Genomic DNA, 72,089 nt, shown 5'->3' on the forward strand with positions numbered 1-72,089 from the left:
ATAGCTCCTCCCCTTTCTTTTTTGATCTATTCATTGGAATTATCACCACTTTGAGAGCATACAACTCCATTCTTCTTTTCAAAACATATAATTCAGCAAATAATTTAACATATAAGGGTAGGAATACGAACTTAAGACTAAAACTGAAAACAAAATGACAAACCCCATCTCTCTTTGTAATCTTGAATTGGCTCAATAGCTAGAAAAAAAAAAGAATTAAAATTGATCAAAAACTACCTCAATAGCTTATTTACATCACATATAAGAGACTATATAACGTTAGTTTAAATAGTTGGTTCTTGATTTTAAGAAGTTATTTTTGTAACCTAGTTGTATATATTAATAATTGGATACCTGTTACATGTGGTTGATAGATAGCTTCCCAAACAGCAGCTAGTTCTAAGCCAATAGCTATAAGCTGAAACGTGAAATAAAGTTGTTTACAGAGATGAGAAGTAGATACAGGAAAAAATCAGAGGCATAAAGTAGAAATTGACAATACTAGATGAAATCGCACATTTAGGGAAAAATCATAATCCTTTTCTTGATTGAGAAGATGAAGTCGAGATATGAATGAGAAATTGCGTGCCCCCTTATTTGTTGAATGACTAAAGAAATAGGGCAGGGTAGAAGCGTCCTTTTCATACCTTAGTGCAATCAAACCTTGGGCTTGTAAACCTGAGGAGTCTTAGTAAATGTATTAGGGTGGGGAAGAGGTGGAACGGTGAGCCTGAGGAGTTGATATCTAATCTTATGTACCAATGGTGATATATGTCATTCTTCTATGACGAGTATGAGAGATATTATTTGATAGGTGTGTAGTCGCCGATGTTCTAGCCTGAGGAGTCACAACACCATTACTATTTCAAATGTGTTATGTTTGATTAGGGTTTGCACATAGAAGGAAGTGAAAGTCGATCGGAGAGGAAGGGGTTTGCAGAGAGAAAGAAGGGAGAGAATGAAGTCGATTTTGGAGGGTAGAGAGCAGAGAGGAAGAGGAAGCGGGTGTTCAAAATTTTGGGGGATTTAGTTTCCCCCCTTACCTATCAAGGAGTCCCAGAAACGCGCGTTTATTAAAATTATAAAGCGACATTTGTAGAGGACGCCCTTTTTATTATAAGTGCCCTCCGTGTTTTTAATATTTTTACATGAGACACTAATTTAAGGGCACTCAGTAATGCGCGACCTAAATCCTTAAAATTTTTGAAGAGATGACACTTTTTTAATGTCGCTCTCTAATGCGTAACATAAATCAAAGAGCGTCGTGTTTTGCGCGTCGTAAAAAGCCTTTTTTCTTGTAGTGAAATGAAGCACCTAGAACCGAACACATGAAAGAATTTCACGTTTGGTTTTCGGTTGTTCAGAATCTCGTAAGGAGTAATGGAGAACCGTTTATTCAAGTAAGATCGATTCTGAGTATAGCATGCAGCCGCAATTGCATCAGCCCAGAAGTATAATGGCAGAGATGTGAAGCATAACATGGTGCGAGCAGCTTCACACAAGGATTGATTTCTCCTTTCAACAATGCCATTTTGTTGTGGAGTATAGGGGGCTGAGAAATTGTGAGTTGTCCCCTTTTCAGCAAGAAAACTTTTGAAATCTTTGTTTTTGAATTCGAGGCCATTATCGCTCCTAATATTACGAACAATCTTTCTGAGTTGTGTTTCTATCTGTTTAATGAAGAGCTTGAGCTTTGTTACAGCTTCTGACTTTTGCTTGAGAAAGAAAGTCCATGTGAACCTTGAGAAATCGTCTACTATAACCAGAATGTATTTGTTTCCTCCAATACTTTCGATGGACGACGGGCCACATAAATCAATATATAGTAATTCCAATGGTTCTATTACCTTAGTGTTGATAATAGAAGGATGGCTCTGTTGACTCTGCTTTCCCATTTCACATGCTGCACAAAGATGTTCTTTATCGAATTTCAGAACTGGCAGCCCTCGAACATGATCACCCAAAACTAATTTGTTGATGTCCTTGAAGTTCAGGTGAGAGAGCCTCCTGTGCCATAGCTAGCTTTCATCGGAGTGAGCCTTTGTGAGCTAACAGATTGCTGGTTTTCCCTTTATCAGATTGAGATTCAGTGGATACATTTCTCATTTTCGCTTGGATCTTAAAAGAACGTTGCTTGACTTCTTCTCGACAATTTCTGAGCCTTTGTCGTCGAAAGATACTTTCAACCCGGTACCAACCACCAGCTGTGATACACTTATGAGGTTGTGTTGGAGCCCTTCAACGTATGCTACCTTCCTTATGGAGAATTCGCCATTAGTGATCATTCCGTAGCCTTTAATAGTTCCAAACGAGTTGTTGCCATACTTTACAATGCCACCATCTTTTAGAGAGCGAAACTCCCTTAGTTCCTCCTTCCTTCCTATCATGTGACGCGAACAGCCACTGTCAATGTACCATTCTTCGTCAAACTGCTCGTCATGTATAACCTGCAAAAATTAAGCAGATTTAGGAACCCAAAGTTTATTGGGTCCTTGTGAGCCTTTTACAGGACATGGTACTGTAAGAGAAATATCAACCATATATGTACATTTAACTAAAGTTGTTTCATCTTTTCTTTTAATGGTGAAAACTTTAACTTTTGTTGACTTAGAAGGACTAGGGTTTTTGACAGACGGACTAGGATTTTGAGATTTGGAATTAGGAGAGACGCTAGGTTTTTGGTTTTTGAGATCAGACTTGTAGGCTTGAGGACCGAAACTTTTCTTTCGGTTGGAGGTGGATGAGGGACCGAAACTCTCCTTTCGGTTGTTTAGGGATGAGGGACCGAAACTTCCCTTTCGATTGTTTAGCGACGAGGGACCGAAACTTCCCTTTCGGTTGTTTAGGGATGAGGGACTGAAACTCTCCTTTCGGTTGTAATTGGAAGATGAACTGAAACCGCCCTTTCGGTTGTTTATTGATGAGGGACCGAAACTCTCCTTTCGGTTGTAGTTGGAATATGAACCGAAACTGCCCTTTCGGTTGTATTCACTTGAGGGACCGAAACTACCCTTTCGGTTCCAATCTTTTGAAGGACCGAAACCACTCTTTAGGTTCCTGTCATAACTGTGCTTCTGGTTCCCTGAGTTTTCCTCCAATTTCGACTTTCTTTCAATCCTTACAAAATCAGGATTTTGAGAGTTCCAGAATCATTTTCTTTCGGAGAGATTCTTCTTGTATCTTACGTTTCATTGATGCTTTCGTTCGGCGACCTGTTTGGGATTTCTATGAATGTTGGCCTTTCTTTTAGAAGCATGAGCACATCATTCACTCTTTGTTGAAGAGGTATCACTCGTGGTCTGTGTCGGTTTATCCACATAAGGTTTGGTTCCACTTGTGCTCGGCACATCGTACTTTGTAGGGTCATTTAGTGGTTCAGGTATATATCTACCTTTCACTCTCCATGAGGTTTTCTGAGAGAGGCCCTTCGTCTCATTTGCGTTGTCGATTGGGGCTGACCAAAAGTACTCATCACATCCACCAGCATTGTCTTCTTCTACCATCGCTGTTAACTCTATAGTTTGTTGTGGAGTGACCCCCGGCACAGTGTAAACTTGATTTGGGATAGTTTGAACCTTTTGGTACACAACAGCTTTAGCTTTGAGAGTTTTGGTCTTGTCGGTAGTGGAGCGAGCAAACTCAATAGAGTTTTCAGAAATAAGGTTCTTATTGGACCTTGGTTCATTTTTTGCTTATTCGAAACAGTCTACCAAATCTTCTACAGAAATTTCACTCATATCATCGTCCTCATTAAGTTCAGATGTATTTTCAACATTAATTTTGTTTTCTGAACTTAAGTTGGCATTCAATGAGTTGAATTTTTGTATAGTTTCGGCTCTCAGTTTCAATCTATCATTTTCATCAAGTAGATTTTTGAGCATGTCCTTGTGGTCCTTGGACTTTATGTAAGATTCAATTTTGTCCAGACCTATCTTATATGATGGGGACACTTCATCAGAGGACACGACACTTTCACAGTTGTATGCTTCTGCATCGAATTCATCCTCCTTTAATTCAAGGAAAGGTGAAATCATACGATGAATTTTCTTCCCTATTTCACAATCAAGATGCAACTGAGTAATGTTAAAATAAAGCCTCTTAGCAATTAAACAAAAAACGTTTCTTTGTTTGAGAAGTTTAAGATTGTCTCTTTGCAAATAAATCGAATCATCTTTTGATCTAATTAATTTCTTTTCCTTTTGCTCGATCCACATTCTTCGTTCCTCACTCTTTAATGAAATCCTGCTGATTTGATCAGTTAGGTTAGAATTTGTGACACGGATTTGGGTAAGAATGCTACTTATGCTAGAGAATTTTGACTTCAAATTATTTAATTCCTTTTCATAATTATTAGCAGGTAATTTTAGAGAAGCAAGATTATCTTGTACCTTTTTTATCAACTCATCGCATTCATTGATCTAAGCACTAACAGGCTTGGCAGCGAAGCATCTGTCCTCTCGCTCTCTTTCTGCTTCAACTCCCCAATCAGTTGTGTATCCTCTCATTTGGGACACACCCTCGGTCACTGCAAAGCATCTTCCCATTGACTGCTCTGCTTTTGCCATCATAGCCTTTCCTTGAGTAGGCTTCCTGACTTCATCATCCTCCGAATCTGTGGACCAGACTTCCACACCTCCAAACTCATCATTGTTGGTTGAACCCTACACAATTAAAGCATTCATAGTAGAGTTATTAACATCAAACTTTCTTTTCTTTATCTCCTCCAATCTTCTCAGGAGGCTCGCTTCCTCATCAACTTCGCCTGTCTTCTCTTCTTTCTTTCTCAGCATGCAATCTTTGGTGAAATGATTTTTGCCTCCATAGTAATGGCAATCAAAACCTGAGTCTCCTCCAGTCTTAGTCTCCTTCTTCGACTCTTCGGACTTTGATCCCAGCTTCGGTTCCTCCTTGACCCGTTCGGCGCTATAACTTCCCTGCCAATTTCGGTTTTTGTTGGTTGGGAATTTCTTCTTGATGAATTTTCTTGGGTTTGACACCATCATAGCATATTCCTCGCCAGTTAGATCAAAATCAGCAAGATCTAATTCTTCTTCTTTTTCGATTGAACTCTTTCCTTTAGAGACAAGAGCTAGAGAACCAAGACCCGAAACAACCTTCGTTTCCTTCGATAAGGCATTCTCATGGATTTTAAGATACCCACAAGCTTTGCCAAAGAGTATGACTTGAACTGTTCATGAGCTTTAACAGTTGACATAACAGCCATCCATTCAGGTCTGAGACCATTTATAAAAGTGACCTTTTGTTCAATCACCTTTCTTTCAATACCATGCTTTATCATCTTGCTCAAAAGATGATTGAAACGATCGAAATTTTGGATCAGATTTTCTTCAGGCTTTTGCTTAACATCACCAAACTCTGATAACAGGAGAGTTTGGATAGAGTGTTCCAGATCTTCATCTGTGGAATATAATTCCTTCAATCTATCCCAGATCTCCTTAGCTGTAGTACAGGAACTAACCAAATGAAATGTATCTGATTGCGGCGCAAACCTTATCATCCTTAGAGCTTTGATGTTGCACTGAAACTTCTCCTTTTCATCCTGAGGAATGTCTTTGACGTCATTAACGAGCTGATTGTATTCCTTTTGCGTTTTAACAATCTTTGACGTGCTGGAATGAGCGAATGGGCCTGAAGTGATTGCTTCCCAGATTAGATACCCATATTCCTCCGATCCAATCACATAGTCTTCAAAGTGATGCGTCCAGACTTCATAGTCTTGCGTATACAAGATTGGTATTCTTGTTGTAGACCCTATGCTGTTAGAGATATTGATCGGATTGGTTTGAGAATCATCCATAGACATGATCAATACTTTTGATCGAAAACCTGTAAAAGATCAGACTTGTAATTTTTCAGTTAGGGTTGGATTAACAATTAATGAGATACGTCAATAAAGAGTGATGGCTCAATAAATATCAATCAATGCGGAATAAGAACCCTACGAATTTCTTTGACAGAAGATGTGTGTATAGATTACACAGTCTCCTGCTCTGATACCAATTGATGAGTTAAAAACTCTTAGATCGTTTAGATCTTTCACAAGTGCGATAAAAGAATTCTAACAGTTTAAGAACAAATTAAGAACAAACACAAATCAGAATCAAATAAGAGCTTATGATTCAAAACTGAGTCACACCTCAGCAGAGCTTGATGAAGAACTTCCGTTGTAGAGGCGAGCTAGGGTTTACAGAATAGTAAATAAGAAAACAATCAAAGCGCTGACTTCTAAGCCTGCATGCATGCAGCTTATATACTAAACCCTAATGTAAAATAATGTACGGTTGGACAGGCCCAATACCGGCAACTAAACTAGGCAATGGACCAAGCCCATGACGCAATCCTCTAGACTCAACAACTTCCATTCATAGGTGCTAACCTAAACTTGTATTCCTTCATGTAAGTGACGCTACTAAACATTTTGTCCATATATGACTCTAAATCCCTATTCATATAACTAATAGCTATAGAATGGATACAACCCATTCTATTAAGTTACCAAATCTTGCACGAGCAAGTTCTTTCTTCAACATCCACCTTATAAGCATATGTAGTTCCTTTAACTTCAAACTGATTTAGTCCACTAGGTAAGAATAGGTAATGTGTTTGATATTTCTTAATCTCATTCACTAATTCTCTAATTGTAGGACAACTTTGGTTGCCCCATCCTTGACCCTTGGATTTCTTCTTGAACACCCTCTCCATCATATACATCATCAACTCCTCTAGCATGGTGATAATTGGCTTCTTTTTAGCATCAACAATCACAACATTAAAACCTTCTGACATTCCATTCTCCACAGCATCACAACATCTTCCTGGTTCAAAGGAGGCCCTTTACCATGTTTTGGGGTCTTTGTCCATCAGATACTGATGAGCACTTGGGTCTAGCACTTAATGTTCTTTCATGGCAACCATAACATTTACCTCTATTGTTGCTTTACATGTCTTCCAAAATATACTTTTATATTGGGCATCACTATACCTTTTCCTAAGGTTTTGGCTAATATGCTTGGCACACTACCTGTGGTCTACATATGGAAGGAGTTCTTTTACAACCTTAAATAAACCTTGTTAACAAATGGAAAGTATAGTGAATAAGGATGAAAATAGATAAGAAAATTAATTACAAACAATTAAATTACCTTGTGTTGATCCGATATTACACTGTTTCCATAGCCTAATTTAGGTCTCAAGTCATCAATGATTAAATCCAAAAATCACCTACAACTTTCCTTATTCTCCACACATACTACTGACCATGCAATAGGATAAATCCCATTGTTTGCATCCCTTCCAACAACACACAATAACTCCCCTTTATAGGTCCCTTTAAGGAAACAACCATCTAAACTTATTATCTTCTTGCATCCCTCCTTCCACCCCTTCTTCAATGCATCAAAGCAAACATAGAACTTACTAAAGTAATTCTTCCCATCTGGCATATGATTTACATCAAGCTTCACAGTGCTACCTAGATTTGATTTCCTAATCTCTTCTGCATATGACCATAACTTTGCATAATGTTTAGCTAGGCTACCATCTATTAGTTGGAGTTCATATTTTTTAGCTCCCCTGCATTGACCAACACATACATGGATACCAAACTTCTATGACACAGTTGTTCTAAGCTTTCTGACACTCATCTTTTATCTATGTAAGAACTCTAACTTGTAGTTCCTTGCACATTTGTGGTCTAGCTTTAAATACTTAATTTGCAAGCTTTATTCATCACTCATCCAAGATGCCTACAACCTAATGTGCACTCACCCTTGCAACACTTAACCAACAATATTTTCCTGTCATTTTTCTCAAAGCAAAGTTGGTACCCATTTGCAACAACATAGTTTCATAACATTGATTTTAATTGAGATGGATCTTTGATCCTCATACCAGGTATTGGGAACTGATTTTTCCATGGAACTAACTCATTAAAAATAGAATGTTGTTGAGTTACATTGGCATCCTTTTCACACCACGCCCATCATCATCATCATAATCTATGTTTTTATCATTTCCATATTCCTCTTCCCCACATAATTTATTTAGAAAGTCATCACCGATTGTCTTATTCATATCGTCTATGTCCTCATTACAGTCCACATCCGCATCTGTTTTATTCTTAATTTTTATTATGATTTTTAGTGACCTTTAACTTGTGTAAAAATGTCCAACTTCACAGACTGGTCTGAAGTGGTTTCTAAAATGATAGGCTGTTTTGTAAAAATTGCCATAAATTGTAGAAAAATCGTATAGAGATGTGCAAGTAGTCATTTTAAAGGTATTAACCTGAACTATTTGCATGTTAAACACTTTTTGGAAAATAAAAAGTTTAAGAAGGTCAAAAAAGTCCGTGAATAGGACTCAACTTTCCTGTTGAAAGTTGATGATAGAGTTGAAGTTATATTATGGTGATTTAACTTGTATTCCCCCCTCCCCCCCCCCTAAAACTTGTAGAAAACATGAAAATGTAGGGGTATGAACTCACCTTGAGTGATTTCAATAGATGGATGATGAAGAAAAGAAGTGTTCAACTCAAGAACACTTGGGAGGTGCTTGAAGATTCGAAGATCTAACAACAAATATGACGATATTTGTGTAAGGAATCCATGATTTGAGTGAAAGGGTGTAAGATAATCAAATATAGGATGATGTTACTTACCAAACTTGGAGGGAAATGCTCAAGAATAGCATTCAATTTCGAGTTTTAGAGGGAGAAAGTGAGAGAGAAATGGGTTTGATTCTTCTTGAGAAAGAGTGAATAATGTGGGAAGTGAAGTGAAGATTTCCAGCCCTTTGATCTGATTATGGGCTGGTGGAATAGTGTGAAAGGACAACTAATTGACTAATTATGGAGGAATAGTGACTAAGTATGGCCCTGGAGTGGGTGTGGTGGGGTTCTTGTGTCATAACTCAAAGATAAAGTCAACACTCCACCTCAAAATCTCACCCACTAGATTTTATTCTTAAATAAAGATTTCCCTAAAAATGTGTTTAAATTATGAATATATAGTGTTTTATATTTCAAAATATGAGTTTGGGTGAAAATCTCACGTTAAAATAATGAAAAATGGGCTTAAAACGGAGTTGAGGTCAAAAACCGGGAAGAAAATGGAAAAATCCGAAGTCTCGCCGAAGACTTGGTCCTGAGAGGGTTAGAACCGAAGGCTGGTTTGGTTGGTGTATTGGAACCAAGAGGGGGAACTTCAGTCTAAGCAATCTCGCAGGCGAACTCATCAGAAGGGACCGAAGGCGAAGTAGGCTAGCAGTTCTGTCTGAAGGGACCTTCGGGTTCGGTTTAGAAGGAGCTTCGGGTTCGATTCAGCAGGAGCTTCGGGTTTGGTTCTAGCTAACTTCAGTCATGTAGCACTTCGTTGCTTGGCAGTTCGGTTCCAAGAGGTTTTGGTCCTAATAGAGGGGTTCGGTCACCAAGTTAAGTGTCGGGATGCCCCAAATGATTATAAAAAGTTAAAAGAGATTTTGAGAGAGATTAAGATTGATAAAGAGAGATTGAAGGAGACTTTGTTTGTGACCTTTTTGAGTGTTTAGCTTCGCAATTCAAGGTTCGTAAACCCCGTTAAGCCATGTTTAAGAGTCTTACATACCTTCGAAGGGTATGAAATTGTGTTTTATCGTTTTGTTACCTCACTTATCCCGTTTAGGGTTTAAGAATTTCAATCATACGAACTTTTCAAGTGATAACTTCTTATTAAGATAGCGAGTTGTACGGTAGCTAACATATTGTAAACCCTAATATACCAGGGTTAACGGAGTTAGGCGGTTTGACTTGTTGACTTTATTTGACTTTAACTTGACTGGAAATTGATGGTTGTCACAGAATAGCTATGAATTTCGTAAAACAATTTTGAGCATGCTTTTGAACTCAAGACTTATGATTTTCATCTGAGTTTATGCTATACATCATTTTATTACTAATAAGTCATCCTAGGAATAATTGGAAAGCCAACCCGTTTGTTGTGAAACTTAACGTTAAAATAACTCAATATTTCTAAAAATACCACATCATACCACATTCGTCTCTTTCAACCAGTACTGGGTATATTTCAACCATCATCATACCACATACCATATATACATAACAATCAAGCATATCTAGGTGCTTGGAGCCCCTTCGGTCTCTTTCAACCAGTACTGGGTATATGTCAACCCCTTCGGTCTCTTTCAACCGGTAGTGGGCATATCTCAACCCCTTCGGTCTCTTTCAACCAATATTGGGTATCTTTCAAACCCTTCAGTCTCTTTCAACCGGTACTGGGTAGGTCTCAACCCCTTCGGTCTCTTTCAACCGGTACTACCGAGCATATCTGGGTGCTGGCCTACCCCTTCGGTCTCTTTCAACCGATTATAGGGTCTATTTCACCCCTACCACTACCACATATTATCCTATCACATAAATCACATACTACCTAGCATATCTAGGTGTTGGCCTACCCCTACGGTCTCTTTCAACCGATTACGGGATCTATTTCACCCCTCCCTATCACTACCACATAATATCATAGCATACAAGCATATAAGTCGCAACAGATAGTGGCATACTAGACAATTATCACAAAGACAATCATCTCACTATAAACAACAATAAGTGGGATGACATTGGTGCCTTCAACACATTGATACCGGGAAGCTGACTCACATTGCACTGCTAAATTCCCGCGGATAAAACTCTAGCTGCTAGACGACAGATTCCCGAACTGTCAACATCAAAACAGCACCCAATTAATAATTGGGTTCCAATACATAACCATAAGTCCATGCCTGGGGTAAAAGACTACTTTACCCCAACCTAGCTTGATTCAAGCCCAAGGCCCAAACTCACACTCCGAAGGCCCAAAAGCAAAACAATGAACCAAGGCCCAACATATGGCCCAATCTTCCAAATTGGGCCCAAACCCCTCACATGTGCCTTACCCTAAAGCCCATCCAAATTTCCTAGTATATATACTTGTTATTAGATGACCCAATAAGAATCCAAATATCTAAGCCTAACAGAAAGGCACAACTCAAAACCTAACACAATTAGGGTTTTCACATAAAATGACGATTAGGATTAATTAAAAACACTTAACCCATTAAGGACTTAATCCATTAATTCCATCATTCTACTAGGTCAATCACACAATGTGGTCGGGCTTACTTCATAATTCCAATCCAATGGTCCAAAATGCGGGTCCCGACAATTCCAAACTAACATATCCAAAATTAGGGTTTTCTATACCCTAATTAGGGTATCCAACCCAATCGCGTGCCAATTAGTCCATTGGTTAAGTTTCTAGGTTTATTAATGTTAAATAAGTCAGGCACCACCCACTACCACCTCGGGTAGTGGTGCTCAACAACGAATTATGGCGGCAACCACCACCTCGCAGTGGTGATGGTGGGTTTCAAGTCGAAATACGACAACCAATGTACATGCAACATAATATCCACAAAGAAACACACACACAATATATCACACACACGCACAACCACCCTTGTGGCAGTAAGCGGTGGTCGGAGATGATAGCCACCACCTCATGGTGGTGGTGGTGGGTTCTTCGGTTTTTCGACCAAACCATAACATACCCTCGACATACACAATTGGCAACAGCAGCATACACGCCTACATATGCTAATACGAGCGAAACCACCTACCTGGTGGCATACAGCGGTCGGAGAACATCAGTCAAGGCGAAACAGCCGAATGGCGGCCAAGGCGGACGACGAGTCCCAACAGCAACAACGAAGAGGGTGAACTGGGGGTTGCGCCATCGACGGAGAGGGACGTAACGGCCACTAAACACGAGTCTAATCGGTCTCCCCACGACCACAGTATCGGGCTCGAACTCTCGCCTTCACCGACGATGAGAGTAGTGGCGTTGATGCGTCAGCAGGAAGAAAGAGAAGAAGGAGGAATGATCGGAACATTAACAACGACAGCCATACGACCAATTGTGGCTCCGTCTTCAACAGAAGCGGCGCAGCGGCGGCTGGAGATAAGAACCTGACAGCACCCGAAGGTCACCCGCCATCCCTCATTGATCTCGGTATCTCCTATTGTAAAGAAGGAGGTGTCACCGATGATCTTTGTTGGTCGGAAAACGAGAGAAAAGGGGTGGTGGCGGCTGGTGTACTTCAAGTGGCGGATGACCATAGTTTAGGCTTAGGGTTTGGAATGAAGGGAAGTGACGGGTATAACCCGTCCATATACACACCTTAGCCATATTAACACATTCAGACCCTCCTTCTCTTTTTCTTTCAAATTAAATTTAAATTTAACAAAATAGCCCCTCCTCTACAAAAGATTTTCAACTTAAGTCATATATTACCATTCAGCCCCCCCCCCCCCCCTCCCAGCTTCCAAATCTTTTCAATATAAGCCTAAAAACTACAAAACGAGCCCAATTAATTATTCTTTAGCCACATGCTCAATTATTCTTTACGCAACAAACCCCAAAAGCACTCTTAAGACCTCAAAAAATAATTATAATGCCAATTACACACTTTTTCACTAAACTCTTTTATTATTATTATTATTATTATTATTATTATTATTATTATTATATATATATATATATATATATATAAGAATAAAATAATACTTAAAATACATTCTCGAATTTTAGGGTTTGTCTTCGAAACGAAGTGTTACAATAAACTTGAATTCCTTCTTTGTAGAACTTCAGAAAGCTAGCACCAAAAATCTCATGCCTCTGATGGCTCACACCCAAATAGTAGAAGTTGGAGGCTTATTGAAGAGAGAGGTGAAGGGTATAATTTGCGGCTCTAAGAATCTCTTGGAAGAGGTGACAATCGAAACCCTTAGCCTTGGGGTATTTATAGGGCTTAATGAGGTGCATAAAATGCAGATTTCCTTATAAATAACCCTAACCCTATTCTTTCCCCCCAAGCAACCCAAGCATTCCTTAGAGCCCAATAAAGGCTCGCTTAACCCCTTAGAACCGTCACCTCTCATAGGGAGGTCCTAGAATCAGTCAATGTTCAACTATTGGACATTGAAAATTTTAGTCCTTCCACTTTTAATTATTCCAATTAATTCCAATTAATTTCTGATTAATCTATAATTAAACAACATAATTTCAAATTAATATATTTTTCTCAAAACATATTAATAAATTATTCATTTCCATTACTAATTAATTTATTAATCATATAATAAATTAATAAATCGGTTTCTTTCTCCAGATAGCATTCCAGTCTCTTATTACTAAGTTTGAGTGCAACCCAAAAAGACTTTGCTAACAATTTAAGTTTATAATAATTTAGTTAACGGCTTAGACACCTAATCCAACAATATATACGTCCACATTTTTCATATGTCGCAGGTTATAGTAGGTATATACATGGCGAACACAAGAAAGGTGCATTGAAATGTTCTCAAATGGATGTTTTTCTATTTGTATGGTACATCCTCTGTATGTTTATGTTTTGGAATAGTAAAAATAGAGTGCTTAGGTATATAGATTCTGAGTATGCAAAGGATTTAGTCAAAATAGAATTTATTACGGTGTATGTTTTCAGTTTAGATGATTGTGCTATTAGTTGGAAAGCACAATTACAATATATAGTTGTAAGATATATGTATAACCTCATATTAACTCTTCAAAAGATCCCTTTTGGAGAGAAGGAAGCCTACAACATATATAAAGATATAATGGACAATGTCACACCAATATGGGATACACTAACACTTCTCCAGAGAGATGGATGCTCGATGAGGTCAGACAAGGTTATATTAAGTCACGGGGTGTAGATACATACCATGTAAGATAAATATGGAACCCCATATTAGGTATACAAAATAGCCCTTGTGGAGAAAGAGGATACTCCAAAATATACATACAGAGACATAACGAACCGTGTTGCGCCAATGTGGGATACACTGACAATTGTGTTATCCACCACTAAATCCTAATACGTGACAGTCATAAAAGCAGCTAAAGATGCTATTTGGTTGGAATGGCTAATTGGAAAGCTTAATAACACGTTAAAGGTCAATACATTGTTTTATGACAATCGAAAAGCAATTTTTCAGACCAAGGATCAAATGTTTCATGACTAATAGAAACATATGTATCCAAGTTTACTAAAAAGTCTTTCGATGCCTAAGTTTAATTATTTTTGAAATTGGGTGTTCAAAAATTCAAGTGAGCCAAGGGGCTCTTGACAAGGGATAGATTTGTTATTTGAAGGTCATTTCTATTACTATTTTTCTTTTGAATTTTTTGAATGGATTCAAGAATTATTGAGTAATGGTTGGTGCTTTTCGACTTTAGGAGTTAATGTGGAGATTATTGAAATGTGTGCCTCCAAACATTATGCTCATAGGTGGAAATTGTCTTTCTTTTTCTTAATAAGATTTTATCTCCCTTACATAAATGATTAAAAGTTTCCTTATTGATAAACTTTATGGTCTAAGTTTTATCCTTGATGCATATCTCAATGTCAGGCCTCTCTATAAATAGATGATTAGATTTCTTGAATATCTCCTTTTTTATTTCAAAAGCATTATAACCTCAATCGATATAGTGAAGTGATTTTCGGCATCCTCTACCCGCAGTTTTCCCGGTTGAGTTTCCACCTAGAAATCTTTTCTTCTCTCTTTTCTTATTTCTTGCTTTACATTGTTTTTGGTTGCTCAAATAGTTGTTATTCCATTTGAATCGTTATCATAATACTCGACTTGTAACACAGTGTAGTGTAGTATTCTCTTCGCTAAAAAGGGTTGATATTTCAACACTTATTTTGAGTAAAACCTATCTAGGAACTATTTCAGACATTGAGATATCATTTACTGAAATTTGGGATGATCTTGATTTTGATATTACCCTTTAATTTTTTCTAAACTGCTGCTCCCAGTTGAAGAACTGTACTCTTGAAGGAGTGGAAATTGAGGATCAATGGTACTACGCATGAAAAATGCAGCCTTTGAAGGTACTGGAAGTGTGATAGAGAAACTATTAAGCATAAGAACAACAGCAGCCATGGTTGGCCTGTCATAAGCAGTATCTTGAACGCATAATAACCCAATCTGGATACTTCTAGTGATATCACGCAAACCAGATCCGGTCATCAATATAGGATCTATAATGTTTGTCAAGGTCCCATTTCGCCAACATTTCCATGCCTGGAAGAGATTAATAGTTCAATTTTTTTAACATAATTAATGACATTACATTAACAAAACTGAATTATTAAGTAAAGGCTTTGACGTGCTTAATATGATTTTCTTTGTATTTTAGAGTTTATCCAATTTTGGCCTTTATATAGAAAAAGATGAAAAAAAAAATCCAATGAATTTAAAAATTGTTTTACGGTAAATCAATTACGATTTTTTTTTTCTAGAATGCCAACTACAATGGAAAATTGAATCAACACTTACATAGCTACGAAGGTCTTCAATGTCCTCTCCATTTTGAAAACATTGGTTCTTTTGACCTGTTACTAGTTCCAACAATAAAACTCCAAAGCTAAATACATCTGACTTTACTGAAAATTCGCCGTGCGTTGCATATTCTGGTGCCATATAACCACTGTGTGACCCGATAGAAAGAGAAAAGGTAAGTAGTTACACTTTATAATGAAATAAGACAAGTATAGTGAAATATGTCCATATTTTTTTTCCATATGAAATATACTTACCAGGTTCCTACAATTTGATTTGTGTCGCCTTGAGATTCGTCAGGGTCAAACAATCTGGCCATTCCAAAATCTGCTATTTTAGGATTCATTTCCGCATCTAACAAAATATTACTGGCTTTCAAATCACGATGAATTATCCTTAGATAGGAGTCCTCATGAAGGTATAATAGTCCCTTGGCCACCCCCTTGATGATCTTGTATCGCTTTTCCCAATCTAGAATTGTATTCTTAGCTGGATCTACAAACACCAACAAGAAGTAGGCCTCGGTAAGAATTTTCACTAAAGAATCATTTTCTACCCCAAATATCTAAATGGTCAAACATCGTTAATTTCTTTTATTCAAACAAATTAAAAATCAACTTTTGTGACTAAAACTACTACAAAATTCATTTGATATAGTAATATTAAATCATAAATGAGAGGCCATCGGTGAAGGTTTTCTTAAGAACTTGGCAAATTAATTTAAACCAATTAAAGCTTATAACTTTGTAGTTCATGAGTACAATATGAACTTACAAAATAGAAACCGATCAAGACTTGCATTTGGCAAGAACTCATAGACGAGAAGTCGCTCATTGCCTTCTAAGCTGAAACCAAGCAGCTTGACTAAATTTGGATGTTGAAGCTTGGCGACAAGCAAAACCTTGTTCTCAAATTCTATGTCACCTTGCCTAAAATCCCTTGCTAGCCTCTTTACTGCAATTTCTAGTCCATCTCCAAGCTTACCCTAAACATTATATATTAACATATGTCGACGTTGAAGTAATATCAACATTATCAATGTTTGGAATGCAACTACAAAGATCAATTTTTATTACCTTGTAAACTGCTCCAAAACTGCCTTTTCCAAGCTTATTGTCTTCCGAGAAGTCATTTGTTGCTGCTTTTATTGTACTAAAGTTGTATTCCAATGATTCAAAAGTGCCAATATCCATAGTTTCAGCTGGTATAAAGCAATTAGAGGTAGAGAGTTCGAAGTTTTTTTTAACTATAATTGTTGTACCTAATACAATAACTACATTTCAAGCACTATGTATTGAGTTTTTATTTACTTTTTATTTTTTATTTTTTTTAAATAGGTCTGTTTGAGAAAAACCATTTGAAAAAGAGCAATTTGAAATTTACTTATATAAATAAGTTAGATTCTGTTGGCCCCAATACAAACTAACGGATTCATCTAAAAATTTATATTTTTAACCCTTTTAAATTGCATATATAGTCATTCCACCCAGTATATTTAATTTCTGTCTATACTTTTTACTTTTAAATATTTTGTTTTCTACTTTTAACATATCAACTATATAATTTGAAAATATATAATTAAAAATTATATATATTTTTAAGAAATAATACCATTACAATAATCTCATCATTACCTTTGATAACATAGTAGGATATCTATCTTGTCAATTATTACATGTGCATTAACAAAACCTTTATCATGAATACATTCTCCAACTCAATATTACCATCCAAATATAAATTGAAAAAAAAATGCACGATCTTTTATATATATATATATATATATATATATATATATATATATATATATATATATATATATATATATATATATATATATATATATATTAATTCATAAAATATAATAGATAAATTAATTATGTCGCATAAAATATTTTAAATCAAATATATGCTTACATTTTAGGCAAGAATTAATACATATATTATAATTAAGTGACGAAGGAACGTTGGTTACTTAAGATGCACATGTGAATGAAAGATGTAATAAATGATAATGCAGATTCGAGGAAAAAATGATGGAGGATTGTGAAAGAAATATGAAATAAAAGTATAAAACTAAGTATGTACATTTAGACTTTAGTAAGCCAAATTTATAGTGAAAATTATCTTAAAATAATTGGATATAACAATTTAAAGTCACATTTCTAATTATTAAGATGAATAGTGATAGCTTTTTTTTTTTAAATTTCATATATTCCTTTATTTATCTTCTGATAATTCAAGCTTTTTTTATAAATAGTATTCAAAATAAGTACTAATTAGTTATAATTGTATAAGTTATTAAAATTAATACATACATTCTAATTACATTTTTTTCAATAAATAAAATTATGTATTTTATATGTTATACGGATAAAAAAAATTGAAGTAAAAGATACAAATAAAAAAGAACATTATATCTTGAGGGTCTAAATATGTAAGTTCTAAGGGTTATAATTGGAAATTTATTTTAACCCATTTTTTTAAAAAAAAAATGTACACTAACCTATTTATAAAATAACACCCTAACATAAGCCACAAGTGTTTGGATTAGTTTTTTAGCTTATTGCTTATAGCTTATTTGTGGTGGGAATTAGCAATAAGCAATAAACATGGTGAGGGATGCTTATTAAAATTAGCTTATTTAGCTTAATAAGCTGGATTTTATCCAAACACTCAAATTAGCTTATTGTGGGAATAAGCAATAAACACCTCTTTTTTTTCTTATCCAAACACCCTTAAGTTCATGTTCTAAATGGCTTTTAAGCGGCAAATTACTCTGAACTTACTTTGAATACTTTCACTTGGAGGTGTTTGCTTCTTCTTTTTCCCCAATCTGAAGATATATATGGAAGCAATTATTAAGACCACACTGACTGTGACAATAGAAATTGTTATTATCACAGTTCGTGTTTGGTTTTTATTTTTGCCTGCAAAAAGAGAATTAATGTGTCATGAAAGAGTAGTGGTGTTTGAATGTTGCGAACAATCTTTTGAGGAAATTTGAATAAATAAATAATAAATAAACATATAACCTAAGGATGCACAATATGTTTGGTTATTATTCATGATTATATCTAATGTCATTCAACTTTATTTTACTATAATTAGTTACTTGACTTTTGAAAATTGTGCTCATTTGTTTTTGTATGTTTTTTGTAGTTCGTTTTTACTACTTCCTTTTTCATTTCATTTTTATAACTTTTTTTTACATATTTTCATGATTGGTGTTTAACTTTTTATAAATTAATTTTTATGGAATTTTTGCATGTTTTTTTTTCACATTCTATTTTTATAACTTTGTTTTTTTTACTTTGTTTTTCTTGTTTTTTTAAGTCCGTTTTACGACTTCATTTTTTTTTTTCGTTTTGATATGTTATTCACAATCTATTTTTATAATTTCACATATTCACGTCATTTATACATGTTTTTTCACAACTTTTTTTACAATTTAATTTTTTTTACTTATTTTTGACATGGATTTTTTACAATCTCTTTTACAACTTCAAATTTAAAAGTACAAATTATGAAATTGTAAAAATAGATTGTAAAAAAAAAACATGTAAAAAAACAAAAACAAAAAAGCTATAAATAAGAATTGTGAAAAAAATAATATAAAAACGAAATAAAAAATGGAGTTGTAAAAATAGATTGTGTAAAAACATGTAAAAATGAAGTTAAAAAAAATGAAATCATAAAAACAAACTGCGAAAGAAAAACCATACAAAATCAAATAAGCAAACTTTCAAAAGTTTAGTGACTAATTATACATAAAAAAAAAAGGTTAAATGGCCTTATATAGCCAAAAAAAAAAAAAAAAAAAGATCTTCAATGACCACTTTGAGAAAAATTAACAAGTTCAATGATCTTTTATGACTTAAAACAGAGTTAAGTGACAAAATGAACACAAAACGAAAAGTTATGCGACTAAATATGACATTAACCCTAATTAATATTTCCCTTGAATGTGATCTCTCTCCTTGATACCAATGCATAGACATTACATGGTACAAACGGGCTATAAAAGGGCAAAATACAATGACTTATAGATGTAATATACATACACTAATACACTAATCGAACATGGTCACCTTGTCAAGAACAAAGTGCAATGGATTTGTTCATTGATGTTGGACTGGGTTGGTGAATAGGTAGATAACATTCACATCATCACACTAACGATTTTAGATTTGGTTGGAGAAAAGTGATGAAGCACTCAAAGCAATTTTCGTAGCCAACATGTCCTATCTACAACATTAGCCACCCCTGATACTCTATTTGCAATGGATCGACATATAATACCTTGTTGCTAGGATGACCATGAGAGACAGTTGCTACAAAGAAATACACAATAACCATAAGTGGATCCACGAGTGGTGGGATATCCTCCCCAAGCAACATCATAAGAAAATTTGGACAGGTAAAACTGAGATATTGAAGATCGCTCACAAGACTACGATAAAGGATTAGATCATCAACTTGGGTGTTCAAGCCATCAAGCTTGGAATGAGTATTGACGGGGCGCATCATGGTTTGTAGTTAAGAACACGTTCTCGCTAGAGGATCTTTGTTGCATATTTTCCTTACTATGAAAAATGTCAGACTTAGTCCGTTTAATCAATATACCAAAAAATTAATTCAACACCCTAAGATCTCTTGTATAGAACTCCCTACTAAGGGAGGAGATAATATTCTATAGAAAGCGTCTAGGAGGCTTCGATAAGCAATATTTCATCAATATACAACAAGATATAAGTCATGACTTACTCTTAATATATAAAAAGAGAGAAATCTAAACACCTTTGACCAAAGATGAGTAACAAACCAGGAAAAACTATGAAACCAGGCATAGGATACTTGTGTCGGGCCATGAAGATATCAGTGCATGCACACATGCATATGTCACACATGGCTTGGATATTAAGGATCTTAGAAAGTGAGAGGCACTCGTCCTGAAGATAACCATGGAAAAAACACATTCTTCACATCCAACTTATGAACAAGCTAATTATAAGATACCTCAAGGCTAAGAATGGTATGTATCGTTGCTTGTTTGACCATCAGACTATACATATCATCGCAATCGATCCCATAAGGTTTATTGTTAACGTTGCCACAAGCTTTATAATGGGCCAATGAGCCAGAGCCATTGGTAGTATGTTTCTTCTTGAAAAAATAAATGGATTATATATATAATGTATACCCTAGGGCATGGTACACATACGGTAGTGCTATTGCTAATAAGAAGCATTAAATTCATCATTCATTGCATTAAGCCAGTGAGGTTCTTGTAAAGCCTATAAATAAGAACGAGACATGAGATAGTAAATTCGGGAGTGATGGTAAAGGCATTTGAAGAGTTTGGTTACAATGTATTTTGCATGGTTGGTCAATAGATAACTAGTTGTTAATGAGAGGGTGGTGGGGATATATTTGAAAACATGAAAGTGGACAGAATGGGTAATGAGGAGGACATTGTTGTTGAGGTGGTAATGAACAATGGTTTGGGTGACAATGATGTTGACATGGTGATAAACATTGTAGATGCAGAAGATTGTGATGTCATGGCAGCATAAACAAATATGGGTGGTGTGGTATATGGTGTGGATGCGGACTAAAAAAAGGACTGGGGTAAAGGCGAAGGACTACAAAGGTAATCAATGAATTTATAGGAAGGATTTGGTTAGGTGTAATAGACGCAAAAGGGGACAGTCTTTTTAAAGAAAACATGTCAGGATATTATGATTTTTAGGCAAGATTAACACACCAAAAAACTAATTGGAAGGATAAACAAAGCAGATACATACAACTAGGGATGAAAGTGGGTCCAAACCCGGACCGGATGGACCCGGACCTAGAAAACCCGGAACCGGTTAACGGGATTTTATAGAACCGGAAACCGGACTGGTATATAGGAACCGGTTCGGTTCGGTTCCGGGTATGGTTCTGGGTAAAGTGGGTCTAGAACCGGAAAACCCGGAAAATCAAAGTGGGTAGGTTGGAACCGGATAAATTGGTTTTAGACCCGAAAAAACCGGAATTTTTTGGTAATTACTTACAACTTAGTCGGTTGAACTTTGAAAATTTTCATATTGATATCTCGACTTTGGGGGACTGTAATTCATTGAATACGAAACCAAAATTAACAAAATTATAGTCTAAAATCATGTACAAACTCTAAAATACACTCTGGAAAAACTCACATGTCAATCCGACTTTAAACGAATGAGATATGCTTGTGTTAATATTTCACATAATACAAAGTACAAAAAACAGATAGCTGAAAAGTTGAAAATTTTCAGTTTTGATATCCCGACTTCGGAGGACTGTAAATCATTGAATGTTAAGCCAAAAATGACAAAATTATAGTCTAAACTCATGTACAAACTATAAACTAGAAGTTGGAAAAAACCACATGTCAATCCGACTTCAAACGAATTAGATATGCATGTTTTAAAACATTCACCGAATACAAAAAAACTGAAAAACTAAAAACTTCCAGTTTTGATATCTCAACTTTGGAGGACTGTAAGTCAATGAATATAAAACTAAAAAGGATAAATTTATAGTCTAAAATCATGTACAAACTCTAAACTAAATGTTGGAAAAAATCGTATGTCAATTGGAGTTGAAACGAATAAGATACGCATCTTTTAAACGTTTCACAAAAACCTGTTCCGCCCCTAAAAGTGATTCCGGTTCCGAAAACCGGTTCCGGTTTTTAGACCCGGTTTACCCGGACTTGATGGACCCAAACCCGGATTACCCGGAACCCAGATAAAGCCAATTTTTAAACCCAAACTGGATCCGATTCTACATATTCCGGTTCCGATCCGATTGCGATTCCGGTCCGGTTATAAATCTCACCTCTACATACATGTAGGTGGTGGTGAGATGTGGGTAGCATATATAGGCATCCGAAGACGGATGGGCGTAGGTAGTTTTTTTTTTTTTTTTTTTTAAATTATGGTAGGGGTGTAGATGTTTATCCAGCATGTTTGCCCTTTCTTATTTTCTACCCGATCAATCAAAATTTCATAAAACTAAAAACCGAAATTACGAATTGACCATAATACCAAAATTCCAAAAATAGTTCGTTCCCATCTTTATTGACAAAGTCTTTAGAGTTTAGACCCAATAATCCTCTTGGTCCACATCATTCAATTGTGTTGATCAAGATTCAAGGCCACACATTTTTCCCTTGCATTAATATGCAAATGGGGTTATCTATACTTATCTTCAAATTTATTACCCATCAATTATCAACATTAACTTAATACGTATTTTTTTTTAATCTTTAACTTACCATTTTTTCTTTGCCAACTATAAACCTTCAATTATTCAAAGTGGAAGGTCCTAAAAAGCCCTTGCGTGTCCCAGTTTCATTTGCTAATTGCTTGAAAAATAGAATTCTATAAAATTCAAAAGTGCTATAAGTTAGACAAAGACATAAGTACGTATTTTCAAATTCCACTAGTTCCTTGACTTTTGTCAAAGTCTGGCAGTCTGCTGACTTTAGTCTACAGTTGTATCGGAAAAGTTCGAGGTCTTTTTGTTGTTAAATTTTTAACAATACGCCCAAATTCTGAATGTTACGGTAATAAAAATACATATGTTACCTGGTGGTGGTTGAACAGGCGGCGGAGACACCGGCAAGGTTGGCGGTGATGGTATTAACATAGTACTCCCGTTAAAAAACCTATAGATTTCGTATCTAAAATTACACATAGGCAGAAGAGTACTCCCTCCAATTCTCCCACTATACTGACCTGCAAACTGATTGACAGAATCATATAAGCAACTTTCGCACTCCACTTCTGATAAGTCTGGAGTACACTGCATAAGCGCGTAAATGGTTGTGAAATCATGCACAGTCGTGTTCCCGGTGGCAAACTTCCGCAGCGATCCGCCGGCCGCTGCGTCAGTTCTCAGCTCGCTTAACAATGGCATCAGAGACCCAATAAAGCGATCCCTATCTGGCGCGTTTTGGGTTTTCCTCAAATATATAATATCTTCTGGACTGTATGTGTATCCCAGTATATTCTTGTTGGAATATTTCAACAAGCAGTTGTCGTAGTATCCTGTTGCTTCCCGTTGGTTAGGGCAGTTTTCTCGCAATTTAACAATGGAGTCGTTCAGGCAACCCAAGCACAAATCCGACTCGACGTCGCCCCGACAAAGGGCCATGGAGTTGACTCTGTCGGTTCCATCGCCGGTGGAGAGGTTGTAGAAACCAAAGGCGGAGCTGGTGTTCGGGAGGGCGGAGAGGGTGGTGCCAAGATTTCTTTCGTACGTACTGTTTCTGGTATAGTTAACTGCGTTTTCACAGTAATAAGAAGTGAAATTGGGTTGAGCCAAGGTGATGGTATTGATTAAATACGTGAAAATAAAGAACCATAAGAGGAGTTTTCCGGGGAGTTTGAACATGTTCTGTTGTGGAGTAGGAAGTGGCAGGGAATTCGAACGGTTTTGTTTGAAGGGTCATAAAAGAGGAGTGAAAGACAGGAAGACCCTTTGGTCCTCTATTTGAGATTTTGAGATCACTAGATTGCCTCATGGAGTCTTGTTTCCGGTAAAAAACTAAAAATCGTCTAATCTTCCAACCCAACCCGAACCCGGGTTGCGAGTTTCAAAAAGTTAAATGAATGGACCTAATTTAATTAAATAGGTTGGATTGACTAAAATATATCAATGGTTTTCAACCCATAAACTCATATAACTTTAATAAATGTTTAATTAAATATTTATTTTAATATTATCGTATATTAATTGAAATATTAATTTATAAATTAAAATGTTATATTATTATTTGTGTTTTTAAAAAATGTAATCTTAGTTCTCTTCTTTTTTCTTATCTCAAAAATACTAGCCATTCTTCAAAATCTTTTTGAAATTAATTATTTTTTATGTTATTTGATTAATTTATTCAAATTTGTAAATTGTGATTGTGCTTTTTTTGTACTTTGAAATTTTATTTATGTTTGAAACTAATTTATATATTATAATCATTAGTTAATGTATTTAATTTTTTGATTTTAAATAAGTAATCCAAGTTTAACTCATTTATTTAATAAGTTAGATCGAGAACTATATAAATTGTTCAACCCGGTGGCAACCCATTTATCTATAAGGTTGGGTTGGATTGGAAATACCAACCCATTTAAATAAACAGGTTAGATTTAGTTGATATTTTCAACCCAATTAATAAATAGGTTGAACCCAAACCCGACGTAGGTCGACCCATTTACAGCTCTATTTCCACTTATACTTTAAGCTAAGACTCTCTTAAATTACATTTTTGGTCCTTAAGTTATGCTCAATATATAGTTGTGGTCTTTAATGGAATCGTATTGAATTTTTAGTCTTTATTTTTATGATCTCTAAGGATTATGGTTCTTGTACCAAATTAAATAACCATTTAACCCTTTATCTTATTCCAATACATATACAATGCATACAAACAATGACACATATTTCAATATATATGTAGTGCATACAAACAATGGCTTGCAATTTTGTGTCGTTTAACATGACTCAAAGCGTAGTGTTGTTTTGTCATCAACAATTGGTTCGCAGCTTGCACCGTTCCGCCATTAACAGTTGACTTGCAACATTGCATCATTTTGTCAACAACTCTAGGTATCTAGAGTCGCAACCTAGGGTTGTTATATCATCAACCCCTCCAACTTGACACATCAACCCAACATAAAATCAAGCAAATAACTCAATGCCATACCAAAGTTTATGCTAATTGTGATGAATTACTTCACAAATACATAGTTATACGTAGTCGATAATAAGATAGCCAGTCGAACAAATGTTCCTACTCAAGAGCAAAGAGCAATTAACCAGAAAAGGACCATGCAATAAGGTCAGATCAAGAATTCTCATGCTATCTAATTTTAATTGTGTACAACCCTATGATATTCACATAATCCTCAACCAAACAAACTTGACAGATGTACTCACACAAGACTATCCTAGTCTATCACAAAATCGTTTACTAGTAGAACACAAACATCATATAATCCTATAACACATTGGACATATAATGCCATACATTGTATATTGAGAAATCTCCCTCAGTCTAGCAGCAGAATCTCAACAACATCTGTAATGAAACAACTAGCACGGACCACCTATCGACAATCAAAGGTCAAACTTTGGTCCTTAATTCATATTCTCAAAGTTTGAACATACGTCAAATCGCTTAAAAAGTCAAGGGTCAAGGGTCAACTAGACAAAGTCAATGGTCAATGGTTAACATTCAACACACCACGACCCAGCACTTGGTCGCGTTGTAGACACCAAGAAAAAACTTTTGCGACAATCCTTGAAACTTTGTGTCATGACCATTCCTTGGCCACATCCCACTTTGCATGTTAGAACTAACTTCTTGTTAAACATTTAATCTCTTAATACCAAGGTCTATATTCTTAGATATAAATCCAAGATGGGTCTTAATGGATAAAGTTTCCAGCTTTATTTAGATCCATTGCTCAATCACTTAAACTCTAATACAAAAGAGCCCTAAATGATTTGATTCCTTTCCATGGCTCCAAGGGAGGCCAAACATATACTCCACTGACCCTAAAAACTTCTAAAAATCATCCTAATCAAGCATATTGTTCTACAGTTCTCAAATTCCTCAAACATCAAGAAAAGGGACCAAAACACATCCATAACCTACATCTATGGATGAAATGCATAAAGGAAGAGACTTTTTTGCTTACAATGGTCCAAAAACAATGTAGAAGGTTGGATCTTCTCTAAAATGAACTCCACAATGCACCAAATGCTTGTATCTTCACCAAAACTCTCTCAAGGCTCAATAATACACTAAGAACACAAAAAGGGGCTAGGGTTTTCTTTTATGGAGGTAGAGGTTGGAGAAAAGATGTAACATTCAAGTTTTGGGTAAGTTCCTTTTTTAGTCCGTAATGTTAATTTGTTATCAATATGGTCTTTTACTATTATGCGGGGCGTACTCTATGACTACGCTTAGCGTACTAGCCTTCTGATTGTCGCGGATTCCACCCACGTACGCGGGGTGTACGTGGAGTACACATGGCCTACGCCGATCTGGGACAAACCCTAATTCTTAGGGTTTGTGCCCTATTTAAATGTCTTAAACTCATCTCTTGGACATTTTCGACCAACTTCCTCCTCCCCTTGCCCTGAAAACGAAACCCTAAGTAGCTTAGTGAGTTTTTGAGCTTGATAAAGAGATTTTTGGTGTCTTAAAGTGAAGAAGAAGAAGAGAAACACTTGGAGAAGTAGATTAAGCTTGTAGATCCAGGATCACCTTCTCATTTGGAAGCTTTTGAGGTAAAAAGCTCACACTTTTATGTCCATTTATGTTATATATTCTATATGCTGTTTCTTGGGCATTTTTTAACCTTTTCTGTTAAAGGTGGGATTTTGACCTACTCAAGAAGTAATGGATGCTAGATCTTAGCTCCATTTAGTCCCCATAATCATAAAAATACAAACTTATGGAGTATTTTGACACATGCATGTATTAAGACCTTTGTTAAGCTATTTTTGAGCTCTTGATCCCCATTAAGCCATGCATGCATGAAAAGTTACCAACTTTATGTGATAAGTCACCTTTAGGGACCAGATCTGAGAGTTTGGATAAAGGAATTAGCAGGTTAAGTGCTTAATGGAGTAAGTTGGCATACTGGGGAGTATACAGGGCGTACCTAGCTGGTACGCTGCGCGTACTAGCCCCAGATCGAGTACGCTAAGCATACGAGCTGAGTACGCCCCACGTACTCAACAGATGGGCCTTTGGGCTTAATGTCCTCAATATTGCACCATAGTGTGGATTTAGAAGTTTGTGCCTAGTTGGGCCAATAAACCTTATTTTAGGCTTTGGGCTAGCATGTTGGGCTTCCTTGGATTTTAGGACCATGATGGATTTTAGGCCCAATTTGGAAGATTGGGCCATATATTGGGCTTTAGGATTTGGGCCTTTAAATGGTTGAGTTGGGCCTTGGTTTTGGGCCAAATTAGATAAAGGGTAAATTGGTCTTTTACCATGATGATGGTCTAAATATCTTAGACTTTTGGTTATGGATTGGAATCCAATTAATAATCGGATGTTATTGATTATGATAGCGCGGGGATTTTCCGAGCTAGCAGTCAGAGATTCATTCGAGTGATTCAGCAGCTTGAGGTGAGTTTTCTCACTATGTGAGGAGGTCGAAGTCCCCAATGTCGACCCATCGTTTATTATGTTAGGATGCTAGATGTCTGCGTGACTCTTGCATGTGTTATGTGTTGGTATACTTACCGGGCAAGGCCCGATGCCAGGCGAGGCCCGATGACTGTATTGTATGCTATTATCTTTGTGATTATCGCATTTGTTTGTATGATTATGTGTTTATATGTATACCGGACAAGGCTTGATGACTGACAGATCTGTATACCGAGCAGGGCTCGATGCCGGGCGGGGTCCGATGTCGAGCGCGACCCATTATGTGTTTATTATGTATGGTATGTGGTATTTTGCGGAACTCACTAAGCTTTGTACTTATGGTTTTCATTTTATGTTTCAGATACTTCTGGTTTGAAAGGCTCTGCTCGGGATGATTGTAGAACACACACCACCTTATTCCGCATTTTGTGATTTACTCTGACGTTTTGTGATGTATTGATATGCTTTGTTCCACCTTGGTTTCATGATGATGTTTTGGATTACAGTTTTGTTAATTTAAAAATGAAAATTTTTTGTTTTATTTTTGGGATGTTACAAAATAACTAACACTAGAAGTTAGTGTCCTTATGTAGGGCTCAAGGCCCGAGAACTAGGGTTTAGGTTGATTGTGCCTACACATTGCGACCCTCACCTGGTCACATCGCTACTTATCAACGTGGCTTGCTCCGTGTCCTCCGTAATACGTGTTGCGAGTAAGGATTTTTCCAAATTATCAACTGAGTAGGTATGGAAAACATGTGTTACAGGTACACACAACAATTATGGCAACAATAAGCATATCAAGTGATCTCATACTCCAATATATATATATATATATATATATATATATATATATATATATATATATATATATATATATGGGACAGTTCAAATAAAAACACTAAATAAAGTGAGAACGTGAGAACAATTCTCAGCCAATCATTTTCTTTAATTAAGTTATATTTCGTAATTAATAAAAAATATTAATAAAATCTGGATTAATAATACGTAAGGGTAAAATGGTAATTGTATTTGGAGATTATTATGGAAATAAGAGAAATTTGTGGGATTCTTATTTGAAATTTGAAATTTGAAATTTCAAAATTTGTTAAATTTCAAAAAATATAAAACACTGAACTTTTAAATTTCGAGTTAATATGCATTATGGAATATATTATGCATTACTAAATACCAAATTAACAATGTATATTCAAAATCGAATATATATATATATATATATATATATATATATATATATATATATATATAAATTTATACAAATTAATAACATAACGAAATTCTTGATTGAACAATGATATAAACAGAAATTTGTATATACAAAAATCATAACAAAATAATAACATACATACAAAAATGAACTTATTCAAAAAATAGCGTATACATACAAATTCAAGACAAGAAAATTATATAAGATCTATGTATTCTACTAATATTCTTTTGTTGGTGGACTTTTCTTTTTTAGCTTTAATATTTTCTTTCTTCGAGTTCTTTTAACCTGTAAATACAAAAAACATAAACAATAAGTTGTATGCACAATTCATAATGAAATAACAACAAAAATATTAATATGTATGTAGAAATTCAAAACAGAATGCATAAACACTAAGTTATATCTAGAAATTCATAACAAAATAACAACATAAACTGTTAAAGACATAAAATTTTATTACAGTGTAGATTCGTTATTGAATAATGACATAAATCTTTATTCTAATGAAGATTCAACCAACTTTTCATTTGGATACTAAATTCATTAAAGAATAGTACATAAGCATCTATTTCAATGCAGATTCATTGTTGAATAATGACACAAAGATGTATATATACCATTCATAACAAAATAATAACACATTATTTTCATTGTCAAGATAATAAAGATTTATGTGATGTAGTAAAAGTAAGGCTAATCTTAACGTTATGGATAATCTAACAATCATAACTATTATAGAGCTCGTGTAATTATCAATCCATTAATCGAAGTTCATTAGAAATGTCATTGCATAAATTAAATCGTCTGGAATGGATCAATCATCAAAACCATGTTACTATAAACAACAACAATAAAGAAATTAAGAAAGAATATGATGAGATTTACATGATGAAATAACCGATTACTGGAAATCGCATTTATTTAATTTTTTCAATCATTGAGATAATTGGGATTTGTGTACCCACCGGTTAATCTAAACTTTGATAATGTAATTACAATATTGTTTGTAAAAAAATTCAAATATTGATAAAGAATTAAAGAGTTCAAACTTCAAACACATATGTATGAAAGTATACAAAAATGTTATTGAAAACCAACATGACATGAATTTTTTTGCATGGCCGATGGCTATATGTATTTAAATTAGATATTTATTTGTTTGCACTGCCGATGGATTACCTCTACGTATCAAGACAAAATAAGGATAGCGAACACGTTGGGGTTTAGACCCACTCCCATCGTCGACCCATCTGAGGCAAAATACGACGACTCATTTAGGTAGAACACGGTGGTGATTTTCAGTGGATTTGGCAAGTAGATGATAAAAATTGTAACTTATAACGAGGTCTTTTTATTTGTTGTTTTTTTTTTATTTGTTCCAATATATATATATATATATATATATATATATATAGGGTAAGGATCAAATGAGAACACCAAAAAGATTGAGAACGCGAGAACACTTTTGCACCAATCATTTTATAAGGGTATATTAGTAATTGTATATTTAATTAAATTAAATCCAATTAAATTCAAATATTAATTTCCTAAAATTTAGCGATATTGATTACATTTACCTAAAAAAAGAGATTAACAATTTTTTTCATTTTTTTTATTAATGGATGATAAAAAATAATTTGCATTTATTTTTCAGTCAAATAAAAAAATTGTTTTTTTTTTAATTTATAATTCATTAGAATATTTTCAATCATGTATGAATAAAGCACATTTATAATTATAAAAATATACGATTGTAATCATAAATGAGTAAAACATAATTTAGATATAAAAAAATTTCATTTATAAATGAATAAAAAAATCTACTAATCGTAAGTACTAACAATTAAAAACAATCAATACATTAATAATTCATTATATACTAACAATTAAAAACAATCAATACATTAATAATTCATTATCAAACACTATTATATTGATAAATAAATTTTCCAAAGACTGAGTTTATACAATTTTATATTTATATTCATAAATGAATATGTCAAGACTAATTTCTTACGTTTATACATGAATATATTCAATGATGATTAAACCACTTCAATGGAAAAAAATTAAAAAATTCATAATTGTGTCAACCATTTTCTTGAATCTGTTGCAACCTCATTCTTCTATTTGAACCAAATGGCTCGCGAGCTTGTGTAACGAGTAATAGTGATACCTAAAAAAATTCCAACATTTATTTTCCTTTGATCAATATCTACAAAATGAAAATACCATGTAACTACTATCAAATAATTAGAAAAATATTAAAATGAATGATTAGTAGCAAATCATATGGTGTTATAATCATAAATGAAATATTAAAATGAATGATTAGTAGCAAATCATATGGTTTTATAATCATAAATGATTATAACTATTACTCTCATCGTTTATGCTGCCGATAGTTATAATTATAAATGATTATTATTGGTCCCAATCATGGTACCACTGCTACACCCTCCCCCTTCTTGATCTAGTTTACCTATAAACATAATATCTAGCAACATATTTGATTTAGAAGCAGAATTCCAACAATAATATGTTTAGCCAAATCGGCGTACCAGAAACACGAATTGGAGCACCATAAACGTGAATCGGAGCAACATATTGGATCGTCACTGGGTCGTACCAAAGAGCGTTTAGAACATGATTGGTATCATGAGATTCAAAGAGGTGACCAATAGTGAGAACCCTAGAGGATTCGTCGGACTTGCTTGTATGCCAACACATCGATTTCTTCTTGTTTTGCTTGTAGCGTTTTTAGTTCTTCCTTACTCGGATCGTTTTTAGGCAACAGGGCAAGAGGAACTACCTTTTGAACCATATCCATTACCTGATTATCAACATTATATGATTACTTTGATAGATCATTAGATCTACAGACTTAATTTGATTTCCGGAACAATTCAAATCAATGGACAAAGTTTTATGAGTGTGTTCTTATCCAAACACTATTCAGAGCAATTGAGAGGAATGAATGTGTTCATAACAAACAAGGAAAATTGAATACTTGAGAAATCAGACGATTAATCAACAAATGTGATCTGATGATCAAATTCACTGAATAAGTAGACGAATGAATAAAAAATTTAGGGAAATCGGACAAAAATATTATCATATGCATACCTTATGAGGATGACGATATGCTTTATCTCTAAAGATGAAAATAACACAAGCGGTTTTGTTGATGAAGCCCTAGGTATACACGAAAGGAAGAAAGAGACGATAGAATAAAAGAAAATAGATGAGAGAGAGAAATTTTAGGAATCAGCTAAAGTAGAAATTACTGTTATATCCTTATGACAATTTTGAAGTTATACTTTAATGCAAGTAGTTTAAAATTTTTACAAAAACGACCCATTTGATAATAGCCTTAGATTTAGATATTTAAATGGTCCAGATCTGTTCTTGCGTTCTCAACCTTTTAGGTGTTCTCATTTGATCCTACTCATATATATATATATATATATATATATATATGTGTGTGTGTGTTTGTGTGTGTGTGTGTGTCTATATATATATATATATATATATATATATATATATATAGAGAGAGAGAGAGAGAGATCATTTGAGAACTCATAATTTCTCGAGAACCCAATAACTAAAAGTGCGACGCTAGATCAATTATTTGGATGGCTAAGATAAAAAATGGCATATTTATAATTGTCAACCATTTCAATGGCATCTTAGACTTTTTAAAAGATATTAGAAGGATATATTAGTAATTAAAATTATTATTTTCTAAAAATTAATAAATTGGTTAATTAAATAATTAACAGATACTCTTTCTATACCTCGTCAAATCTCCTCTCTCTCTCTCTCTCTCTTACACACATATATAACAAGACACATTCCCGTTTTCATGCTCAGTTACTATATCTACGCATAATCCAATTTTGACATGTTGCGTCTGAAAGGTTTTGAGCTTTACAACATTCCTATGGTGCACATGCAATCGTAACTGCTTTGGATCTAGGTTTTTCTCAAGTTATACATGCATAATAATTTTCCAAAGCAAAACCCTAATCTATCATACATATTTTCGGATTCAATAACTAAACCAAAGTTAAAAGAATACATTTTCCTTGTTGATTGGTTGATCTTGACCTTCAAGAGCTTAGTGCCTCAATTGTTGCACCTCTAATGGTGTCACAAACATCACTAGTAATTGGATGAACAAGAGAGAGTGGATGGAGGCTAAAGGTTTCGGCTAGGGTTCTTCTATCAAGCATTAGGGTCTGAAAACTAGTAGCCAAGAGGTCTATTTATACTTGTGGCTGCTAGGGTTTTAGGTGGAAACCCTATTTTGACTGCTTAAGCCTTAAGCAACCCATGGACACCTTCTAGAATACTCTTTTAGAAGAATTCTATATGGGCTTCCCATAGAATTCGTCCAACCTTATTCCAAGGTGATCCATCAGCCCGATTCCAACTATAGTGATTTGCAATATCAGTCCCCATTCTTTTAATCAGTCTCTTTTAATCACTAAACTAATTCCAAATTAATTTCTGGTCAATACTAATTAAATAATATGATTTCTCAATTAATATATTTTTCTTATAATATATTAATGAATCATTTATCAATCTATTTCTCATTATTCATCCTGTCAAGTTGCTCAAGTGAAAGCAACCCAAAAGGACCATGCTACTATTGGGTCAAGTACATACCAATTATAGTTATGGGCTTAGATACCTAATACAACAACGTCGGCATGGTTGGTGTTTGGTTTGAGCTGACCAGGGTTTTGAAAACATTTTTGAATAATTTTGGAAGTTTTATCGAGTTGAGTTATGTATTGGTAAGATCTGTTTAGTTTCAATCAAGGTGTGGGATCTTGTATCGGTCATTCATGATGATGTTTCTGTTAGTGGTTGAGGTTTGTCATTTTGGTTAGATCTACTGGTACCACTATTGGATTAGATGTCTAAGCCCATAACTATTATTGGTATGTACTCGACCCGAGAGTAGCATGGTCCATTTGGGTTGCATAACACTAGGACAATTTGTTAGGATGGACTCTTGAGAAAAGGTTATATATGATTTATTAATATATTATAAGTTATAATATATTAATATGAAATCATATGATTTAATTAGTATTGATCAAGAATTAGTTTGGAATTAATTTAGTGATCAAAAGAGACTAATTAAATCTATGGGGACTAGTTATGGTAATTAGTTATATTTATATGTGTTGGGCTTATGATCCGTGTTGGAATAAGTTTATGTATGGATACATAAAGAGTTGGGCCACATGAACCATGGATCATAAAACCCATGGGTATGGATTTGGGTTATACCTATGACCCTTGGAATCCTACATATAAATATGTGCTCTATAGCTAAAAAAACGCCTAAACTAGTTCTTGGAGTTCTTGGAGGTGTTTTTGGTGCATGGAAATTCTCTCTCAAGAGCCACCTTTGTCCTAGGTGAGTTGTGAGTCATTTGAGACATTCATACTTTTGGTGCTAAGCGAGTCCACTCGGCGAGTCTACTGGGTGACTCGATGAGTTGCTTGAAGATTGTATTGGACTCGTCGAGTGCATCAAGGGGCTCGACGATTTGGTAGTCCTGAATGCAGATTTTCGACTTTTTTTGGCCTGTTTTGGATTAGGATCATTACCACAAAATGTTTTTGTTCATAAAATTTGATTTTGATTCTATGGTAATGATTATCCTCATCCAAATAAAGGATAATTGTCAAAGTTTCAAGATTTGTATTAGTTTATGTGATTAGCTAATTTCTTGAAAATTGTTTATGTGAATTATCTTTACTTATGAGTTTAATCTTGTTCATAGAAAATTATTTGATTATTATGTTAATTGAAATAATTGATCTTAATGGTTTTTATGAACTCCATAACTTGTCCTCAAGTTATGGAAAATGAAGAGTTTTTCCTTTTAAAGGATTCATTTAAAGTTCATAGGTTATGAAAAATGAAAGGTCTTGTTTTTAAATGTTATCATAAAATAGTTTTATGTCTTCCATAACTTGTCCTCAAGTTATGGAACTTGAAAAGTCTTCTATAAAAACCATATTAAAATCGTAAGTTATGGAAACCAAAAGTTTTTGAATTATTCAAAACTTGCCCTAAAGTTTTGGAATTTGTAAAGTTACCCCCATGTATACTTTAATTCCAAATCAAACCCCTAGAATTTTAAAAGTTTAAAATTCAACCCTTGTACTATTATAATATTATAGGTTTAATATTTATACATATGTATAAGAACAAAGTCAGTCTTACCGTTAGTAGGCCTCATTCACGAAGCTGGTCTATAAGGGGGTATAAGGTTACTGCCTATAAAATGGCAGTTTAATGGGTGTCCACTCTCACCCACCGCTTCCTTGACTGGTGGAGGGTCGTTAGCTGAACTAGTAGGACAGGACATTAATTCTCTCATCATTAAAAGTATAATGATAAATATAAAGTAACTAAACTTTTATTAAATTCCTAATCTTAGTCACTTTAGGAAAATGTGAATTTGGTGCTAACCCATGAAATTGCACTTTGCACCTTGTTAAGTCGTTAGTGGAGCGTGTGTGGTTAACCGACACACTAATATGGGAGTGACAATGCGTAGCAAAGGGTAGCTTGATGTTAATCATAGAGCAATGGAGTGTGTGGTTAACCAGAACATTGATTAGGTGGTTGTAACATTAAGTGTACCAAGCTCATTTACATGACTATTCACTCCTTGTTTGTGATCTTCGACATCCCAGTCACAAACTTGAAGGGCACAATCGAGATCTAAACAATCCATTGAATAGTTCAATGAATATCAAAAGATCTAGGAGTTTCAATTCATTTAAAATCTAATGTTAAATTTCGTTTTTCATGGTGGAAATTGGTAAATCGTCATTTATCTACCTTCAAATATTTTGTAGCTTGGATTACGGCATCCCTCTTCCAAGTTATAAAATATTGTGTTGGGTCCTAGCCTTAATATTTCATATTGGGTGTTATATTAAGGACTTAAATCAATTAAACTTGAATTTCTCCCTCGTAGATGTCTAGTTATGACAACTATGGTCTTCCTTATCCTTTTGGATAAAGCTTTCCTAATGAAGATGATATCCCACATGGCGATCAAGGTGAAAGATTAATCCCTGTGTTGTGCAATAATGGGACTAGAAATCATACTTCACTTCCTCCACCTCCTCCAATTATTCTCCCTAACCCACCAATTCTTGAAAATTTCAAGTTCACTCAATCCCTATTGGCAAGAAATGTCTATATGTGCTCACATCTTGGAGATGAAGTCACATATTAACAAGCTGGGAGAGTTGGGTGTCGAAGTCTCGAGGAAGTTCGCTGTTGACTGGGTTCTTTAGTCACTCCCTGATGACAGATCACGACACGAACCTTATTGATCTTACTTATTTTCTTGTTGCTGTTGAATCAACAATGATTTGGAGCACTGGTAAAGCAAATTTGATTGGAAGATCTACTTCCCAAACTTCCATGGACATTAACAATGGTAACATTAGAAGTCCAGAAAAGCTTTATCAACCCAATGGTAAAGAGAAAGGCTAAGTCAGTGATAGTCCCGTGTAACATTACCAAAGAGTCCATATTTTCTATTGCAAAAAAAAAGAGCATTGGTTGTGAAGCTGCCCTATTTACCTGAAAGTTCACTAGGATTGTAAAAGTCAAAAAGTTTAACTATGCTTCGGGTAAAATCCACTATCTAACTCTATTAAGTTCTTGCTCTAGATTGATTTGAACTTCCTCTTAAACAAGAAGGTAGCGGTATTGGTCTTATAGGTGCTGACGAGGTGCTCAACTCAACATTGAATCCTTTCATAGCAGTTGAGTTTGATACTTATAGAAACGATTGGGACCCACCTGGTGATCATGTAGGTATCAATATCAATTCCATGGTATCAGTTAAAAATGTGACATGGTCAAATCTTGTTAATAATGGGCAAAGAAACGTAGCAAGGGTAAGTTACAACTCTAGTGCAAAAAGGTTAAGTGTTGCGTTTATTGGTTTTGATCAAACAGGAGTTTTCATACAGAGACTTAGCCAACTAGTTGATCTGAAAGAGTATCTACCAGAATATGTTAGTATTGTTTTCACAGCTTCAACTGGTGATTACTTTGAGATTCACACTATTCATTCATGGGATTTCAATTCAGGCTTACCTACCCATGATGAGATCATTGGTCCGATTGGTTCAGAGATTAGTATAAATAGTTCTACACCCAGTCCATCAGTAGTGATGCTTTTGCAACCAGTACTCCATCAGTCACAAAGACAATTTAAAGTAGTTTTGGGTATTGGTCTTGGTTTAGGTTTACCTGAAAGTTCAGAAGGAAAATGTCGGGAGACAGGTCGTTAATGTTTCAGTTGTGGTTAGATGGGTCATTTTAGTCGGGATTGCACCCGTGGGTTGTCTCTGATGTGTTTTACTGTAATCAGGTGGGTCACAAGAACGCCGATTGTCCGATGTTGACGGCTGGAGCAATGAGTGCACCTTACTTTGAAGATCATTGACGGTTGTGAGGGTAGGGCAGGAGCCCCAACAACGAGGAGCCGAACATTGCACTGCCAGTCAGGGGAGGCCAGGGCTTCATCAGATATGATTGTGGGTATGTTGTCTTTTGCTTTCTTCTTATCATTATCAATATTTATATTGGTTTTCAATCTTTTTTGGGTTTGTATAAGCATTATCCTTTGTTTAGTTCTATACTTTTGCTAGGGCTATGTCATCAAGGATTGTTATATGCCATTTTGCATGCCAAGAGTCATTAGTTGGTCATATCTTGCTGAGCGGAATTCAGTTTGTTCGGTTGTTGTTTTGGTTCTTTGAAGGGGTCAATTCAGGGGTATCATTTGGAAGGTCTATGGTCGGATCAACTAGTTAGTTCTTCAACGAAGTCAAAGTTCAGATATGATAGCATTTGTTCAAGTAGGATCGACATTCGTCTATGGCAGGAGCTTTGGGTCCAATCTCTACCGTTGTTAGGGAAGGAGCGGTAGCAAGAAGATGAAGGTTGCAACCACATAAGTTTTTTTGGTCATTGGAAGTACCTGTAGAATTTTATTATCGCAGGGGTGGAAGATGGTTACAATTCAGAGATTCTTCTGAGGATGGGAAGTTGGAGTGAAGATTCACCAGTTCAGAGCAAGGTTATGGTCTTTGTCACCAACATAAAGGACTTAAGGATTTGGTGATGTATCATGGGAATCGATTGGGGTTATCAGGTTTGCTGAGATTTCAGGGAGTATTCATCTGGATTTCAAGAATTGTGCGATCATCAAGATTGACTATTAATGGAACGCTAGTATTGGTAAGCGCAGGTTACTGGCGGTTCGAAATATAAGGAGGTAATATGGGTTGGGAATTCATCAAATTTTGTGGGTTGGGGGAGCTTCAATGAATCCAAGTGGGGGAGAATCGTTTAGATTTCTGGGAGCTAAATCAGGTGTGAAACTAGGATGAGTTTCACATCCCAGTCGGGAGGGAAGACGACTCAAGTGGTCGTTAGGATTGAAGTTGTGTAAGTTGGGAGTTCAGGAAACTTCCAACAGCTGGTTGGCGCCTTTTTTGTGATGTATAGCAGACATGTGGATGGATTTAGGTTGTGGGTTAACTTAGATCCTCTATTCCTGTTCTTGTTTGATGAAGGATTTTGGGTTCGAGGCATGACCCAAACACCTGATTGGGATTTAGTCGGATGCGGGTTTGACTCAAGATGATTATGGTTGATATGGTAGAGGTGTGGTAAGACCATGGGCGATGACCATGGCAGGATAGGTGTGTCGTAAGACTGCGGGGTGGTCGTAGCATTTACTGGATTGGCAGATAGTATGGAAGTGTTGTAAGACTGCGGGGTGGCCTTAGCATTCACCAGGATATCAGGCAGTTGTGGAAATTTGTTGTAAGTCTACTATTGGATCGTAGCATTCAACCAATTGAGGTAGATCATCATTGGGGTAGTCTATAGTATAAAGGAGGATCAACTCGTGCCTTGGGCAAGGCGGCCAGTGGGGTCAGAGAGCATCTCTTTATTATGGGAGGAGGACCATTGGGGTATGAGGCAAGGTTGGGCCGATGTAGTCCTCAATGATGTGAGACTTGTAGGCGTGGCCCGTTCGTTGGTATAGACTGGGTGAGACTTATGGGCGAAGCCCGTATGATTATGGCAATGCAGGTGAGACCTGGTAGAGACCGGTTGGGTTAAGGAATTAGATTATGGTTTTAGTGGGATGGTCATGTGACTAGTGAGTGGCATATTGTGGTATATAGGCTAGGGTAGCCTTATCAGTTGGACCCTTAGGAACCTGGTGGTTAGACCAGGTGTGAGACTGGTAGTCTCAGCGGTGGATGGGGGATTTTTATATCCTAGTTTAGTGAATGGATGCCGTAAATAAGAAGATATCGAGTGAAATGCAAGTGTAAATCCTTGGATCTCAGCTTATGAGTTATGTATCGAGTTGGCTTTTGGTCGAGACTCGTATTGGGAGTTGTTGGTGTGTTTATGCAAGATCTTTACTTCAGTAAGTTATGGATTAAGGAATCTGTATAACAGGTTATCGGTTGGAAGTTTCAGGGTCAAAAGGATGCTTTCAATTATGATGGTAGGAGGAGACCCTTGTGATTGTGTTTCAGAATGGTTTTACCTATGCAGAGGTCAGGCAAGTTATGGGGCTTCAGAATTATAGAAGTAACGTATTGGATCGAAAATTATGGGATCAGTGATTTGTTTAAAACTAGAAGGTTTGTTCGGAAAGTTGGTTTCTAGGAGGGTGGTAAGGAGTGATTTTTAGGACGAAATCTAATTTATGTGGGGGAGAGTTGTAACGCCCTATTCTGAATCGTTTCCTAATGCGGGGCGGTGACCTAAAGTTCGGGTATCATAAGGCTTAGAGCCTTTGGAAATGAGATATTTAGACCCATTTGGGTGTGGGTAATGTAATTTATGTGATCCGGAAGTTCGGTTTGTGTTTTGGAGCCAAGAGGTATATCGGTAAAGTGGCAGTTTGGGATTTTATGAATATTGGGTTTTTTTCAGGAATTTTTAAGGCAAGGATAAGTTGATAGAAGCGTAGAGCTTCTTGTTACCTTTCTGTGGATATAAGGATCGTCAGAATCAGACTTATAATGGAGAAGTTATGGATTTCGAAAGATTGGTGGTTATAGGGTGAAACCTAGTATGCGGGGCGTACATAAGTGTACGTTGGGCGTACTAGTGTTAATTCAAGTATGCAGGGCGTACGAATATGTACGATAGGCGTACTAAGCAGATGCATCGTTGGTGTTGTTTGGAGTACGTGGGTGTACCCGAATTACGCATGGCATACTCTAGTCAGGCCCAAACCCTAATTGAGGGTCTTGGACCCTATTTAAGCTCCTTAACTCACCACCAAACCCTATTATTATCTTCAGCCTCCATCCCTCAAAACCCTAGAAACGAAACCCTAGCCCCCATTTTAGTGGTTTTTGGCTTTTGGTGGTATTTCATGCTTTTTGGTGTTCATAGAAGAGGAAGGAACTTCTTGGAGAAGTGTGGGATTGCTTGAAGCCTTTGGATCCAGGCTTGTTGCATCTTGATCTACCTTTTTGAGGTATAAAGTTTCTATCTTGATGACTCTAGGTGTTAGATCTAGTTTAAGGAGTATTTTAGGTTCATTTTGGTCCTTAGAGTCATCCTTGTGAGTATGAGCTACTCCAAGAGCTTAGAATGTTGGATCTTAGCCTTTGGGAGGTCCCTTGTTCATAAAAATGTCATCTTGATGAATTATTTTGGACCATGCATGAATTTGAGTGTTTTCTATGGATTTTAATAAGGTTTTGGTCCTATTAAGCCATGCAAAGTAGTAACATTGCAAACTTTATGTTTTAAGACATCTCATTAGGGTCATATCTGAGTTTTGAAGTCAATATCTTAACCATTAAGAACTTAATATGGATTTTTGTTCTCTGATGTGTACGTTGGGCGCACGTAGGAGTACGCTCAGCGTAATGGGTGTTTCGTGCCTCACTTAGTTGTACCTTGTGCTTCATTATTGAGTACGCGAGGTGTACGTCTCTGGTACACAAGGCGTACTCCCCAAAATGGTCATTTTGGACCTTGTTGGGCCATTGGACTTCTTATTTTGGGCCATGTTTAGGCTCTGGGCTTTCTTAGAATATGTCATATGATAGTTTTTAGGCCAAATTAGGAAGTTGGGCCGTATTGGGCTTTGGGTTGCCATTTTCGGCTTTTTGTGCAATTGGGTTGGGCCTTGGTTTTAGGCCAAGTAAGTAAAGGGTAAAATGGTCTTTTACCCATTAGGAAGTTAGTTTATGGAGTGGACCTCAGGTTTTGGGTTTTGGGATAATTATTGATTAAGTTTTGTATTTAATGTTAGTTGGCGCGAGGTTATCCGTTTCATCGGCCCAAGCAATCATTTGATTATCAACGGATCGAGGTGAGTTTCCTCAGTGTGTTTAGCGCGTCGAAGGCACCAATGACGATCCATGGTTTATTATGTTAGGATGTTAGATGTCTACATGACTCTTGTATGTGTTATGTGATGGAATGCTTACCGAGCAAGGCCCGATGCCGACCATGGCTCGATGAGTGTATTGTGTGCTATTGTATTTGTGATTATCTCATGTGTCCGTATGATTATATGTTGATATGTTTATATGTGTACCGGGCGTGGCTCGATGCTAGGCGGAGCCTGATGACTGACAGATCTCAATACCGAGCGGGGCTCGATGACGGGCGGTGTCCGATGCCGGATGGGACCCGATGTTGGGCGAGGCCCGATGAAGGGCGGGGGCCAAGTATGTGACTATTATGTATGGTATGGGGTATTTTGGGGAACTCACTAAGCTTTGCGCTTACGGTTTTTATGGTTATGGTTTCAAGTATTTCCGGTTAGAAAGGGAAAGGTCCGACTTAATCGCAACACATCATGTTTCCGTATTATGATGATTTTGGGATTGTACTATGATAACCGTTTTTTTATAAAGTATTTTTGAATATTTAGAAAAAGGATATAGAATGTTGACTTAAAGACAATCAATGTTTTGGTTGAATTAAAAATGAAATTTTTACCTCATAATTTTGGAACGTTACATTTATGTTTCCCATGGCTTCAAGTAAACATATAATACCTTCTTTTTTCGACCTTGAGCCTTGACTTCAAGTAAACCACATGCTAAAAGCGAATGCTTTATCAATCCTTGCATTATGAGTTTGTGTATGGTTTGATTTTCATTTTATTTTATGGGTTTGATTCGGTTTGAGTTTCTAGGTTTGATTTGGCATCAGTGCTAGTGCTAAGGTTTTTTCTAAGTTTGATTCTTGTTTGTTTGATTTTCTGGTTTTGATTTGCATTTAACTTTTTGGGTTTGAGTATTTTTATTTGATTTTTTAGGTTTGATTTGTCATCAACTATGACTCTTTTCTGGATTCCACATTATATATTATGATTTGAGAACTTGATGTCAGTTGTGCTTAGTTAGTTGCATTGGGTAGTTGAGCAAAACGTTGTTGGCAAAGTTGAAATCGCCGATATTGAAGGATGATAAATAAAATTGTAATTTATAAGATGTTTTCCAATTATACATTCAAGATCTGTACAAAATTGTAAAATTTTCATAACCACAAGCTAAGGGTAGGAAATTTCTAAAAAATGACACTCACATTTTTGCCAACAATAGTAGTGATAACAATTATAAGCACAAAATAAACCTAAAAACAATCATTTCAACAATATGTAATACGTTTTTTAGTTTTATTTGAAGAAATTTGTTACCAAATGTTACCAAGTTTTTTCTGGTTTGGCATTTTTGGCTGGTATTACATGTAATTTTTTTTTATTAATTTAAAGATTAGAAAAAATAAAATGATACCACCATCTTTATCTCTGTTGTAGATGCTTCCTTTTAACCCTCTCTTTCTTCTTTTGAGGCTATATCTCCTTTTCATTTTCTTGCAATATGTTAATATTCCAAAGAAAATATGTAAAACATAAAACTAAAAGCATAGCTAGATTCATGCAACTGGTTAACTCATTTTTACAAATAAAAAAAATGCTATTTCTTTTTTAAGGAAATGTAAGGAACAAAAAAAAATGATAATGCATTTTCAAATCGTTTTATCAGATTAAAAATAATAACACGTTTTTAGGGACAAAACAAATTCTACCTTACCAAATGTTTGATTCCCAGTTAAGTAATTTTCTAAACCATCTTTTGTGAAAAACAATTATGTTATATGTTTTAAAGCAAACCTAGATTACACAATAACATATATGAACTTAAAAAGCTTGACTGGAAAGACAATCACTGAAATAGATTTGAAATGGTGGCTATGATATTGCTTACTTTAATCCAATATCTAAAAAAACAGATCATTGCAGAAAAATGGAAGCTAAACGCTTGATTCATTAAAAGCATTCAAAGCATTCAAAGTTGAAACAGTCGGTGAATGTCTTACATAAATGGACATTGAACCTTCTTCGCCTCTTTAAGCGAGTTTGCATGGTATTTCGTTTTTTGCTCACTCACCAATAAAGAGCAGTATACGCTTGTACCCAAGGGAAAACCTCCAAAGGCATCCCGTTGGGGTCACAAATATTCTCCTACAGGTGTCTTTTAAATATGTGAAGAACACTTTCCGATGAAAACCCATTTCAATTAATCATAACCCAGATTCATTAATTACTAACACAGCTTCAATCGATCGAAAAACAGGTGTTTTGTGCTCGAAATGGAAGTGTTCTAGCCTGATTCAAGTGTGTCGACAATTCTTTCAAGCATTTCATCAAGCACTTAATATGCATCTTCAAATCTGCCAAGTATAAACAACAAAAACAATATAATAAGCCCCAAATTAATTTATTTTTAACAGAGCATGTTCATCCGAAATTCGGAGCATACACTGGATTTAAGAAATTCATAATCAAAGTACAGCAAGCAATCATAATTATAGAAGAAAGAAACCAATTTGAAGGAGAATGTAGAAAATGAGAACATATACGGGAGACGGTTGGAGAAATAAATAGATTTTAGGGAAGAGAGTTGGAAGCTTACCTGTGACGCTGTTGGTGGAGGAAGACGCTAGATTTGTCGAGGAACTCGTAATAGTGGCGAAGGTGGGGTTTGCTCAAGTGTGGTGGTCGCAGGTGGAAAGCAAATAGAAGCATAGAAGGAGGCGATGGTGAACCGAGACGGGGGAGGCGGTGAAAAGATGAGGATGCATAGAAGAGGATCTGATGAGTTGGTTTCCTTTAACAGTTGACCTTTGAGATATTGATGACACTTTTATCATATGATTAAAAGTGATAAAATTCATAAACATAAAAAGTAAAGGGGGGAGAAAACAATATCAAAATGGTCAATAGAGAAAATAAGAGGACCAAAATAGACAAGAAAAGGGCAGGTTAACTGTTACTTTCCTTCATAACTTTAATATATATACATATACTAGGAAACTTAGAGGGGCCGTGATAATCACGGCCCTAAAGAATTGGTAAGTAAGCTAATTTTAAGTGATTATGAGAAAAATATAGATTTCAAAGCTAAGTTTGATCAAAGATGAATCCCAGAGTAACCTTCAAGTTAATGAAGTACTTACAAACTGCAAAGCACATACAATAACACCTATAGTAAATCCTCCAATCATAAGTTTTACTGCTAAAAGGAAAAATTTGAAACCAAAGTGTGGAAGACAAACTTAATATCAATATTTTTGGCTTTATTTTTTATATTATTCCTTAAGTTTTATGAACATGAATCTAAGTCAACCCTTGTGCAGGTTTGACCCCTAAAACCAACAAAAATACATCATATCAAGAAACACTAAAGAGTAATGAAGCTACTAATGGTAGTTTTAAAATTAAAACCCCTTACCTTTGACCTAACTACAATAGTTGTGAAACAACTATATTGCTACTTACCATTTTGTTCTTATTTCTTGAACTTCACAAGCCAGGCGTAAGAATCAATCTGTGAGGGAAAACTTGGGAAAACTTGATCAACCCAAACTTGGCTTTGTGTCCCCTTTTTGTCCCCATAATAGTCTTTTAGTTTATCAATAAGCATGAACATATTGCTATACAGATCAAAGAACAAGCACACCAGAAGCATCGACAAAATGCAAAAAAGTAGCAATGTACTGTCATTCGCTTGTCTAATATAGCATCTTATTTTCATTCTATTTCTTTAACTTTTAGAATTTTATTTTAATTTGCTTCTTATTAAACTATTGTACGATGAAAGTACAATTATATAATATTAATTACTTTAATCTCTATTTGTATAAGTTAATTTAAGTTATAAGTTAATTATATTACTTTTCTTATAAAAGCATTGTACTCTCAAAGCCAGAAAGCACAATTCTATAATTGGGTGAGTTTTTTTTTCAAAATAGAGGCAATTATAGAATTGTAATTTCAAAGTGCCAAGCTTTAATGATAAAAATAAACTATGATTAAGAAATGTTAAGAAAGTTAACTAAAAGGAAGAAGGTATGTTGTTATTTCTTGCTGAAAAATTGTCCCATGAATTAAGTGACTCATTTTTCTAATCGTTCAATTAGACAAAAAGATCTTCAAATTCTCACTTAGTGAAGGATGAAATCTAGTTATGGAGGAATCCCCGAATTGTTTTCACCCGTTTAGAATACCAAACCCATTGTACCCGACTATAATCTAATGACACAAAATTCTAAGTCTGGTTCATTTGTGAAATCAGCTATTTTTCATTTCACATGTGATTGCATCATTGGATTACATACCAGAAAACATAGATTTTTCATTGAGTAAACGCAAATACTGGACATGTTCTAGGTAAGTCGGAATTAAAAAATATAACCTCTCGTTTACTTTAGTTGGCAAGGAAATTTTTAATAAATGATCAAGTAGTATAAAAAAATTTGGGAAGAATTTTTTTTTCTAGTCGAAATTACCTAAAATAATACATTTTGAAAAAAAAAAATAGTTGTAATAATAGTTTTTAGTTCCAATAAACAAAGTATGTATAACTAAGGTATCTTCTGTATGCTAACAGTTATGTTATTACGATTAGGATAATCTGCATGCATTGTATTCTTTGTTTTTAATTGTTTTTTTTGTATGTTTTATTGAATGATATACTATTAAAAATATTATTAGCATAAAAAGATCCAAATCTATGAAAATCACGCTAATTACGCAACCACATTTCATCCGGTTAAACATATTTTCTAATATTTTACATATTTTAGGCATGGAATAAAATGTGGTTACATATTTCATCTACAAAAGCACTTTGTTGCATAAGTCGACAAAAGACTGGAAGTTGTAGCATATACAAACATTTAATCCAAAACAAAATGTTATAAAAATAAGGAAGAAAATTCTACCACACAGTGTTGAGGAGGTGGAACAAAATATATATAGGTTGGTAAAGTTGAATATAAGATTACTAACATATTGACTTCTCTTGTAATGATATTCCTAAGGTAATTGATACATCTGACATGATAATCCAAGATTAATTCATTACTCAAGAATAATTGAAGATAGATTAAAAAAGAATTCATTTATTTGTCAAGATAACATAGCAGATGGCACATCTAACAAGTTATGTTAGGTAGTGTTTGTTTTTTGTCTACAGATCTGCGTGACCTCTTATGTCTGCGTTGCGCAGACCACACGCAGACATTAGCCTTTGCAGACTGTTTGTTTTTTTGAAGACTGCAGACCTAAAAATGTCTGCGCGCCCTCTTCCTGGCGCTGATGTGGATCAGAGGCTTCTAACATCTTCAGACATCTTCTAGCCTAAAAAAACATATATATCTTTATTTTTTTTAAGTTTTTTTTAATTGATATTTTTTTCCAACTTTATTAATGATAATCAATTTGAAATTTTTTTACAAAACTTAAAAAAAAAGTTTACGATACAAACATGATATTTTGACAAATTTATAAATAAAGATTTATTACAATAATAGTCGTTGAAGTTGTTTATATAAATATGAAAAAAATCATAATATATTCTTATATTTTTTCGCCAAATTTTGTAAAACATTATTTAATACAGTATTGTCAATTTCTCGAGAAAATATTGATGGTACGTTTTAAATGGATTTAATTGAAAAAATCGAAGTTTATTTTCATCCATTTATGTATCAAATTCTTTGATCACTAATTATAATGTTTAGTTATAACTTTGAAACCAAAGTTGTTGATTTTTATCAAATATATACGTTAATTCATACCATTTTTATTTTTATTTTTTATACAATAATACATAAAAGTTGATCTAGATTCATTAATTATTTATAACAAAGTCATAAAAATATTAAAAAATCACTTTGAAGTTTAAAAAAAAAATCAGTTTATTTAGATTTCAGTTTATTTTAATAGCCTGCAGATGTTAAAAAAACAAACAGTCTTCTTTTTTCAGACTGCAGACGTTTGGTCCACCTCTTCTACTGCAGAGGTCTACAGATGTGGTCCGCAGACTGCAGACATTTTGCTTCAGAAAAAACAAACAGCACCTTACCCTTTCTGTTGCACCAGTGTTGAGAATATTTCATGTGAGTATACGCAAAAACCAACAAACTTATTTAATGAGATGATCTCCACAACCATTAAACTCAATAAAAACACAACTTACTTACCTGTTTAATATGTATAAAATGATACTTATTGAAACTCCCTACTTTATGGAGATATTATGGTAGGAAGTTCAAATAAATTAAGTTAGTTGATGCCCATTAGTTTACCTTAAGACTACCATGTGGGCCATGACTGCGTCATTCCTTGTATCACAATAAGGTTTACATTTTGATCCAGGGACAGGGTATTATTCTGATGGTATCCAATAACGTCAACCTGAATTCAAACAGAAGCGAATTAAATGGAGGATAACAATTAGGCATTTAAAGCTAATTAAAAACAAAAGCTGAATCACAAATTCCAAATTATAGAACAAACAATTGATCCCTAAGTATATAAGAAACGCCCTATATCATGCAATTAAACCACAAATCAAATAAAAATTCCAATTGTCATAAAATTTTAGATTTACTTCATTTGAATTTCAACTTGAGGTTGTTAATATGGCCAAACCCCTACAGTAAATGCCCCAGAGCAAATAAGTCCTCAAATTTCACGAAAAGAAAAATGTTCAACACATAATCAAATATAGAAACCAAGAACAAGCTAAATATGTAATTCACATTACATCTCCCAGAATTGCACTCCATTAAGAAAATCAGGAAAAATGAAAACTTTTTTATTACCAAACCATTTAAGTTAATCAAACACATGAACCGATAAGATCTATCACATCGGAAACATATATTATTCCATCTTCAATTACTACTTACAACCATTACCTAATAAAGGGTGCATGTGGTACCTTGATTCCAGAAACAAATACTTGAGTCTTGCATTGTTGTACACTGTCATATTCCTACAACAAATAAATAAAACTTATTATCTTTCCTTTCTTTTTTTTTCATCAAACTTATTATAGGTGATAATCAATACAAGTGAGACAAGCATACCAACAAGTTATCTTTGTTTCCATGCGTACTCATTTGTTTTCTTTTCAATCTTATTTCAATCCATCTCTTCAATTACACCAACATGAATTATGATTTATATATTTTTTCATTAGTGAATATATATGTTCAATAACATGATATATGATATTGATTTTCAAAAATTTGTTAAAACCAAATAAGCACATTCGTTTGGAGTGGGTGGGGGAATTGTTAATCAAGTGGAGTATCTGTACTATTTTTAGAAAACACTTTTGTAGAGGGATTCGTTTTGATTGAGAATGAGTGGAAAGAAGGGATATTGATGGTGGTAGAAACATGGTAGGAAGGAATTAAATTGGGGTATAAGCCCTTTACCTAGGTTAACTTCAGACCTGCGATCATTAAATCTTCAATTTAATTAGCAAAATAATGCAGAAAGGTGAGAAAATTTACACTGGATATGGTTTATAAACCCATAGAGTTAAGAGCTTTAGGGCACATGCACTTGAAACAAAGCATATGTGTCGTCAAAAGAAAATGGCTGAACCATGATTCAGCCTCCAATCAAGCGTCAATTACTTGTGTACATGTATTTTAAGCATACAACTCACTGAAGCATGAAGCTTGAATGAGAACAGGATGCCAGCTGCCCCGAAATCAGGTCAGAGAAAGGAGGGAACAACGACTTCTAATTAGAGATGTAAATCACAAATCCATTTCGAGCTTCAAGATATATGCAGATGAAAGGCTTTTATTTAAAGCTCCACAATTGATTTAGGGCTTCAGAAATAAATTCAGTCTCCAGCGTTCACAGTGAGAACGAAAATTAATCAATAGAAAACCTAAGTTTTGGAAATTGTAAATAAAAGATATGAAATAATACATACCTTAAATACATAATAAAGATGGAGTCGGAGTCGGCAAAAGGTTTGAAATTGAGTAAAGAGGAGGTGGAAGAAGGAGAACGGTAAGGGGAAGAGATGGAGGAAATATGGAGGGTAAAATAGAGGGTGTTGGCTTTAATAAGAAGCAGGTGGCAAGTAGCTTTGGAGGAAACGCCACCGACAAGAGAGATAAGCTCAGAAGTCTTCTGCTCAGCGTGATGTCAGGATAACCGGAGAAGGAAGCACACAGTCAAGGAGCTTCCCACCGTATATGTTAAGAATCGCCACCCAACCTTATTGAGAAATCAACACGTTTTTTGACTTGGTGCCTGAAACCAAGCAAGAGCTGGCGAGCAGCTTTGGAGGAAATTTCGGGAAGGAAGAAAACCCAACAGCGGAGTATGAGGCCAGGAAAGATGATGGTGAGGCGGTGGTATGTAGACGCCAGCATGAGAAAAGTATGACGAAGATGACGATGAGGCGGTGATGAGCAGTTACAAATGGTCGTATACGTTAAAAATGGCCTCCAAGCTTTTTTATTGTAGGACGAAAGCGGCACATCGACGTGGACATGAACGCAACTCTTGAACATATAAGTAATCTCTATACTAATAAAAGAGTAGCTCTTTTGCCATGTGTCACCATATTATAAATTTTAATTAATGTGTTGCCACTTGTCAATCTATTAGTTTTCAATTTTAAATTTATTAAACCTCATCATTAATGTGATTCTATTTTAAATTTTAAATTTTAAATTATTGTTTTCATTAATTCACAAATAAAAAATATCTAATATATATTAAAAATTAATTTTATATATTTATTTGAATCAATGATTATAATTTCACATAACTAATAAAAAATATCTCTTAAATTAATAGTTTATTTAAAATAACTTATTAATAATTTTGAGTTTTTACTATAAAAATTTGATTAATTTTATAACCGTGGTTCCCACGGGTTATAAACTAGTGATATATATATATATATATATATATATATATATATATATATATATATATATATATATATATATATATATATATATACTAGCCGTTTACCCGCGCAAAGCGACGGGTGCGGATCAACAAAATGACATAAAAAATTTATTAAATAAAATGACGAAAAGATAGAGATTTCTTATACCTGGGCTAGGATTAAACGTAAGACATTTTTGGGCTTATTCGATTTTAATAGAAGGAAAAACAAAGGAGGAGGTAGTGAGCATGAGAGAGAACCAAAGTTTTGCGGTCAATGGCAATGCATTCATGATAGACGAATACTAGATCAATGCGCCTCTTCCAGTTTATATGAAATGTTTTATAACGTGTACATCGTATTAGACCGATTCAAATGGATATGAAGAACACTTGGTCAAAGTTTGACCCATTCAAAATCTTATCATCATCATCTTATTTGACTTTTTCATAAATGTTGACCGGATAAGATTTAATATTTACCGATTCAATTGGATATGAGGAACACTTGGTCAAACTTTGACCCATTCAAAATCTTATCATCATCATCTTATTTGACTTTTTCATAAATGTTACCCGGATAAGATTTAGTATTTACCGATTCAATTAGATATGAGGAACACTTGGTCAAACTTTGACCCATTCAAAATCTTATCATCGTCATCTTATTTGACTTTTTCATTATTATTGACAGATTCAGTATTTAGCGATTCAATTGGATATGAGGAACACTTGGTCAAAGTTTGACCCATTTAAAATCTTATCATCATCATCTTATTTGACTTTTTCATAAATGTTGACCGGATAAGATTTAGTATTTACCGATTCAATTGGATATGAAAAACACTTGGTCAAACTTTGACCCATTCAAAATCTTATCATCATCATCTTATTTGACTTTTTCATAAATGTTGACCGGATAAGATTTAGTTTTTACCGATTCAATTGAATATGAGGAACACTTGGTCAAACTTTGACTCATTCAAAATCTTATCATCATCATCTTATTTGACTTTTTCATATTTAACCCATTCAATTTGAAGATAAGCTTAGAAGACCTATTCAAAATATGTCTTTGACCGGGTAAGATTTATTATTCTCTGATGCATAAAATTATTGTATATGATGCTTAAAAGGTTGTACCTCTTAAAATTCAGCAAAATCTTGTAAATGCTTTTTAAGGTATATATATATATATATATATATATATATATATATATATATATATATATATATATATAATAGTCTCACTACAAGAAATACAACCATTACCGACGACACTAATAGCGGCGACATTACCTTTAACGGCGACAAATCGAAATGTCACCGCTAAAGGTCTTGTCGCCGCTATTGGTGTCGCCGGTAATGCCTACCTATCTGAATCCGCGCTTTCACATTCTGGTGAATGCCAACCGTTCGATCATTTTTCTAATCCAATGGTTGAGAAACTCGTGGAACGCACAAAACCAATATTGGCGACAATATGTCGCCGCTAAAGGTCGAAAAAAACGCGCCTTCTTCTCCCTCTACGTATGTCACCGCTAAAGATTGGATGTCGCCGGTAAAGATAGGATGTCACCGGTATTGGGTGTCGCCGCAGATTACACCCACTTGCTTCCTCTTTCTGCTTCAATCTACTGTCATTTTGTTTCATTTTCTCGATCATTTGCTCTAACAATTCTCCCTTCCTCCAACAATTCTCCTTCATTTAACAACATCTAGTAGAAGAGATACCATCGGCCACCGAAAACTTCCCCTGACACTGTTGTTGCTGTCGATTTCCTTCTCCCGGGTTCGTGTTTCCTTCCTCATCTCTTCCTTTCTTTCTATTTTAATGTCGATTTCCATAAAAATTTATGATTAATTGCATTTTTGTTTTCAAAAAGCTCTTTTCCTCTCCGATCACCACCATTACTGTCGACTGTTGCTGTCACCGACATCAACTACCACCACCACTGTTGCAGCACCAAAGACTACCACCACCAGTTGAAAGAGGGAAACGTTTTGGAAACCACAAGTGCATTTTTTGTAATTTGTTTTATATGTGTGCATTTGTGTGTGTATTTTGTATATATGTGTGTATTTCATATCTGTATGAAATATGTTATATGTGTGTGTATTTCAAATATATGTATGTGAAAATTGTGGGTATTTCATATATGTGCGTGTATAAAAAATACGTGTATATGTGTATAATGTATGTATGTATGTATTTGTATGCAATTTGGATTGTATTTATTGTTGTTTTATGTGTATAAAAAGTATGTATATATGTGTATACTGTATGTATGTATGTATTTATGTGCAATTTGGAGTGTGTTGATGGTTGTTTTATGTGTATAAAATATATGTATAATGTATGTATGTGTGTATTTGTATGCAATTTGTAGTGTATTTATATGCAATGTGTAAACTACAACGTCATAATGGAAAATGAAACAAAAAATAAGTAAAACGCTATTATTGAAAATGTTATTTAAATTAAATTACTATAATGCTTCCTATGTAATGTATATTTGTAGATAAATTGGTAATTATTAGTTTATTGGTTTGTTAGTTTGATAGTTAGTTTAACATAAAAGGTTAATGTTAGTTGGTTTGTTAATTTGATAGTTTGTTGATATATAGATAAATTGGTAATTGTTAGTTTTTTTTATCATTTGGTAACTTTTAGTTTGGTTTAAGTTAATAGGTTAATTTACAAGTTTATATGTTGTTATTTACTATGTAGTTGGAGAATCTTCGATCAATGTCCAACGATCCGGAGTCAACTGTGGAAGTTATAGGATGGAACAACGGTGGCGGGTTTGATGACACGTCGTATTAGTTTTATCTTTTATTAGAGATTGTAATATGACATAAATTTATAAGAATTTTGTTATTTATTTTGGTGTATGTATGATATTATAAAACTTGGATGTTATGTAATCGGTTTTCTGCATTTAATGTTATTCTGTATCGGTTTTCGGACAACCGGGATTGACTGCTTTTAAGAAAAATTAATGGTGAGCAATAGCGGCGATTTATCGAGGCTAATATCCTTTTTTTCTTTTAGTGGAGCTAGATCTCAAATGGGAAATAGTCTCAATTTGGAATATATGATGCTAGTATCTTCTTAATAATGCTTTCATTGTTTGAACTAATATTTTGTAATTTGCTTTATTACCTTGATAGTTGCATTGCTTTTAGTAATGATAATATCATCTACAGTTCTAAAAAAATGTAACTTTTTAAATTTCCTAGTCAGTAATATTTTGATTTTCTATAAAAAAGAATATCTTTTCATGCAATCACTGATCCTTGTAGTTGTAGACACAAAACCCCGAGACTAATTACAATGAAACGAATAACAATTTTTACAAATAATTAAATTAAAAATTTCAAATTAAATAATAAGAAAGAAAATTGAACGACAATGTATTATTTTCTAAGTGAAATAAACCGGGCATTTCATTTCTTTCTCACTTCCTATAATAAGCAACCCATCGGGTCCCACCTTGATTTGACAAGTCGCATGCATCTTGTGGTTCTTGCTTTCCCATGTGGCCACCTTAAACCTGATCGATGAAGCAACCTCCAGCCGAAAAGAAACACTCCCACGATTTCGATCAGCTATGAACTGTGCCCAACGTGCTTCATCTACCTGGAACGTAGATCCCTGTAGGTCGCCGTAAAGAATCGTCGTGTTCTTGGGTGATTGATAAAACGGAAACAATACTGGCTTTTCCCCAATGTTGAGATTATTCTGATAGTACAATGTTAGGTGCATTGTATCGTAGTAAATCCCTATATTCAGATTAGCGTTTCTTACTGTCACATTGTAGGTTGCCATGGCAGCTGCAAAACCATTACCTTGTGCTAAACTGGGGATGGAGAATTCACGGATATGAAATCTTGGACGATGTGGGCGTAAACTGAGCCATAAGATGAATGTTATGAGGCCTACGATGAACAGAAGGCTAAGAAAAACAGAGCATATTAGCTTTGATACACGAGTGGTTAGACTTTCTTTGACACGGTGCACATAATACCGAGCGGTGTGATGCCGCCTTAACTGACGGCCATCGTTAGGAAGGGGGCGGTTAAGGCGGTCATCAGGGGTGTAGTGAATTGGGATTTGCTGGTGTGGAGTACTATTCATTGCCTCTTCAACAAGTGATTGATCGGAGGTTTTTGGTGAAGATGATGAACAGAAGCCATCGGTGGTGTGGGGTTTCTTTATATGAAAAACAAGAATAAGGTGGCCGGAGATTAAAGGGATGCCAGTAGTCTTTTGGTTGTAGAAAGGAAAGAATATAAATCAGCTCATTGTAGTGTAGAATGGGTCATCTTTATATTCGAGGTGATCTTTTAGGTTGCATCTTGAGGAAGTAGATGATGCTACTCTTGTTCTACATTGGAAGTTATGCCACTCTAAATTACGGCCGGGCATAAAACCTAAATTACGAAAAAATGTATAACGTGTTCTTCATAAGTTATTAAAACATCTTTATATATAAAAAATTTCCACCGTTTATATCACACTTGTTTAGATGATATTTTCTTGAGATATTAACAAAAAAAATCAATATATAAATATTTTTTTGACCAATTTAAAATTCTTTTACTTTGTATTATATAACTTTTTTCAAGATATTCAAGATAACAGTAAGAAGAATATTCCTCTAAGGCTCAACAGTGTATGCCACCATCGAACACCGTGGTCGTTGAGCTTAGGTTGACACTGCAGTGTGCGATCAACACCATACCGACCGGGTGCAAAGAGTTGTGGTGACCTCCCGTGCACGGCTACTTCACCACGTCTTTCTTTTCATTAGTACAAACAAAAGCTTATGTTGATGTAAAAAGTTTGTCACTATATGACGGATTTTTTTTCCAATCCAGCACGTCAGGAAAGAAAGGGCATGTCATACTTGATAATTGATATGTTATGGCGACGTTTCGTTACGGTGATTATAATCCATTAAAAAAACCTCATTATATGTAAAACCGTCACAATACGGTAACAATTTATGTATTTTTTTCAATCAATTTTTTGATAAACTAATTTTTCCATCACATATTAATTTGTTTTCATGACTATGGCTAATTTTTAGTGACGCATTTTTATTTTGTCAAGACTATTGTTGATTTTTAGTCACACGTTTTTTTCATTTGTCATTATTATTGCTCACTTTTAGTCATATATATTTTTTTTTGTCATTACTATTATTAACTTTTAGTGATACATTTTTTGTTTTTTTATTATGACGATTGATTATTTGAAGTCACACAAAATAAATTAAATTGTGACCTATGCAGTTTCCACGGTAAAAAATATAATAGCGGTTAGCGGCTACTAATTGAAATCACGGTTCTCGCAATGGTATATCTGTGATATAGCGTTATATATATATATATATATATATATATATATATATATATATATATATATATATATATATATATATTGATGAGATTTGTAATCGAGTTTAAAAACAATTCAAGTATGAATTTAGAAAGAAGAATAACGATGAACACGAGAGTAAATATAATATTTGTTCAGCTCATATTATGCTTTTGAATTTACAGAGTACAATGAATAATCTGTAAAGACCGAGTGAAAAGTTCTTCTACTCACTTAGTACAGACCCCTATTTATAGAAGAACAAAAGCATAACAATACTAAGGACTAGACATTCAGACTACTCTTTATAATGCCTTAGTACAAATAACATTACATCCGAAGACACTTCTTACGAAGATAAAATATACTTCGTAACAACCTAACTGACACTTCAACATATTACAACATTTAGACCTTAACAATCTCCCCCTTTGGAATAAAGGTCGTAGTCTTCAAGAAGTCAGTGATTGAACGGCATACATCAGCACTCTTCGGATTTCCATGTACCAAGAGATAACTTTCTTTATCTCTTTCTTGTCTCCTTCCGAGTTCTTCTTGCAATGATTCATACGAACAATTAAGTTCGTATATTGTGAATTTGTGTATCTCTCCACTTCGGAAGTTTGAAATAAGAACCTTTTAGCTCTTCCAGCTTTGTCTTTTCCTACAAAAACAATCCCCAATGGCTTTAAACATATTTCACCGTCTTCGTACCTTTTCAACTCATTCTGCTTCTTCGAAGGTACCATTGGTGCAGTTATGTCGAAGCCTTTAACAGTAGCAAGTTCGACATCAGTTTGAGCTAAGCACTCAAAATAATTCTCCAAAAATATTTTTATGTGCCTACACCCAAGACTGAAAACATCTGGTTCTGTTTCTTGGAGAAAAGAAAATGACTTGTCTTTAAGCATCAAGGCAATGTTGATGAGATCATAAGTGTTCATCAATGGAAAGTCTGCCACAGTAAATTCTTGTAACTTTCCACTTGCTCTTGCCACAATGTACTTCAGATTTTGAAACTTCCCTTCGAAAATGACATCCCTTTTTATAGATATCACCTTCTTGATCTTCTCCAAGAACCATACTTCTTCTTGAGCCTTTGCTAATACAGCATGAAATCTTATCTTCATCTTCTTTCCCTCTTCGATTTCCATTGACTTTGTTTCAGCCTTGAACTGTGGCATAACGAACATCATTTCGTTGATTGGAAAATCAAGTTGACCAAAATCAGTGTTCGTCACCACAAAGCTCTTCTTCGGAACCTTTTCAAAAGAATACATGTGATCAAACATCACCCTGGATTCTATTGTTTCGTAATTGAAAACTTTCGAAGGATCACCCTTATCAACATTCGAACCATCCAAAGCTCTTTGTCTCATTATACTTTGAACATGCCTCATTCTCTCAACCTCAGCTGCCACCTCAGCTTTCTTCTCTTTATTAGACTTCTCAACCATAACTCCTTTTCCCTTGTCTTTAACATTTGAAGGAACTATATTCTTTGACGAAGAGACATCACTCTGTTTCTCAATTACAATACCTTTTGATATAGGTCTTGAAATTGGAACTGTTGTAGTCACAGTCGAAATAACTGGATCAGCTGAAACAACAGTTGGTTTTACAACCACTTTCGAAGGATACACTTTTCCTACTACCTTCGTATCTTCAGTTGTTTTCACATGTTCCCCAGCCTTTGTATGACCAACCTTTTCTCCCCCTTGCACCCCTGTGACAGAAGGTGGGGCATCTGATACGTTTGGTAAAAGGCTTGATATACGAAGTAATGGAGCAAGGTGTTTGTGTAAGATGGCTTCGAAATGTGTAAATTTCTGAGAAAGAAATTCTTGAGAAACAATTGGAGAGGTAGATTTCGAAGACAGGTCTTGGAGTTCTTTCAACAATTTGACCAACTCTCCAAAATTTTGTTCTTCTTTGGCAGAAAGAGAGATCATCTGAGGATTCATCTGCTCAAACATTTTAACACATTGAACAACCGCATCACAAATAATGTCGATCTTCTGATGTGCTGATTCATACCCTTGCTGAATATTCTGAACCTCCTTCATCATGTCTTCACGAAGTTCGCGAATTTGCATGTTAACATCTTCACGTACCTTCTTAACTTCTTGTACGAAAAGCACATGACGCTCCTTCGTAACAATCTTCAAATCCTTCACCTCCTTCATAAAATCAGACCTTAGGGAATTGATTCGATTCTCTGTAGAACTGTCAGTTAGGTTGTTACGAAGTATATTTTATCTTCGTAAGAAGTGTCTTCGGATGTAATGTTATTTGTACTAAGGCATTCTAAAGAGTAGTCTGAATGTCTAGTCCTTAGTATTGTTATGCTTTTGTTCTCCTATAAATAGGGGTCTGTACTAAGTGAGTAGAAGAACTTTTCACTCGGTCTTTACAGATTATTCATTGTACTCTGTAAATTCAAAAGCATAATATGAGCTGAACAAATATTATATTTACTCTCGTGTTCATCGTTATTCTTCTTTCTAAAGTCATACTTGAATTGTTTTTAAACTCGATTACAAATCTCATCAATTGGTATCAGAGCAGGAATCCTTTCTGTGATCCGATTTTCATACGTTCAAAAAGATTTTTGAATCTACTGTTTGATTCAAAAAGTTTCCGTTCTTTTTTAGTGTGAAAAATTCTTCTTGATCTCAATCTAGGATTTGATTATGCAAAAATATTTGTAAATCGAGTGTTCTTTGTGTGATTCTGATTTGAAATATACAATTTGATTTCAATATTCTCAAAGTTTTTGTATCATCTTGAAGCTTTTGTCCGTACAACAATGGCGTCATTCAATCTGAATTCGATGACATCATTTTCTCATTTGCTTGGATCATCCACAAAAATTCCGATGCTTATTCCAGAATATTATGATCAGTGGGCAGATCGGATGGAAGATTACTTGAACGGATTGGATGAAGAATTATGGAAATGCATCTAAGGAGAAATCAATCAACCTGCACAAGTTCAGCCAATCGGTATGTCTTCAAGCAGTTCGGAAGTCGATAATCAAACCAATCGTTTAAAACAACTGGAGAAGAAATGCATGAGGGAATTAAGAGGTGCGTTGCCTCCTGTTGTGTACAATTATGTCAGAACATGCACAACAGCTAAAGACATCTGGAACAATCTCAAAGACAAATTTCAAGGAAGTGAAAAGACGAAGATCACATCTATGAAACAATGCCTGGTGGAACTCAAAGATTTCAAACAAAAAGAAAATGAGTCTATTGAATCATACTATGATCGGTTCAACGAGCTAATCTATCATTGTAACCGTTATAGTATAATAAGGTCATCAATGGAGTACAATTTGATATTTGTAATGGGACTTCGAAAGGAGTGGAGGAGTGTGAGTATGATGGTGAAAAATCAACAGAGTTTTGATACTTCGACTTTGAATGACTTATACAATCAATTAAAATTTCATGAAAATGAAGTTAATGAAATAGCTGAGGAAGCGATAGCAAGTCTTGGTGGACCATTGGCACTTGTTTCGAAGGTTTCAGAAAGAGAGAATGAAAAATCGAAGTCTGATGAAGAAGAAAGTTTTCTAATGAATTCTGATGATGAGGCTGTTGCATTTTACTCAAACAATCGAGTAAATAAATTTTTCAAGAAACCTTTTAATCCAAAGATAAAGTCATCAGATTCGAAGGGTAGTTTTGAGAACAAAAATAAAGTGGATGAGAAGAAGAAAGAAGTGAAGACTGATTTGAAGAGTGAAATGGAGCAAATGAAGATGATGTTGAAAGGTGATACAGGGATTAATTGCCATTATTGCTATGGAGCAAATCACTTGGCAGTAGATTGCTTGTTGAGGAAGAAGGAGGAAAAGAAAAATAAAACAAAGGATGAAGCTTATTACACTGAGAAACTGGAGGAAGTAAAGTTGAAAGCAAAGAATTTGTCATTGGTGGCTCATGGAGAAACTGAATCGGATGACACATATCAAATATGGTCTTCGGGTTCAGATGATGAAGAGATGAAAAATCCATCACATGGAGCTATGTATGCAAAGATGGAAGAGGATTCAGATGAAGAACAGAATTACGAAGTGTGTGGGCAATGCTTCGTTTCGAAGTCTACTGACAGGTCGCCCATGACTACCAAGGTACGTAACATTCTTGAATCTTTTAACATTCCAGTTTCTGCATATAATTCTGAGTTAGTATCTTTTGATGAAACTGTTACTTACTTTGATTCAATTGTTGTGTCTGCTAGCAATGAAGTGAAAAAGTTAAGTGATCAATTACTAGAGACAAGAAAAAAATTGGATTCAAAAGTCACTAGGATTGATTACTTAGAATTGCAAGTTTCGAATATTATGGAGGATAGGGAGAGTTTAGCAAAGGAAATAAACTTGTTGTTAGCACAAAGAAATATTTTTTGTAATTCTGCGAAAAGATTGTATGGAAAATTAACTGAGTTACATCATTCGAGTGAAATAAGTAAGGAACAACATAGAAAATTACTACCATTTTTAGCTTATGATAGAGCTAAGGTAGATAGTATTTCATATGATTGTGAAAAAGAAATTTCTGATTTCAACAAAGTTCCAGATGATAGGTTTAGATTTGGAATTGCTAAAGTCGAAGATTATCTTGATGCTAATGATTTAGTAAAAATTGTAAATGAAACCTTATCTAAATCAGAACAACTTAGAATTTTGAAAAAGACTGAGAATTCTACATCTAATTGTGAAACTAATTTTGATGATATTGAAGATAATTCTGATAATATTAGTGAAATTAGTGATTTAGAAGATGTAGATTGTTCTCAATTGTCTGTCATAAATGTAGCAAATTCGTTTAAAGGGAAAGAAAAATGTGAAGATTTATTAATAAAAATTGAAACTGATGAACCCTCAACTTCGAAAGTTTGTGATATGGAGTTTGTGGAAATACATGATAGTCAAACCGATGATAGTGACAATGAGGAAGAAAATACAAATTCGAAGCCAATTCAAAGGTCGAAAGAAATTGAAATTCCTCGAGTGGTTGTTGATCAAGTCTATTTGGATACACAAGAATTTGAGAAAATTCTTAGTGAAAAAGGTGCTCATTATCTTGAATCGAATACTGTTGTGTATCCAATCTTCAAATGCACTGATGATATTGTGTTCCCAAATCAAGTCTTCGTAACAACAGGTAATGTTGAAAATATAAAGCCTGAATTCAAAAAGATGGTTGAGGAAGACAATATGCAAACTTCAAATGAAGGATTCTTTTCGAATCAAAGCACAGTTGAAAACAATCTTACAAAGAACTCATATAAATTTCAACATCAAAAACCAAAAAGAGTGTGGGTTGAAAAGTCAAAAGTTGAAAAGAAGAAAGTTAACCCAACTGAAAATGTGTTTACAAAGCACGAAGGTGTTAAAACAGATGTTAAAACAGTCAACAAAGCAATAACATTAAATTCAAAAGAATTTAAAGCTCAAGTTGAAAAATTTTCAAAGGAAAATAATATTTCGAAACGTCAAGCGAGAAAAACAATTTTTTGGCAAACTATTGAATCATTAAATATGAAATCAACAAATTTTTCAAGAGGAAGAAAAGTTTTTAGAGAAAAATCAAAGTCTCAAAGTTTTGAAAAGAAAAATGATTCATTTTCAAATAATAAAATAAAAGTTTCAAATAGAACAAAAACAAGACTTCCAAGAAAAAGTTTTCAGAAAAAGGTTGAAACACAGATTTCAAAATCGCAAATCAATACATCTTATCATGAATCATATCTTTCAAAACCAAAAGTGGATTATGTTCCAAGTTCAGCAAAATGTTATAATCCTTTGAAGAAACAAGCTGACAAAGTCTCATATGCGAAGGGAATAACAACGAAAAGAAATATTGATCATTGGTTGGAAGGAAAAGGAAAAATATATCAATCAAGTAAGTTTTCGAAAGAACAGATACATGAGGCGTATGACAAGTATGCTAATCCTTCAACGAATGGTAGTTCGTCATCCAAAGAGTCAAATATTTCAGTTAAAGTTTGGCAGCCGGTCACAAAAGCAAAAAGGGAAGAATCACAAACTCAAAATGCGAAGGGTATAATCAGTGAAAATTTGAAAATAATAAAAACTCATATATCTGACCCTTCGAATGAAAATGTTAAATTTATTGACAGTTTCAAAACACAAGTTTGTGATTGGTTTAATGGTTGTACTTTACAATTGAAAAACAAATCTAATATGAATGGACCCAACAAGGCTTGGGTACCTAAATTTTTTCAATAATCGCAGGTGCTTTGTGACGAGCAATATGATAACAAGTGGTATATTGATAGTGGTTGCTCACGTCACATGACTGGGAAGAAGGAAAACTTGCGTGATTTTCGAAGCCTAGAAAATGGAGGAGTGGTTAAGTTTGGCAATAATCACAAATGCAAAGTCAAGGGTTATGGAAAGATAACGAATGGAAATTTCACTGTCAACCGAGTTGCATTTGTTGAAGGTTTACAACACAATTTGATAAGTGTTTCACAACTTGTTGTGGGCACTGAAAATCAAGTTCTTTTTAATGAAGAAGGTAGTGTCATTTCGAATGTTGAGACAAAGGAAGTTTTACTTAAGTCAAAACGAAAAGGTGATATGTTTACATTGGATATTGTTCCTATTGTAGGCAAACCTGCTGTGTGTTTACTTTCGAAGGCTGTTGCCGATATTAGCTGGTTATGGCACAGGAGGTTATCACATCTCAATTTGCGAAACATCAACAAACTTGTCGGACAAGATCTGGTAAGAGGTTTACCCATTCTTAAATATGATAATGACAGTTTGTCATCTTGTGAAGTAGGAAAACAACACAAACAAGGTCATCCTATCACAATAGATTCGAAGATTGTTGAACCTCTCGAACTCTTGCATATTGATTTATGTGGTCCTTCAACAGTTGCTACTCTTAACACGAAAAGGTACATTTTAGTAATTGTAGATGATTTTTCAAGATTTACGTGGGTTTATTTTCTCAGGTTAAAATCCGAAGTTTCACAAATGATGATTGATTTTATCAAGAAAATGGAGGTTTCATTGAAGAAGTCAGTTCGAAAAATTAAAAGTGATCATGGAACCGAATTCAAAAATCGTCTTTTTGATTCATTTCTGGTGGAGAAAGGAATTTCGCATAATTTTTCATCTCCTTATACACCACAACAAAATGGTGTAGTTGAGAGAAGAAATCGATCATTATGCGAAGCTGCAAGAAAAATGTTGGCTTATTCGAATTTACCTCAATATCTTTGGGCTGAAGCTGTTTCAACTGCTTACATATATATATATATATATATATATATATATATATATATATATATATATATATATATATATATATATATAGAGAGAGAGAGAGAGAGAGAGAGCGCAGTAAATCATACCAATTAATTAGTTAATCACTAAATCACAATTTACATATCATAGTTAGTTAATCATACTTCACATGACGGTTACTAATGTCACAGTTAATCATATTTTAACACAATCAACAACAAAACATAAGCAATACTTAACATTCTATCATATTTGAACACAATTACAGTTATGAAATAAAATGATTAAAAACTTGAGTTAATCATATTGTAGTACTTCAAGTCTTCAACACAATTAGCAAGACAAAATATACATAGCTTCAATGAAAGTCATACATAATCAAAATCTTATTCAATGGAACTCCATAAAAGTTTTGGTTTGGGATAAGAAAAATCATTTTTATTTAATTGAATGACATAAAAAATGTTTTTTAATGCATAGTAGCCCAAAAATAGAATTTATTCAAATAGCGGTTATGGTGCCACTATAGCGGTGACCATAATCACAGTGTAAATCGTAGTGCTAATAGCATCACCGTTATTTTGAAAATCATGGTTCTTTACCTCTATTAAAAGTTAAAAGTTACAGTGCCACTATATTACCGCTATAGAGTCGTGATTGAATACATCAACCGTGACCATAAGTTAATTTTAGCCATAGGTTGATTCATTTCTCACGAATATTATTTACTTTTATCACTCATAATACATTAATTTGTGACCGTTATATACTTAGGATGTGTTTGGCGCGTCACAACTAACTGATAAGCTAGCTTATTTTTCGAGTTTTTTATGTTGTCGTGTTTAGTAAGTCAAGAAGTAGCTTATAAGCTAGTTTTTTTTTTGAAAAGCTACTTAAACTAGCTTTTTAGGAGCTTTTTAAGTTTTTTTTTCCAAATACACCTCTTAATTAATTATAGAAACATATACTCTTACATGTCCTTTTATGTAATTTTATATATTTCAGTTACTTTACCAAACGTTATTTTTTATTAGCTAGTTTTTGAGCTATCAGCTAGCTTTTTATTTTACAACTAATTTTTTAGCTATCAGCTAGCTTGTCAGCTGATAGCTAGCTTTTCAGTTAGTACACCAAACATAGCCTTATAGTCACAAGTATTGTGATTTATCATACATACTATTTACTTTCAGTCACATCTAACAAATTAAATCGTGAGCATAAACCACCTATAGTCACATGTTTTTTGTTTTTTTTTTTATACAGAAAAATACAATAAATAAAACCAAATGCACTTTCAATCACAATGATAGTAAACATTAATATAAAAAATATTCAATACAAGTTCAACAAAAATGATAACAACTATCTAATACAAGTACTTGTCCATGGTTCAACCTCTTCGTCATCAGCCTCAACCCTAACTCGATAATAACAAATGATGCTCCACCTCTCAAGAAATAACAATGACAAGCTTCTTTTTGCAAAATTGAAACAAATCTAACCCTTTCACAAACAACTAAGAAGTCTCTTTCAGGATGTCAATCCAAAGAAAAGAACTACCAGTTGGAAAAGCACACCCAATCAAAGCTTTTTCCTCATGAATCGCCTTAACAACTTTCACCTAAAGGGCATCATAGCTAAAAAGAAGCTGCCACACCCACTTGAATAAAAGAGCACAATTTAGGACAAAAAAGAATTGCAAACCATAAACCCCTATTATTTTTATGCGCTAAGACTATCTTCTAAGTAATCCAAGTAATTTTTTTCTTCTACTCCATCTACATGCCAAGAAAAACTCTATTACGCAAAGCTTCGAGACCCTGCAAGATCTCCATACGAGATTTAAATAAAGACATAAAAAAAGTAGAAAGAACCCAAGACTGAATTGAGTAACGTCAACATCTTACCAACCGATCAAGTCTTAACTTTCCATTTAGAAAGTCTTGCCACAACCTTTCCCGCCACGACGTCTTTCCAAGCTGGAGCATGGTTCATCACACCACCTACAACTGAACCAATATATGGGAACAGAGTGGACATATGACCACACCCTATATGGTTCGCCAAATGGGAAATCTGATCAGAGGGAACGCTAATACCAAGAAGAGAGTTTTTAGAAAAATTAATTTTCAAGCGTGTGGCTAAAAAGAAATAGTGGAGAACTTAAACAATAGAGTGAACATTTGACTCCTTCCATTCATCCATAAAAACAACATAATCCGCATAAAAAGATGAGAAATACAAAGATTAGTGTTTGAATCAAGAGAGATACCGTAGAAAAGACCTCGATCAATTACTCTAAGAAAAGCCACATGCAAGCTTTCTATAACCAAAATGAAGAGAAAATGAGACAAAGTATAACCCTATGTGTATGGGACCTCAAAAAATCTGGAACTCATCCATCGCCGACCCATTCACAAGAACCGAAGCCCTTGAAGAAGTGAGGCAAGATTGGATACAACCCCTCCAAATAGAGCTAACACCCATACGACAAAGAATATAATCAAGAAAGTCTCATCTCTTCGAATCATAAGCTTTTTAAAAGTCTAGTCAAAACACCATTGCTTTCTTTTTCTTCCTCGTACAACAAGAGATAATAATATATATATATATATATATATATATATATATATATAAAGAGAGAGAGAGAGAGAGAGAGAGAGAGAGCGAGCTTGGTTCAAATGCAGATATACAACTATTGTGCAACCGTAGGAATCAATCAAATTTTAGAAAAAAAAACAAATAATTAAATAATCAATAAATGATAGAAAAGTAATATAACATATAATTGAATAACAGCCAAAAAATAAATCACTTAAATCATGGATGAATAACCTTTATATCACGTCTTCCATCCATAACCCTATGACACTATTGAAATCCACGATTTTGTTTTAATGTAGACCAAATAATATACAAAATATGAACGAGTAACAAAAATTTTCAAACGATAACAAAATGTAACTACATATGCATTCTTAACTAACTTCTTTATATTAAGTTGCACAATATATTGTCTTACATTATTAAATAATTTAAAATGAAGTTTAATCGACATAGACAACAATATATTCTCTTCTAATAATCGACATAGACCACAACCCTAATCTTAATTTTGTATAGGTAGGCCAAGGCCCACTCTTGTCATATATTGGCTATGCTCCCTATGTTGAATTCATCAAAAACACACCAACATCACTGAATATGCCTTCAAGAAGACGTCGACCTCCAGCCGACCTCCAGCCAAGCTATTCTTTATCTAAAAATCGTCTCTTTGTCTCGTGTATCCTTCCATATGGATGTACCTTAACAACCAGTCGATGCCTTCTCACCACCATTACCCCACTATTCCTCTCCACTGCATCCTTTGTTTTTAAGAATCTACCTTTGATGCCCGTCAAATTTTCTTCTCCCAAATGCTCCAACATCGCCTCTACAATTGGTCGTAGTTGTTGTTCTCGTCATTCTCCTTTAATAGTCACCTAATTCCACTCAAACCTAGATCCGTCTCATTGCTACATGTATGTGCTCCTTATATGTTAGATAATGTTTTTAGTTAGTCACTGCATATGTTTAAAAAGGTAAATAATGAAATTAGCAACAAAAAAAATAGTGCCCAAGTGTTTGTTAATATTCTTAAAAGACTAGGCAATGAAATTGTGCTTAAGTTCGTCTTGATTTCTTAAAAATGTGATGAATTAAAATGAAATTAGATGTATATGCCACGAGAGATCAATTCAATTAAAAAAGATACTAATCTTATTTGGGTAATGTTTTTAGTGGTTCGCTGCTTATGTTAACAGTATCACCACCATGCCGTAAACTTATTTTCATTATCTCTTTGCAGTCATTTCTTTTAATATTGATGTAAAAAATGATATATGTAAAATAAAATAAATGAATACTGTTGCATTCTTTACTAAATACATTAACAACATCAAGGTTTTCAAGTCCATGATGAACATATAATTTAATTCGTTTACTATTTGTATTATTTTTTATGACATTATGTTAGAACTTTTAGATTTATTCTTTCAGAATGAAAATCATTTATTATTTTATATTATTTTTTATAAAATTCTGTTAAAATTTATAGTTTTATTATTTTATAATAAATTGAGTTTAAAATGTCTATGATGAATATATAGTTTGATTCTTTTATTATTTGTGTGTTTTTTTTTGGGATAATGATTTGAAAGGGTAACGAACTTTTGACTTTTGTCACATTTAGTCACTAAACTTTTTTTCGTTATCTATTTGTCATTGAACTATTGAAACTGTTCACATTTTACCCTTATGACCGGCTGTTACCGGTCATAAGGGTAAAATGTGAACAATTTCAATAGTTTAGTGGCAAATAGATAACGAAAAAAAGTTTAGTGACTAAATGTGAACAAAATCGAAAGTTCGTTTCCCTCTAAAAAGTTCAATGACTAAATGTGAACAAACTTTTTATTGTATTATGTTTTAGCAAAATTATTTATTTTTGTTTAATTGTAGCAACATTTGTTGATGAAGAAATCTATGAAATAAAAAAAACAAAATGTAACATCCGGATTTCCAGGTATCATAATTTAAGTATTTTTCTTTTGAGTTAAGAAGAGAGACTCGACGAGTTGACGCCTCAACTCGTCGAGTAAGGTCGCGATTGATGACTCGGATTAATGAATGGACTCGACGAGTCCGCCATGTTGGCAGAAACCCTAAATCTTTGGGCCCGATCCATATTTAAAGGCACTTATGGCCTTCAATTGCGACTACCTTTCCCATAAGTGAGAACCCTAGCGAGCTTGAGTGTGTAGAGTGAGAGGAAGAGCTATCTTGAGCTTTTTGGTGCGACAGATCTGGACCCTTCTAGTCCAGAGAGCCGAGAATATGAAGCTTTAGTAGAGTAAACCTTGGGGCTCGAAGTTAGGAAGCATAACCTTAACCAGCAATGTGATGAAATAAAATAATGAGAGATAGGTGATGATAGAAAGGCGATGATAATTAGGTAAATAGATGATGATGAATATGTGATGTAGGATGAAAGGAGATACCATAACCTTAACCAGCAATGTGGCGATGTAGTCATCTACTAGAGTATAGATGGCGACCACGGACTATTCTAGACAACCCAGTGGAAACACAAGCAGGCCCATATAACCTGTAGGTGATGAATTTCGATTTCAGGCGATGTTGTAACTACGTATTCATGCGATGATACTCTAACCCCTTACTATGAATTATGAGTTCAGACGATGTTGTAACTACATATTCATGGGATGTCACAAATTTCGCATGCCAAACCAATGGTCATAAATCACATTAGTGAGAATGGTTCATTTTTTTTGTAAAACCAAAATCAGATTGGAAATTTTGATTTTTTATTTTGGAAAATGTCAAATCATTGGTTTTTTATTTCGGTTTTGGTTTTTTGTTTTTTTAAATATATTTTCAGGGTTTTGTTTTTTGTTTTTTGTTTTTTTTATTTCATAGATTTCTTCATCAACAAATGTTGCTACAATTTAACAAAAATAAATAATTTGCTAAAACATAATACAAGAGGAAGTTTGTTCACATTTAGTCATTGAACTTTTTAGAGGGAAACGAACTTTCGATTTTATTCATATTTAGTCACTAAACTTTTTTTCGTTATCTATTTGCCATTAAACTATTGAAACTGTTCATATTTTACCCTTATGACCGGCTGTTGCCGGTCATAAGGGTAAAATATGAATAGTTTCAATAGTTCAATGGGAAATAGATAACGAAAAAAAGTTTAGTGACTAAATGTGACAAAAATCGAAAGTTCGTTACCCTTTCAAGTTATTATCCCCTTTTTTTCGTAATTACAATTTAAAAAAACTCTATAATTCTTACAAAATGTTTCTTGTTCTGTTTGAAGTTCAATGACAATGACATAGTACTATTTAAAAAAATCAAGTTTTTTTGTGCTTGGTTACATACACGTCGGAAACGAACGAAGAAAGGAAAAGGGGCTCTTTCAAGAATTTCAAATTCTACTAGAATATCTTTTACATTAACATTTTTACCATTAAAATGTTATGTTATTCAAATCATTATAGGAGAATTATTGAAGAATTATCTGAAATTGGTTTTAACCGGATAAAAACCTCAAACTTTCAAAATTTAAGATTATTTATTAGTTTATGGTTGTCATTCGGATAGAATATCATTCTAAAAGAATATTATTTGACAAAATAAAACCGATAATTATTAAAATTACATTAGAATTAAAATTAAATTAATGGAAAGGTTATATTTTTTAAAATTAAATGAATTAGATATCTATTAAAATCCAAAAATTTCTTTTTTTAAATCCAGTTTAATTGACTAAAATATCCTTAAAATTCAATTTATATGATTATATGGTATATTTTATTCCATTGTAATATCATATATCCTCGTATCATAGCAATTCATTATTTTCATTTATTGGTCTACAATTGTCTTTACGGCCACACAAAAATGTCATCCACATTATCACACACACACACACACACACACATATATATATATATATATATATATATATATATATATATATATATATATAAGAGAGAGAGAGAGAGAGAGAGAGGATCGAGTGATGATTTTTTTTTAAAGGTTAGGACTCTTGAAGATACCTTAAAAAAATTGAAAAAAAAAATACAAATCAAAAAATCGAGCATAGTACTATATCGTAGAGAAAAAAAATTTGGAAATTTTTTTTTGGATCATTAAAATTGAAGCATTGATCATTTTTATGATCTATGATTTACTTTTTATGATTCATGCTTCAATTTTAATAATTCAAAATTTTTTTTTCCAATTTTTTTCTCTCGAATATAGTACTATGCTTGATTTTATGATTTTTACTTTTTTATTTTTGTGTTTTAAGGTGTTCTCACGAGTCCTCAACGAAAAAAGAGTCATCACCGGAACCGAACATATATATATATATATATATATATATATATATATATATATATATATATATATATATACCATTATTACTATCTACTAACATTTATAACGGCTATATTTCATTTTTAATTAACACATGTGCAGAAATAGTCAAGAGAAAACTTCTTCTCAATAGAGAATCGTCTCCACTATGCTAAAGACCCGGAATACCAAGTCCAACAATGTTCACGAAGCTGGTCATAGAGGATCCCGAGAATATTGGACATCTTGTTAGCTAGTTTAGATTATAAATTGACACATGTATCTCGCACAAGACACACTCTACTTACACTAAGCTTACTCCACGAACCTTTTCACTTGATCTTACTAAAATACTCTCTGTAACCATCATTTTATATTAATAAAATCATCAAGGCAAGTGATCATTATCACCTCCCAAGGTTTGGTGTCGGAGATCCTAGCAAGGGTCAAGAGCTTTCCTTGTAAACAATCGTGTCATTCTCTTTACCTTTTTCTATTGCACAATTAGAACATCACAACCTCTTATTAAATTTGGTTCATTTATACTTGTGTAATTTTTAAACAAAACAATTTGGTGCCCACCGTGGGGCCATGGTGTTCAAAATCCTCGAACGATCATGTCTACACAACCGATCCTTTCTTCATCGTCTGCTCCTTCCATTCCAACCAAAAACCTACCACCTCCTTCGAGTAGACCCCCTGGTCAGAGGAAAGCGCCTGACACTTCCAAAAAAAACACCCATCCGGTCATTAACCAAGGAAGTTTGGGATCTTAAGGACTTTAGGATCCAACTGCTCCGGTTACTACTACTGAATTCTTCGCTATGATGAGGAAAATGACGCAACAGATGACTCAGCAACAAGATGAGAATAGAACACTACTTAGAGAAGTGGAGAGGATGAAGGCGGAATTTCAAAAATCCCAAGAAACGATGCCCACAGTTGTACGACGAAGGATCTTGAACTTCGACAATGCAGGATCCTCAGGAAATCATTAGGGGAACACAGCTCCTGCTACTCCTACGTCACCCTGGGGGACAACTATGAGCAATCGAGCACCTATGATCAATGATCTCAATGAGCCTTTCAAAACTCCTAGAAACCTTGATTCTAGTAATTTCTGAAACAACAATAATGTCAATACTAACTCTACAGATGTTGATGCAGGAATAAGTCCAAACATGGCTAGGGAACTTCAGTAGTTGAGACAGATGGTCATGGGAGATCAACAAAAGTCAAAGGAATGTTATAAAACCTCTATGAAGCCTACGCCGAAACCCCATCAAGCATAACAATTAAGACAGGGGGCACGACATGTTCTAGAAACAAAGGAGCAAGAAGTAAAGGAAGTGACTCTGAGCAGCGAGTATCCTGAAGCCAAAGTCCTCATAGGATCCTTAATACCTGAGGAAATTGAGCAAGGGATGTTAAACTTCCTTCGAACCAAAAGCAAGACGTTCGCATGGAAAAACGAAGATATGACAGATAAAGAAAGATGTATTATCACTCACAAACTTAATATTGATCCTTTTTTGATACCGATACATCAAAAGATAAGGAAGTTTGCATCTGAAAGGAATCAGATCATCCAAGAAGAAGTGGAAAAGCTCCTCAAGACAGGGATGATCAATGAAGTGAATTCCCGAGATGGCTAGCTAATGTAGTTGTCGTATAGAAGAAGAACAACAAGTGGCGAGTATATGGAGACTACACGGATCTTAACAAGGCTTGTACTAAGGATCTTTTCCCTTTACCACACATTGACTCCATGATAGACGCAATGGCTGGCCACGAACTCTTAACCTTCATGGATGCTTCAGCAGGATTCCAATAAATCCAGATGGAACCATCTGATCAAGAAGATACAACATTTATAACACCAACATGTATATATTGTTACACTGCAATGCCATTTGGTCTTAAAAATGCAAGTGCAATTTACCGAAGACTGGTGAACCGGATGCTTAAAGAAAAGTTTGGGACACCATGGAGATCTACATTGATGACATGGTGGTGAAGTCCATGAAAGCGGAAGATCATCTCAGGGATATAAAAGAAGCCATCGACATCCTAGACGAATACAACTTGAAGTTAAATCTGTTTAAATGCCACCTTGGGATGAAGTCAGGCATGTTCCTTGGGTACATGGTTACCAAGAGAGGAATAGAAGAAAGCTCAGAGCAGATGAAAGCAATCATCGAGCTGAAATCCCCATCTTCGACAAAAGACATCTGAAGGCTAACCGGAAGAGTAGCGGCACTCAACAGGTTCA

General features: G+C 34.4%; 1 protein-coding gene, 1 long non-coding RNA gene and 1 pseudogene across 3 annotated transcripts; all 3 read right to left on the bottom strand.

Annotated features, from left to right (window-relative positions):
• Window positions 1-14,663: 14,663 nt before the first annotated feature.
• On the bottom strand, window positions 14,664-23,971 carry LOC145102130 (cysteine-rich receptor-like protein kinase 8; annotated as a pseudogene). Its single transcript, XR_013706040.1, has 7 exons — window positions 23,044-23,971; window positions 18,214-18,354; window positions 16,501-16,625; window positions 16,199-16,409; window positions 15,682-15,919; window positions 15,422-15,572; window positions 14,664-15,166 (listed from the first exon to the last, which is right to left on the bottom strand). The product of XR_013706040.1 is annotated as a cysteine-rich receptor-like protein kinase 8 (transcript).
• A 19,192-nt stretch (window positions 23,972-43,163) lies between these two features.
• LOC145100252 (uncharacterized) lies at window positions 43,164-44,162 on the bottom strand. Its single transcript, XR_013704927.1, has 2 exons — window positions 43,903-44,162; window positions 43,164-43,660 (listed from the first exon to the last, which is right to left on the bottom strand). It is a non-coding gene; the product is annotated as an uncharacterized LOC145100252 (long non-coding RNA).
• Window positions 44,163-53,513: 9,351 nt separating this feature from the next.
• Window positions 53,514-54,601, bottom strand: LOC145102131 (protein NDR1-like). Its single transcript, XM_079039489.1, has one exon. It carries the CDS (start codon window positions 54,346-54,348, stop codon window positions 53,635-53,637), a length of 714 nt encoding a protein of 237 aa, XP_078895615.1. The 5' UTR covers window positions 54,349-54,601; the 3' UTR covers window positions 53,514-53,634.
• Window positions 54,602-72,089: the final 17,488 nt, after the last annotated feature.

Source organism: Lactuca serriola, chromosome 4, assembly GCF_051521515.1.
Source record: "Lactuca serriola cultivar US96UC23 chromosome 4, Lser_US96UC23_V15, whole genome shotgun sequence".
Taxonomy (NCBI): domain Eukaryota; kingdom Viridiplantae; phylum Streptophyta; class Magnoliopsida; order Asterales; family Asteraceae; genus Lactuca; species Lactuca serriola.

Bases quoted from the DNA above. Each gene is read 5' to 3' on its own strand.
- LOC145102131 (XM_079039489.1), bottom strand. From the start codon at position 54,348: ATGAATAGTACTCCACACCAGCAAATCCCAATTCACTACACCCCTGAT.